Source organism: Dufourea novaeangliae, unplaced genomic scaffold (genome assembly GCF_001272555.1).
Source record: "Dufourea novaeangliae isolate 0120121106 unplaced genomic scaffold, ASM127255v1 scaffold151, whole genome shotgun sequence".
Taxonomy (NCBI): Eukaryota; Metazoa; Arthropoda; class Insecta; order Hymenoptera; family Halictidae; genus Dufourea; species Dufourea novaeangliae.
Genome location: NW_015374040.1, coordinates 570,322 through 642,410, shown reverse-complemented (window position 1 = coordinate 642,410; position 72,089 = coordinate 570,322). Strand labels below are relative to the sequence as shown.

The following is a 72,089-nucleotide window of genomic DNA, read 5'->3' as shown; positions in this document are numbered from 1 at the left end:
CACTTCTCGGCGTAAGGAAGTGCACAAATACCAACATCGACTGCCATTACAAACAAAATTTTCATCAACATCGAGCATCAGTCGTTCGAAGTACAGATGTCAATTTAATCCAGGGGCAATTTCTATCACATTTCTACCATTGAAAATATGTTTAGGCGCGAACTGCCACAAACTACAATTGTAACTTTCGTTATTGATTTAAATATTTCACCCAAAACATCATTTCAATAATTCCTCTTCAGTCAAGCTTTTAAATATTTGTTGAACATCTTCTTTTACAGCATATTTGCGTGTGTATTCTTCGGTTTTTGCTTGGTACTGAAAATACCTACACTAACTGATCCGACAGTCTCTCCAACTTATGGCTGTAGAATCTTTACCTTTAAGAATTTCCTTCTCAACTTTTTACAGTATACTATAGACAAAAAACGTGAAAATAAAAAAATTGAGTTTTTGAAAATTTTACATGAGAATGTACTTTTAACTAACTTTGTATATAAGCAACACATATTGTCTATCATACGGCGCAAATTGCTTACACATGACAAGTTGCAGTAGTGATCCAACCTAGGCGATGGTCGAAATTCAGCAACATTCTCCTATATACAGGGTGTAACAAAAATATTGGAGGACCTGGAATTGGGAGACTCGTGAGGTAATTTGAAACAAGTTTTTCTTTGGCAAAAATGTTATCCGAGGCTTTGTTAACGAGATATTAAGAAAAAACACCGGCCAATCAGAGCGCGAGTCTGCCAGCCAAGTTCCCGCGATAACATTGGCTACGCACTGCGATTGGTTACCACGGGAACTTGGCTGGCAGCCTCGCGCTCTGATTAGCTGAGGTTTTTCGTTAAGATCTCGTGAACAATGCCGCGGATAACATTTTTGCTAAGGAAAAACTTGTTTCAAATCACCTCACGAGTCTCCCATTTCCGGGTCCTCCAACATTTTTGTTACACCCTGTATAATGAGAGTATACAAACTTAGTTAGAAATTTAGTTCGTGAAAACATCAAACTACATAAATTCATTCAACGATACGTGTCAGTAACGACTCATAGATAAAGTAAATTGCTCTTTACACGTACCGCTGATCTCGCGAATCAATGAATGGAGGTGGCAAATTGCGCGCATTTCCGTTAAATCAGGTCAGTGAATGTCACCGCAACTATGCGCAGCTTTTCTGACAGATCCCTAACGACATAGACGCGTCGGGACCGAAGTGCAGAGAAGTATTTCACTCGATAGCATCGTAGGAACGTCTAGCCGACAGAATTCCAAGGACGCGTCACCCTAAGTGCATCGCCCACATGAGGCTACCTCGCGCGCGCACCGCTCTCCGTTTGGTCGTTTCTCGTGAAAACAGCGGGTGTAGCAAAAACGGTGCTGTCGTAGATATAGAAGAAATCGCGGAGCCGTAGAGCGGGAGGGAGACGATACCGTGCAGACGCGGCCAAAGGAGACTCCGAGACGAGGTAGGCGGAGCGTGTTGCACTCAAAACAAATAACCTAGGACGTCTCAATCCTCCCAAGTAGCAGACGTCGCCTCCTCCCTTTGTTGCGATCGTTCTCTTCCCCTCCCCTACGACGAAACTCATCCACGACGAGATGACTCGGTTCGTGCACTGACCAAGTCCGACGAAAGGTCGAAATCGTTGTAAATTATTGCTCCGCGGACATGTGGCATTTAAGAATGGATAATTGATTGCCTGTACCTAGGACCTGGGCGAGAAGAAAAGATCCGCCGCGCGAGTAGAGCCTCAGGGTATAAATTATAATTAAATTAGCTTGAGCTCTTAATTAACTGGCTCGTGAGGACTCTCGACCCTTTGAGAAGACGCACGTACAATTACATTTCGCTCCGGTGATCGCGGTTCCTTTCTCTGATGTTTTCTTTTTCGTACTTGCTCCCTTGCCAGCACGCTATTTCTTCCCATTCTCCGCTTTGTCTGTGTCGTGCGAGTTACCTGCCCTCCCGCTTCACCTATCGCGAGATAATTTAGGACAAGGGCGTCGTTGTTGCATGTCTGATTTCGCGAACCTATACCTATCCGGTTGTTTCATCAGCTTTCGTTTTTGCGTCCAGACACTGTATCCGACGAAAGTATACACGCGTGTACATATAAGAGATATAGTGTCTTGGAACACGCATTTCATATCAAATGACTTCTCTGTTATCTTGGTTGGTTCATCGGTAGAGTGTTAATTGAGGTTTATTAGCTTAATATGTAACAGGATTTGCATTAACTAACACAGGGACTTATGTAGCAAGATGTATTGTTTTCAAGAAAGGTAAAAATTGCTAACGTGTTTCCTTCATGAAACTGCCTAAGTATCTTCTGTCCAAATTGTAAATAATATTTAAACTGAGCTTTATTCTTTGTTGTAACTTTATTCTTTATCGATCTATTACGATATAAACAAGATCATTTTATTATTTAATTGTTGAATGAAACCCTGTTTTGTGTTTTACGTTATTTGTTGTTCAAAGACCTCACACTATGTTATTCTAATAGAAGATCGCTGGGAGAACATCATGTTGTTATAATTAAATCAAAGATACATAACATTCCAAGAGTATCAATTAATTATTATTCATTTTGACATGCTCAAATATCAAATATCAGATCCTTTTTGTCCAAATGTTTGCGATTTTAAGTTGATCAATAGAGAATAGTTCTGTAAGAAATATTGATTGGCTAAAAAGTTTGTGTGATTTTTGGCCAAGTTATCTTCAGATGCTCTGATGAAATTCAGCTAACTTTAGTTTAAATCTTGAAAACACATTGAAAATCGGCGCGAAATATAAATTCAGTATACACCGTGGCACCACTTACAGACGGTTCGCAAAACTTAAATTACCAACTTAATAGAAGAACACCAGACTGGATGATTGATAAATTACAAGAGGCCAACTGTAAAACATAACGAGAACACGTTTTACCATGTTTTACCACTAATAAGTGCACTCTGTTTCATATCGCAGGGACTTAAACCGGTATGATTTTGATACCGGTATTATGCCATCAAAGCTATATCGTAACCGATATATTACCGAAAACCGAAATAAATACCGGTATTTTTTCGGTTTCTATAAAGGTAGAGTGTATATAGAGTTATATGTATGGGGCGAAGGTACAACCGAAAATACCGGTATAATACCGGTATTTTACGTTTCGGTAGAAGTCCCTGTTCATATGTATAACCCACCTATAAATCAGTATTCATTTTCAATAAGAGCGAGAGTAATTTCGCATATTTAATTCAACATGATGAGAACATCTAAAGAAAAAAAAAGAAAGTTTGTTCAACTATTGAAACTCGCAGTAATTCTTCTGACGAACTTTACAAATCGATCATTTCATAGTAACCTCGGGATCACGAAGCGAAGAATGTTTGTAAGGAGCATGCGTCATCAAGGCCCTCCTACTAAAACCACGAGTGCACAATCGGTAAGGCATGCAATTAATGCGATACCGATCCGAATCGTGTTACACAGCCAGTGAACGCGGTTGCCGTTACGTCGGCAATCTCTTTTCCAGCCCTGCTTCAAGCCCCCGATCGTAACTCCGCCTTTTATCGGAGGAGCTTCGTTTCCGCCGGCGCGTGCAAAACAAACGGGCGATATTTCGCTGTGCGGGGCGAGTCAAGTCTCTCGAGTCTTAACCGAGTTGCGTCCACGAGACTTCTTCTCTTTTCTTCCTCTTCGTTCTTCCTTTCTCGGGATCACCGTTTTCCAGGCGTTTCTTTCCCCTCTCTCTCTCTCTCTCTCTCTCTCGTCCTTTTCGTTTACTCGATACAGTTGCCACGACATATCTACTTTCCACGCTCGTAAAGCAGACGTTTATTATCGCGCGTGTGTCGCGATAAGCGTCCACCCTTGATTCCCTCCCTGGCGTTCTTCTTCGTTGTCCCTTGGCCAGGACAGCGGAACCAAGGAATTCTATTCCCCGAGACTTCTGGTTGCACGCGTGCAGACAGTTGCGTTTCACATGATTTCTGCACAAAAACTCACACGAGAGACATCATAAACGTTGTTATCGTTGCTACCACGACTGCTGATGTCGTCGAAATGTCGACACGGTATCACAGGAGTTCTACCAAATAATCGAATTTCTTGAGAAGCAGCAGATTTCTTTTCTGCCAGGAAATCTGAGCATCAATTTCTTGGTCGTAAAATGTGGTGTGGAACAAATGGAGAACGTTTATACAGTATATGTAGACCCCCATTTATAAGTTACCGGAGATTTGATTTTTTTTCAGATAACTGGTAACCGAAACAGAAATGCAACTCCTTCAAGACATTTCACTAATTTATTCTACTGTATTTCTAGATAAGGCTCTGATCTCGAACATATATCGAACACTCAACTTATACATAACGAAGAACTTGTGGAAGTCATTGCACACCGGTTTAAGTGCAATCAGGGGAGAATTTTTTTTTTAAATTTACTGTTAAACTGCCATGATTCATTTGGATAAATATTCATGAATAAAACGAACACATTAATTTTACAGATATTTAAAATTGTTCACAACACTGAATATACTTTGTGTTTTCTCTACTGGGTATAAAACTAAAAGGAATTTGTTTATTTTATAATTAAGTAACTTTAACTCTAATTCTTTTATATTCCACTTTTAGTAGCACAAGTGTTCAATGACTTATGGACGGGAGTGTACTGTCGCTCACAACTATGCATATTCCCATTTCCCTTGTTTTATGAAAAAAGGTATTATATGTATGTATACATATCGCGAACTTTATATTCGAGCAATAGAATTGGAAAAAACTAAGAAACACAATTGTAATTTTATATTACTTGTTAAGATAGAAAAATTTAAGATGCGTATGTATGTATTTATATCCAACGAATTCATGCTAGTAGTAGAAATAATTAATACATTACAATTACAACCTAATGAATAGAATCTAACATGTAAATATTAAAATGAATTCGACATCTAACTATGGCAATATTATTACTTACAGGGTATTCCCGTCATAGTCACTACCGCGATATTATAAATATGGTATAGTTCATACACTGACTCGAGGTAAATGATGCTTCACGTATGATAAACTAATGTACTCACACAACCGGAACATATTTTATTTACTATGTAGACAATTTACGAACACATAGTTTGTTCCTTTATTAGATTCTTTTTAGAAGGGAGTCATTCGTAATAATATATTTCTGTTCATTGTACACTGCAGTTCAGAACTATAAAACCATCTGTATTTGCTATTCTTATAAGTTTTAACTCAATAGTTGTAACATAACAAGGAAACAATCATATAGATATTTAACTATATCGCGTTTCTCTTTGCAGTGAAATACTGCTTTTCCATACGTTGCAATGCACGATATACTTGATTTAATTGAATCTCAAATGCAAAATATAGGAATTGACAATTTCAAATTGTTTTTATAGTTACGAGATGTACTGTACAGCATAACGGAACTCCGTTAATATTTCTTTATAAACAAAGAAATTTAAGAAAACTATCCAGGTGTAACGCTGGCTTTTCAATCAGGTTTAGCACAGTGATAGAACTTGGAATTCCGAAGCCAATGATATTTGTTTCAACCGCATATGGCCATTAGTTTATGAGATATTTAATTTTAAAGTTGCAATCTATACATATACAGGATGTTTCCGAATTGGTGGTATATGTATAAAAGATATGATTCTACATGTAAAAGTAAGTGCAAAATATATAATAAAATTGTCTCGTATGATGCTTCCTTTTCAAGATAATCTATTTTCGAAATCCATTAGATCAGACACATATGTATGTATCCGTATTGCCAATAAGTAGAAACGGAATGTAATGAACAGCCGCGTTAACCCAGTCCTATTCAATTGCACGCGCATCCAGTAAATGTTCAAACTTGATTGTCTCAAAAACGAAACATCGTATGAAAAACTTTTATTCTACATTTTCGGTTTATTTTTCCATGTAAAATCACATCTTTTCGGGTTGTACCGCCAGTTCTGAAACACCCTGTATACATATAGGCTACAACTAAAATTAAATATCTCATAAATTAATGGACATATATAACTAAAACAAATATCATTGACTTTAGAATTCGAAGGTCTATCATTGTACCAAACTTCGTTAAGAAGTCAGCGTTACACCTGTGCACCTCTCCTTGTAAGTACCAGTCTCATATCACAATACATACAGTGGTTCCTCGATGAATGCGACACGAGCAACGGCGTTGCTCCCACCACTGGCGGGATCCCCCTCTGGAATGAATAGAAACAGAGTAAACAGAAGCTAAGTAGAGGTTCGGCTTCGGATGGAAAACTAATTTCTGAGGAGCTGAAAATCTTTCCGCCTTGTCACGAATGCTCCGAAGCGGATCCTAATACGTTGCACTCATCGCGACGTTACTGTATTGATCGAAATATTTCAAATAAAATCCAGTCCGACAATTAATTCACACCAGTCATTGTTGGAAAATTGACGACGATCTCGAATCGACGAGATCAATTTATAGGAAATTCAGCACCACCGGAGCAGCATGAATAAATCGCTCGTCTTTCAACGGTTTCCATAATTTTCCGTTTCGTCACATTGTTTGGTAGCATTCTAATTTTACCACGCCGCAGCAGTATCGCGCGATGGGGGCTGCCACGGCGGCCCGTCCTTGAGGCTAGGCCCCCTGGAAATTTGGCTCGTTAATTCAGGCTAGTAGACACGCGACTGCGGATAATTAATTTCTAGTTTCAGCGGAGATCGCATCGCGTCGGGCCGCACGTAGCGCCGGGGCCGTGTGTACCGTGTAGTTAGAAAACGATGAACGGTCCTAAGGTCGTACATCCTGCTGGTTTCTTTGTCCGTACGTTGAACGGAGAAAGGAGAGCGCCGGGGGGATCAAGCTCTTCGTTTTTTCTCGACATCCAATAACAGAAGAGGAGAGACCGCGACGCGATGCCCCGGCTCGGAGGAGCCAGAGGGAAAGGGTGTAGGTACCAACGGCTAAGAATAGCAGGCGGTAGCCGTTCGGCCGATGCAAATTCGAGCCCGAAAACATTCATGATGTATAATTCATCGTGCGGACTGGCTGGCGTCTGCCTACACGCGATACTACGCGTGCTCTCGTGACAATGACACAATGTTTGCGGTTACCGGAGGGTGTGTACCGATACGTTTATACAACCGCTCACACGTGTATTCCGTGTAATATAACACGAAAAAGCTTCGGGGGCGAAGCTCGACCGTTGTACGTACAAATTTGTACCACCGATACCATTGGTGGAACCATTGAATCAGATTTTTCCCTTAACCCTTAAATAGTCGCAATCATAAAATCACGGACGTGGTCGCATGGGGTTTCAGGATACCCGAACTTACTACTACGATTCTGTTCAATCTTTATAAGGGTACTGAAAAAGAAACTGTGACCGTTAATTACGTATTTTATTATTACTAAAATTTGCAATAATTAAACAATAATTAAACAAAATAAAAATCTCGTAATTTGGCATATCACGAGATTCACGAGATCAACTGTCATAAAAGGAACTTAGTCAAATAAACAAGGTGAATCACTGTTTTCGCATTTTTGGCAGTAAATAGTGAAGTGATGGTTGCAGACAGATTTTTTTACATTTGTTGCATTTAGTCATTACTTTTTAATCGTCTCGTCTAGAGCAGAACCTTTTTCGGTCACGATCCAAGTACTGAAGTATAAAGTTTGACACAAGCTATCGATGGTCTAGGCGCGTTCCGATAAATAAAAGAACAGTTTGTCTACTTTCGAAAATGCGATGACTCCATGCGACTAATTAAGGATTATGCGGATATTCTAGTCTAGAGTCTCATTTCTTAGGTTTCTCTTTACTAAGAAACCATAAAACTTTTTGATATCGACTTTTTGCACACATATTTCATTATGTTCAAAGGACATTTACCATCTCTGTTGCGAGAGAATAATCAACATTTATTGAATTATAGATCATTCAGTGTGGTACGTTAAAAAAATTGTGTCTCACTAGTTGACACGATCATCCGGCCATTTTACTTATTTGAAACGACAGAGATTCTTAGGTAGTATGAGTATGGCTATGCTATGAAACAGTATGAAGAAAAAATATCAGAAATTTCAATATTTACGGCACTTTGATGTTTTAATACTGATTTTCTCGATCTTTTGTGTTTCGCGGATTAAAAGAATCAGGAAAGAAACTGAAGTTTTTGATAATGCTGGTTGCTGCGATAACAGCACATGGACCGAATGTGTACACCAAACGTGAAGTCAACTAGTTAATTAGAACTTGCGATATAGTGTCAGCCATTTATAAAAATATAGTTTCGAGAAGAACACGTTTCAAGCCTTTGTACGTTGCACGCTGCATACTCTGTGCTGACGTTTTTACATCTACAACTTCGTTAATTTTACGAGTACGGGCAAATTCTTGTGTAGACATACTTTTGGAAACCTATACTTTCAGAAAATACAACAAAAAATATCAATTTTTTGAAAGTTCTAGACAAGAATAGCCCCTCACGGACTCCCGCGTGAAAAGATTCAAACGGTTACCAATGTATTACTCCCGATGATTAATATTTATCTTCTGTTTCTTTGCACGCGACAATTTCAATTTATTAGATAATAGGTATCGCACAGGAATAAGCACAATGTAATATATTAAAGGAATTGAATATGGTTGTATAATTTGAACTTGTATGGTGTACGCACGATACTTCACGTAACGCGATTAATGCTGAGATGTGTTAAGAATGTGCCACGCCAATATTGGTAAACATTCATCAACGTCAAAACACGCAATTTCTTTTACGTCCTTATAATATCTGGTCCAATCTCACGACTTCTTTCGAAAGCGAAGGATTCGTAAATTCGTCGACTGTGCAAGAAAGCATCGAAGACCGACCGCTTTACCGAACTTTATCGCGAACCCTAATGGCATAAGTTTTCTCGTACGCCGTGGAAGCTCCCGAGTAAAAGAAATGAGAATCATAGAAGGGTGGACATCGAACGGTGAAGCGAGACGGTGCTCGCTCGCCGAGTTTGGGGGAATGACGATGAACCGCCTTTGGGATCCGGGGTGCCGATCGTTGAACCTGAACAAACGGAGCAATCGGTGATACGGCTCGTAAAGTCGTAAAAACAAAAGTATCTCGATCGAACGGCTCCTGATATTTGTGTAGATATCTACTTCGAACACACCAGTCCGTTAGCCTATGAACACACGACACACACAGAGACACGCTCGCGAACACGAATAAAAGTCCACCTAACTGCAAGCTCTTTGGAGATTCGAGTGAAAGAAAAAACGCATGCGTGGACTGCACAAGCCAAAATATCCTTCTCTTTCTCTGAGTTTTATGTAACGGACTCGCACCATAAAGACGAGTTGACGGCCGATGTCTCTCTGGCTGCGTTCAATTCATTGACAGATCTCAAGCAAATACTTCTTATGACAGGCAAACCTTTCGACGCCGTGACGATCATATTTTGATTTTTATGAAGTTAATTAAGGAAATGATATTCTATCATTTTTCACAATAGTTACCTCTTACTATAGAAATGTCTTTAAATAAATTCTTCGGTCGCTGATCTTCCTCTGTAATTCGTAACAGGTCGAAACGCATGTATATGCAGTGGAATCAAATCTTTCCGTACACCTCGTGTAGGATTCATATATTTTGGGAACCTATTTGACGTTCTTTTTCATATCGCAGTGTTTTAATTCCATTTATTAAAAAGCTAATAAAGATATTGCTACGAACTTTGTATATGTTATTACGGTACATAATGAATGAAAAAGTATACATATAGAGACATAGTACTATCAACTGTATTTCAGGTCTTTCAAGTGTATTTCATATTTTCGAAAATTAAAAATAAATAACAATTTTTATTATTTATGTTTATAGAATATGATTCTAGAGGAAAAGTTAATTTACTTCCAAAAGTAAGGGTAATATGTATCTAATGCTTCGTAATGTTTAACAATAAGTGCTCATCGAATAGGGAAAGTACGTATGTCCGACTAGCATGTCTGACTAGTGCGGGTGTTATCTACTTGTATTCATTCTCGACGTCCGCATCGTATATCTACTGCTAACAGTAGTTAGGAATTTCATTTCTGACACGTTTTATTATGCACCAATTGTTTATACAATACATTTTCCTTCAACATATAAATCCTAATGAGTGTAACTAGTTAATTCAAACGTAGAAACAATTTAATAACTGCATTAGAGAATTTTATTTGGACGACTTTATTATTGTTATTTTATTATCATTTAATTATTTATATTTGTTATTCATATTATTAATTTGGCTTTTGACATAGGAAACTAAATACATTCATCCATTTTCATTTCGTTCCTTAAAAATATTAGATCATCGGAAAATATGTATTGCCAACTATTAAGAAAAAGACTTACTTGATGTTAATCGACCGAAAATGAGCTAACAATATTTAAGCTTAATGAACTGTTGGTAATGAAAGTGGTCTACAAGTTGTTTTAACATTTTATTCATACATGTTCTTCAACTACCAATGTAATGGTATTATTCTTGTGGAAGATAATATCAAATATAATGTGATAACAATTTATCTAACATTATATATTTGGGAACACGTGAAAAGCAAAATTCTACGATGAGTCCGATTGGACACGGTGTCCATCGTGGAGTTAACAGTCAGAGAATTCACCGTCTAAAATCTAGGTCGAATAGCTCGTTTCAATGATAACGATGTGTTTCAGATAGCAAGTACTTGGGTGTTTTATGAATGCTTTCCAGGGGCGCAATTTACGTGAATATTTTGGACGTATTACTCACATATCAATATTGAGGCATCAAAGGCACGATATGTTCCACCGCAGAACCAAGAGCTGCGAGCATATATTTTAAAATTCCGTTGGTCTTTCATTCGAATATTTTCTTCATCTTTTCATACGTTCGCTTCTTTTCAAATCGTAACCTCACCGTCCTAGGGACTTTTTCCACATTCGCCAAACATTCCTGACACCTTTTAAATATCAAACAAACGACAACGGTTTCCAACATTTGGCCCGCAGTCAGTTTCATACGCACGGTAAAATCCGATTCCGTACCTACCGGTTCTTACCGCTGACTCGTGGCACAATACAGCCCTAAACCATTGGGAGACACTTGCAAATCCGACGAGACGAAGTTACACCATAACTACGTGTTTAGTTCTTTTCTAGTGTCCGTTTCGCCTGGAAGATGAGGTTTTCCTCCACCATACCAGCCCGAGAAAAACCTTAAATCATTCCTCCTCCTTTAGGGCCTAACCAATTGCAATTCGTAATTAGGAAACACTTTTGACGAAAACCATCGCCATACACGGAAAAGTACGAATAATTCTCAAACCGCTTCAAACTTCGTTATTTGTTACTCTTGTCAGTTCCAAGTTAGTTTCGATATACCGATCGATAAGTCTCATTCGGAAAGTCTCATTCCAACCATAATATAACGAAAAACAGTCTCGTTCAGAGAGAACAACATACGCAAACATTCGCAAATACATTCGACATCCACGTGACCGCATGAACGCGATCACTGCCCTACGTTTTGAATCAATTGTTCAACATTAATTTGGCGGGCAATAAGTCGGAATCGTGTGACTACCACGACGGTCGAGCCTGGTTCTCGCAATCCCAGGTGGATTCAAAATAGAATCTAAGTGTTTGGGCTTGCGACAATGTAAGTCGAATCGTAATATAATAATACAATTGCACAGAACATGATGTTCTAGCACATTTTTTAATAAAATAAGAGCAGAAAAACGGATTTGCTAAAATAGTCAGATTTATTTGTACAATTGAGAAGACTTGAAAACGTACTGTCGAAGGAATTGATTGTTTAATCAATGATCGTCCTATAATCATTATCGGACCAACCAAGTCTTGTGAAACCAACAAAAACAGCTTGTTAAGATCTTCTTTACGAATAAATATATGTTTGTGGGTGTATAAAAAAGAAAGAAGGTGCATATATTCTCATTCAGTCAGAACATGTACCCTGGGGCTGGTATAGTTAATTAAGAACAAACCCGGACCACCAACATAGTCTGATCAACGCCTTGTAATATGTACATAGATCATTTAAAGTATCACAAGTTCGCTCGTAATATTATATATGCGCAAACAAACGGTATAAAAATTACATTTATGATACTAAAATAATAATCGTTGCAAAAATAAAATATAATAAAACAGGATATAACTCAAACTATTAGAATACAATTTCTTTGTAACAAGTACTCAATTCGAAAATTTGATCGATCTTCGTTGAAAAACTTAATGACTAACAGTTTGACTTTAATACAATGAAATTATGATAGTTTTGTAGTTATTATAAATGTAATTTACAGAACTTTCACCTTTATATTTAGCGGTAATACGTATACGTTAGCGGTGCCATGTTCTTGATTTATAGTTTACAGTGCTTAATAAAACAACATTTCGTCCGACCACCTAGACGTAGTTAGATCATCGTTTAACTATCAAGACTAATTAGCAGTAGAGCATACCGCCAATTGGATATCACGTTCTCCCTGTCTGTACTCCCGATTGGATATCACCCGGCCATGACGAAGTCCCTCCTGCTTCGAGAGAGGACCGATCGTTTTACTCGGCGCGCGTAGATACATCCGCCTCTAAACTGGTTCCACTCTAAGAGTAGGGTTCCAGGTTCTCTCTTTTTCCCCTCTCCTGTCGTGCCGCTATCATTACTCAGTGCAAATCACTCGCTAATTATATCTAAAACGACTGGCACAGACAGTTTGATGTAGGGGAACTAGTCGAGATTGCAGAACAGTAGCGGGTAGGTACTCGTTCGCATACACGAACCTCAATATTAAGTTTATGTAAAATATTGTTCAGTTTCTCCTTTAAAAAAAAAAAAGTGAGATTTATATGACTTTAACTGAAATTTCGAGTGAGTTCAAAAATATCAAAGTCAAGTTCGTTTGCTGCAGAATAAAGTGAAAATATTTCTTAGAGCTTTTCTATTTTTAGGGACGAATATTAAAATCGGGAGGAGTATTGAAACATCTCGTATTTCCCACGTCAACAATTGAATAGAAATTAAACTGTCCTATGAAATTATTCAATTTTCATTCGAAATTACTAATGTATAAACCTTTTCGAAAATTGTTGCATACTGAATTACTAAATTATTATAATCTATAGCAATAGACTTGATCCCAAAAAATTACCTATGAACATTTCTTCTGAAGTAAATGGCGTCAATATTTGACGAACTTATGTTGTTACTATCTAGGATTGGTGATCATGAAACATAGAATATCTATTCATCAAACTCGAATTAAATTCATCAAGTAATATAATCCTCGTCCAGTGTATAAATGTAGAGATATAATTCAAAGGTGATGAAATAATTCACGTGAATTAATAGAGTTAAGAAGTAAGAAGTGATCACCCGCCTTACTAACAGCTCCATTCATTTCGTCCCATTGTATCTGGATCGCAGTACGTACAGTGCCTGCATTATCCTGCATATTCATGGCCAGCGTATGCTGTTATGATTAATTCGCTATGCTAACTGATCTACACCGTTTGTTATCGAATAGATCCTTTCGTCGACATTCGTCTTCATTAGTACTCGCGTATGCTACATGAACTTGTTACGTTACTGCTTATATGTATAGAAACGTTTTAATTAGATGAGAACGGTGCGCGAAAAACGGTGCTGACAAAGACGTGTAAAAGGTTTACAAATTTTATGAATTTTGGCGTCGCTTCTGACGATAAAAAACTTTCATTTCACGGTACTTTTAAATTATATTTTTACGTTATAAAATCAATGTCCCTATTTTTAATAATGTAAGAGTTCTGCTATCGCAGAAATTGATTCTTATTATTTAATCATGCAATAATCGATAAAAAGTCTTATTAGATATAAAATTTAAACCTCCCTTTATAATTAAATTTAAATAAAAGTATTTTTAAAAATATTTTAACTGAATAATAGTTCATTTAACACGAAATATAAAATGTCCCTATTTATGCTCAGCGAAAATGGAAGTGCCAAAACCAAACTGTGGCAAGCAATATTAAAGATTCCGTAAGTTTTCTGTAGTGAAAACGCAGCGTTCCTGTGTAACTTACGATCGCAATGGAACCGCTCAAATCGCGTTTCTTTACGACGGACACATTTATTAAATTTATTTCTATTAAAATGCTGCCATCCATTGAACAGCGGGCTGTAGCATTTTGTACGGAGATACTGAACTTATTTAAATAATTTTGTTGTATAACTAATTTATTATTGAACCTTTCACATTAAATAAAAAATACACGTACTGAGCAGAAATCAGGACGTTATTAGAAATAAGAACATTGACTTTAGTAGATATCCTTTTACGCCTTTGTTCGTGCAGATCGTTCTGACGCTCTATGTATAAATCTTCTCCCTGTGCACAATTATTTTACTCTCGCTGTTTCGAGTATGACTTTAAACATTACAGAATTTACAGAAGCAGTTGTATAAGTATCATCTAATACTACAAGTTAATTTCTATTGTAGACATCAAATTTTATTATCTGATTAGATGAGTAGAAAATATTAAATGTATTAATTTATTGTTGTGGTGCGTGTAGAAAGAACTTTTCAAGTTTGATTACACATAATTTCTAATGTATTGGGTCAGTGGTGAAGTTTTGATAGGATGGTATGATTGCTATGGTTTTGTGAAACGATAAACAATTGTGTTAATATATTGTCTGTCGATATCAATGTAACATAGTGAATTGTTGTTTAGAACAAAAATTGAGGGGAAGATACGGATAAAATTGAAGTTGAGCTTTTGAAACATGTTTGAAAATGAAAGGAATAAACGTTCCAAACACCGTAAAACACATTTGTAATCTCTTTGGAGAAGCTGTTCTGTCAATCTCACTCTGTCATAAACTGTGAATTTATCAATATAATTTAATTATATAAATTCAATAACACTAATATTCAACAGATTTGTTTATTAGAATAGAAACTTCTATTGAAAAAACAGATGTTATAAAAGAATCGTTATGTACTTTATTGAATTATTGTAAGACTATTATTAAAATGTGTATTAGTTTCTAAAAACTTTTATACTCACCGAATATTTATGTAAAGTCATCTACCGAGCCGTTAAATTATTGATTCTTATTAGCACATTGCAGACCAGCGACGGTAATCGTCTTTGCATTTTGAAACGTTATAAACCGGAAATGTCGTTTCATGCCTGTTATACATTCTCCTATGCTAGTCCCATCAGACAGTAATTTGTACAAGTATCCAACGATAAGTCTAACAAAATATTAAATACTTCACTTTTTTCGGGATAGGATTTCGTTAATGTCAACGAACATTTTACAAAGTTGACACATGCGGTCCGCATAGCGTTAATTGCGACGAGGAGTGCAAAAGATTGGAATCACTTAATTTTCCACTTAAAGTATCACGGAATAGTTAATTTATTGTTACAACTTTCCTTTTTCTATGAGCGATAGCAATCAGATACTAGTATTTCATTAGGTACCATGATCAAAAATCATATTTGAAAGGTTGCCACGAATAGGTATGCGAAATTTACATTATGACTGACTGCTATTGATATATAATATTACGAAAATATATTGCTATATGTTATTAATAGACTGATATTACGACGGCTTAGCAAAATTATTAACGAGACTTATCGCTCCCGATCGAGAATCGTCGAGAATAATATTGATGAGCGCCTCTGATAACTTTTCTGGGGTAAGTAAACATTCGATTAGCCGTAGTATTGGCCAGGTTGAGCAATGTCAGACATCAGGTATGTCGGCGATGCACGTTAACTCATTGACGTAATATTCCTTTTTGGGGTCCGCTCCACGCGACCGATTCCACGAAATTCCTAAGAAAGATTACACAAATTCCACCATCCACTTTGCGAGCTTATCGGCTCGCGTACTCCCACGCTTCTGTTATCGACAATGCTTAAATGCTTGTTACCACACATGAATACTTGCCTTAACGCGCAACCGATCCAGAAATAGTACTCACCGGACCATTAGCGTTACGAATTAATCTCCGTCGTGCTTCTTACGGATGATCTTTACGTTAAAGCTCTTTTCAATTAAATGACATTGTTTCGTAGGTGTAATTTCTGCAGTGATTTACTTTCAGTTGGAATTGAAGTTTTCTTTATTTACACGTATGTACTTCGTACCAGTATTTAAAGTGGCACTTACACCTTCGCTTTCCAGTAACAGTAATTTTGATGATATTTTGTATTTCTTAAGTGGGATTAAAAGTTTAGAACTTGAAGGAATACTATGTAATAAGATTTATTTCAGTTATTATTTATATTAACAAAGAAACAGTAATCGAATGCTACTATTTTGCTGAATAACTTGAAATAGAACTCTGGAGTGATTTTCAATGTAAGCATTCTAACGTGGAAACTAAGTGTAATAGAATCATTCGTTCGGCTTATCGGTTAATGAATATTAAAATTTTTGTACGTATATCGCGATAAAAATTAATCTCAAAGCAACTTCATTTACACTATTGTCACTTAAAATACATATCCGAATGACTTCCAGACGCTGACAATTAAAAGAGAGAGTGTTAGAACGTGAATATTTTTGATCTTGTCTATTATTAATCGATTTTTACCATACTGAAAATACTTCCACGAGCAATTAGATCAGCTGACATTAGAACAATAATAATGAATGAATTTAGTAAACATTGGAATTAATAAAAGTACGAACTGAAGGGAAAAACATTATAGAATAAATAAGACATCTCAAGTACAGCTGTAAAAAACATGTAATGAGAACGAATCTGAATAGGCATCGTCGGGTTTCCCGTTAACGGTGTTCTTCAAACCCAAACTAGAAAACGTCAGCGTTTTTCTACAAAATCATTAGATTTAATTTTCTTCCCGGAAGGATACTCTAAATGTATGTAATCGGTGTGATCACCGGCCAAATCGATCGGTCGACGAAAGTTCGGTTCGTTGGCTCAAGTTGCCAGGAGACTTCCCTAAAAGTGCACCGGGCTCTTGTGTGGATTCGTTGGCTCCCAGTGTCGTATGACTAACTCCACTGACTCATCTTTAACGCCACGTACAAGAAGGAATCATCACTTTTCCAAGTTTCGTTTTATCAAAAAGCGTTTCCGCATAATTACGACGGGGGTTTCGTTAATTTTATTTTATCGGCAAAATTTCACCACATGGTTCATGTGAAAAAAAATTACTCTGTTCGCTCTAATTGCAAAACAGCCTGTGAAGACACGTAGGACGAAGGCAAATAATGGTAACTACTCTGCTCTGGCTGGACTTAACGGTAAAAAAGTGGAAAGGCCGGGAGAAGAGCAGTTGTCTTCTTGTCGTCACAGCATACACCGTTCAGATAGCGCGAAGGTTCGGAGAAACGACGGAGAGAGGGAGAGAGAGAGAGAGAGAGAGAGAGAGAGAGAAAGAAAGAGTTAAGTGACGGTGGGTGGGCGAGATGGTTATTTAAATGCCTATAGAATCCATTAAAGATTACAGGTTGAACAACAAATGCCCGCGCGGATGAGCCAGAACGAACGGTGATACCCTTCAAAGTAAAAGTTCCTTTTTACCTCGAGCGATGCGAACGGCTTCCATTTTAATCCGTGAACAATTTTATTACGTGCTTTCTTAACAATCACACCCGTCGTGTTTGGGAAGTCATTGCTAACAAAGCGTAACGAAAACGGGAACAAACATGGCATTTAACATGGTAATTTGTAATTGTATAGTGTGCAAAGGACCAATCTTAAAGTTAAAATTTCATTTAATTTTTTATATTCCTATTCTTTCTTATTTTTATTCGTATTTATAATTGTTTTTTGTCGAGAAAATTATAATTTTTTTCATTGAAAAATTAACTGAAACATTGTATTGAAAAGTCAAAGTTTATTTGCAAATAAATGAAATGATAAAGGAGAAGCTAATATCCACTTGCATATATCATTGAAATCAAATCTTGTGTCAATGTATGTGGAATGCTTAAAAATAATAATTCACGTGCTTGAGCCGTTAACATCGCTCTGGTGACACTCCGTCCGTCTTTGTTGCAGTTCCAGATGAATCATATTCCCACTAAGCGACTAATGAGTACAAGCTATGCCCTATTGCTCTACTTTCTCGTAATTCAGTTAAATAATATGTACAATGATGACTGTATTTTGCTTCTATAGGCGAATAACACGAAAGGTACGATAATTACACTTGTAAACCTTTTCACTATCAGTTTGCAGACGTATAATTATTTATTACTTATGTATAAGAGTGTATGAGAAAGAATGTAATTGTTATCAAAAACATTTTTCGATCGCTACTTTTTGTGAAACAAAATGGTGCGACAATTTTTTGTTGAAAAACGTAAAAAGAATTATATATTATTATTATACTTACATTATAATACTAGACACTATATTATAAAAAATTTTCATGATTTAAGAAAAATTTGTTTATCATAATGCTACAAATACTTTAATTTCTTCAAAATTCAAAACATCATAGGCTCGGAGTTGAAGAACAAATAGTGACGCGACAAATATTAAACAGATTTTGGAAATCATCTTTTATAAGGGTGAGATCATGCGTTAATTCAACGTTGGATCTTAATGGGTTAAACCTTTAATGCGCACGCTCGAGCAGGGTAAAATTTGATGTTACTGAATGATGAAAAAACATCTCAAGAAAGTTATGATTGTATAAGAAATTAATTTAATGTTTGTATAATTTAACCTAATTTTTAATCATGTTTAATAGCGTGATTATTCACATCCATCGATAAATATTTACAAGCGATGGGTGAGCGGCTTCTTAAAAGTTTGCTTTATTTACAACTGATATTATTTCAACAATCAGTTTCATTCATTCTAGTACTAATACAGAATGAAGTAAACTTATTAATTTTTTGTTGTCCTTATAATATAATCAGTGTACTTATGATGCCTACATTATCATGCCTACATTTTACGTATATAACTTGAAGAAGTAATATTAATGTTTTGGATCAAATATATTATTTTTTGTGCCCTTATAGTATTGTGCAAAAATATGTTTAAATAATGATTTTCACGAATAAAAAAAGCGATTTTTTTTACTAAAATTTTCATGTACCAAGTGCGTTCCGTTCGCTGGCATTTTTGGTGCGAGACACAGTCGTGTTCGAAAATTTCTAGACGTCGGTCATGACGAACGCAAACGAAGGAGGCCACCGGCGGGGTTATCGGCGACGAAATGAATTCCTAAAACTCAATTAACCGTGGCCTTCTTAACTGACGCACGCTTAACGAACGAGACGAGTCGTATGTAATGAATGGTCCCGCAGGATGCGCCTTGTTTAGTAGCTCCGGCCGTGCCCGGCTCGGTCTAGCCGAGAGGAGGACTCTTTCTCTCTCTCTCTCTCTCTCTCTCTCTCTCTCTCTCTCTCTCTCTCTCTCTCCCTCGAACCCGATATCCGCCCTAAGAGCCTTCGGGCGATCCAACCCTTTTACGTAGACCTAAGTAAAACGCCAGGAATGCGGGGAACAGCTCGATGGTACTTGATCGCCGGGGTAAAAGATCCGTTTCTCCGGTGATTCATCGTCGGCTATTTCGGGTGACACCGGGGCATAAAAATCTATACGGTGGAGATTAAAAGGGGGCGACGTGAGAATTACTTCGGTCTATAAAAATTCGCCTTTAAGTTGCCGGATTATTCGGAAGATGAAAAACTTCGGCCCTCGATGATGCAGGTGTTAAAAGTCAGTGAAAGTCGCGGCGTTTCAGTTTCTTACGAAACCGATTTATGTTGTTGTGAATACATCACTGTCTTTGAACGACCGAACAACAGCCGATTTTCGAAAGGATAGATAAGCTTTACGGTACTTCGCATCTGATATGCTTCTTTATTGTTCTGTACACGTGATTCGAACGGGAGTTACGTAACATTAAGTGTTCATATATCTTAACACCTTTTAATTAGATGGCTAAGACAGTCGGTATATGAGGTATATTGCTCTATAAATCATAGATTCTAGGATTTTGTAGGTTTTTCTGTGCCCTTATTTACTTATCTATTTAGTAGCTATGTTATTTCAATTTCGATTAAGAATTCATCCAAATTATAATTCTGTAGCAACGTCAGATAGAGACATCTGAAAATCAAAATATTGTATACAACAGTTCATGAAATGTCGTTTTCACAAATGAAACTTTAACCACACGTACTTTTTCCAACAGCATTTAAACGCTATTTCTCTTGTTGTTTGTCGTGGATTATTTTCAATAATATCTCTTAAAACATTATTGTCGATGTTATTTTCTGGCCTCCCTTTTGGTTCATTTGCTACTAAAAAATCACCAGCCTTGAATTTCTCGAACCAACGTTGAATCGTCCTAACATTTACATAACCTTCTCCAAATGGTAAACTTATGTTTTCAGTAACTTTTTCGATATTTGTCCCAAATATGGACTTGTATAAAAAAATCACACGAGCATTCTAATTATTCATGATGGCTGATATGGGGTTTTTGTATTTCTATTATAAATGTTGTTGATATTGAAAGCATGTGTATTACAGCGTATTTCTTCTTTTTGAATATTATTTAACACTAAAGCTACCGCGGCCGTTCAAGTGACCGTTTTGACACTTTTAATTAAAAATTCTGGATTCATTGCTTGCTTGCTTTACTGCTATCTCTTTCGTTACTTGACTTGACTTTTCTTATAATGTATGTATATATAGTCAATTTTTCAGTGTCTATCTCTCGTCTTGTTCCGTTTCTTCTAAGAAACATATGTAGCCTATTCTTACCTAAAAAATTTCTTCTCGTTGATAACGTTATTTTCTCTGAAGTCTCGATTCAAAAACTATACAGCTATAATTGTTGATTACGCAGATGCACAGATTGTGTAATATGCAACAATTAGTCTGAAAATCTACAGCAATTAATGCATATATGGGATGAAAAACATTTGACGAGAGAATGTTTGGTCGGAAACATGAAAGGTAACCTGAGTGTGATATAATTTTGGCCGAAAGTGTTTAACTTATTACAGTTTAATTGTAAATTCTAATTGTGTTTATTCTCGTCCGGATTAAATTGACAATTACCTGCATTCAGTTGCAAAAAAAATAAACTTTTACTTAAAAACCGTTCGTTTATCCAGTTCGGTAGAAATAAGTATATACCAATTATTTCCGCTACTATTGAAAGTAAGAAAAAATGACTAAATAGAATGTACATGGTTTTAAGGCGTGCATCTGATGGTGATTATCAAAAATCCTGTGAAGGTTATTTTAAAGGTTTTTTCAGTGTCATCGTACTTTTTTTTTGCATATTAATATGTATTTTTTATAACGTGACGTGGTAGTCAGAGTCAAGATGAGTTCAACGACCTACACACCATGATCTCGAAGTGACCTTGAAGGCGAAGAAATCAACCTCAATTTGAAGAATGCAGAAGTAAATAAACGTATTAAGAAGTATCGCCATCAGATGCACGCCTTAAAACCATGTACATCCTATTTAGACATTTTTTCTTACTTTCAATAGCAGCGGAAATAATTTAGGTGCTCGAATTACAATTAACACCCTGTATATATATATATAATTATTGGTAGGTTTAGTGGCAAAACAATAGAAGATCAGAAAAAATATCTTGAGTGTTATTGGCCAAACATTTTGAAACCGCGGAAAAACGATATTTCACATACACCAACCTAATATTTCTGCCGTGACCAATTCAATCTTTACGAGCACGGACCGCGCTCGCTTTTCTTCGTCGACCATCATAGATATTCAATAGTGATGGTTTTTTTTTATTTGAAGAAGAGGATACGTTGGGTTACGAGAGGAGCGTGTCAGAATGAATGTGACGCCGGCGGAACGGCGCGGCTCCGAGGCAAAAACCGCGTCGCGTATTCCTCTCGCGTGGCTCCTCTTCTTGTCCGTCTTCTTCCTTTTCCTCCTCATCTTTTACTCTTCTTCACCACCCGCCCTCAGGTTGCCTTCTCCAGCTATGGAACACTTGACGCACGACGACGACGACGCACGGTCCTCTGTGCAGCGTTCCAGGACGCGTTCAATCGTTGTTCCTCTCCTTGGTCTGTTCCTCGGTAAGCGGACGAAGTCGGCGACTACTATCTCTGCCACTTCACGTTGCCACCAGCCACCAGTCACGAGTGTACTCGTCATGCGAGGGGAGAGAAAGAAAAAAAAGGTCGGCTCAATCAACGAGATAATTTGCATGCCGCGCGTTACACGTCTCGGAGGGGAAAAAAAAAACTCGGTGTCCGACGTAACCTGGCCGTCTCGCGTTACGGACAATTTGAGGATTCGCGAAACAGAACATGGTGACGAATTCGATGATGATCCTGGTATGTTCACGGAACGAGGAACTGCAGAGTAGATGACTGGATACATTCTTTGAAGGATCCTGTTGTTCAGAGAAACGATTCAGTGGATAAGTGCACCGCTGAACGTCATAGGATGAAGTCAACGAATTGGTAGGATTGCATCGTTTCATGCAAGAAGTAACGTTGATTTCTTTGCTAGACGGGATATACCACTCGTATTTGTCGAAGATTAGTGTTTATATAGTCATCACTAGACTGCACATTTTATGCATTTATAGCCTATAGGGGTGTAGAAAATACAATAAAGGGCAAAACTTTATTTGGAACCGAATATGATACTTGAGAATAGAAAGAAATTCTTACATTTGCTCTTCTCTGTATGAATTGCTTTAGAAAATATCATTTTGCATAAAAATCCGCAGTCTGGTCATCACTTTTGTAACAGCGGTTATTAGCGGTGATTTAATAGATGTCGCTTCAAATTTAGATACATTATCTATTCTAGGTGGAATGCCTGTTGTTCTCACACCTCATCACTGACTTTGAAATAAAATATTTCTCCCTGTGCATACCAGTACTTAATGAACAACTTGAAGCTTGATACATAAAAGAACATTGTCCCTTCTTATTTCTTTTTGATTTCGCGATTCAATGCTAGCCGATAGAGCGCACAATCAGTCGTGAAATGGAATGCTTCATAGTAAGAAGGGAAGGGTGGACTTAGGGTGTTACTACCACCATGACAAATAATGCCTCGATAACGTAATCTGTTCGTTGACATGTAACTACCATGAGGCTTAGGAAATAATAACTTCCGATGAAGATCATTAATGGTTCCAATTTATAAATTTTACCAGGATCCCTAATGTATTTTAAACAATCAAGTGAAATAAAGATTAACACCAATAATTTAATCGATATTACAAATGAATTTTAAGCTTTCTAATGATCAATTATTGAAACGATTAAACAAGCATAATATACTTAATTGAGTAGTGTAAAAAAAACATAGTTTTCGTGAATATTTAATTAGAGTAATAGAAACGTTTTGTTTTTCATTAGTCAATATTAAATATAGCTAAACGGCTGTTCCACATATTAACAAACGTAATAGATCTGTCAGTCTAGTAGATTGAGTTATACGAGTTTTTACGCACCCTGACAAATTACCAAGAACATGCGACGCATCTCTAATTCAACATGATTTGTTGTGGGCTTTTGGCGGTCCGATTTATTGACGCAGGATTGAACGCGTTGAACGTCAATCTTGACCGAATCGTTGTAAACGCGGTGCATCAATCCGGCAATTTGTCACGACAATTCACTACTGTCGGCCGCGATTCATGGACACGCGTGATTTGTCACGATTTGCCACGCTTATTTGGGAAACATTTTGGGGGTTTGCCATTGTCGACGCAACACCCGGTGACTTTTTCAATGGTTGAATACGCGCCGAAGACATTCAAACGAGTCGGCTCGTGCTCTGGTCACTAGAAAGGTAGTAAATTTTGTGGTTCGCCGAATGGAGATGTCGCCAATTTTCTCCGCCGTTGCGGTTCAGTGGAGATTTTCGGGGTCTACCGAACGCAAAATTCGTTCTGCAAACAGACATCGCCGATTTACGATAAATTAAACATAATTCAATTTTGTAAGAAACATTTAATTATACTTTTCTTCACAAATACTTAAAAAATACGTTTGTTTTTAATGATACACTAAGTATGTATTTATATATCCATCAACAATGATGAACTTTGTAGTGAAAAATAACAGCTTATTTGTAACATTTTATTAATTGATATGGTTTCATCATTTAGTAATTATTAGACTTTAGACTTTATGCTTTTTTAGCATTATTGGGTATCTGTTTCCATATTATTTGAAACCTGTGGAAATCTGGAACAACTGAAATAAATGCCTGAGTGACTGCAATTTCAATAAATCAGTCTATAATTGCATAAATATCCACAGTATAATTATTAGATTATTGAAATGTTTATAAATTTATGGGAGGTCTCAATTTGCAAAACACAATCATATAAGAATGTTAATGAAGTTTACCGACATTCTTATGCTACTATTAACATAATAAAACTTCTAGTATAATAACTTCTGTCCAATTTTAATAAATGAGAGCTCCAGACTAAAATTTTGCATGAATATTTAGTTAACCTATATTAGAATGTCTAGTATAGGTTGTATATTCGATTTATACAGTAGACCGAAAAGAACACATGGAGACATATCGATTCGGTCACGTAACGCGATTGTAGAGTGCAGTGGGCACAGTTTTTTGCGATAGTTTATTCCATTGTTAAGGGGTCATGCTCAGTCAGAAACTTTCAAAAAATGGATTTTTCAGTTTCTACATTTTCAAGTACAACATCTCAAGAATATTCTGTGCAAGTTTCAAAGGTAATCCAATTAAAAATTAAAGAGTTACAGGCGTTAAAAAATGAACATTTTATATAAGTGTAAGCTTAACTTGAAACTGTAAACGCGTTTTTCTCGAAACTACATTTTTCAAATCGGTGATCAATATTTCTCGAAAACTACTGTGTCGATTTACATGAAATCTTTTGAGCGCTATTTCAAATCAGAAATTGTCCTTGAACGAAGGTTTTTTTTGTTCGTTCTATACTCTTTTTTAAAATTGACCAAAAACGAGTGATTTTTAGGTGAAAATCGTACTTTTTCAGGAAAATGTCCGCCATTTTGTTCCTAATCAATATTTCGAAAAACCCCACGTTCAAAGACAAGATTGGTTCTTCCATTACATAAATCTTACTGAATTTTTAATTTCAGATGACCCGTTACGAATTTACAGTGATCACGGCAGACCACTTTTTGCGAAGAAACATCCGTGAGATCGCTCACAATTTATTTACTAATAAATATTTTTAAATAAAAAATGTATGTTATAATCTAGAAAGAGCAATCTTTAAAACACAAACGCGTTTTTTGAAAAAGGTCTTATAGTTTTGGAGAAAAAAATTCCCAAAGAACACTCTTTTTTCAGCCTCCTGACTGAGCATGACCCCTTAAGTCTCATCTAGCTTGGAAAATAAGAGACCGCGATGAACAACTGACCGGGAATGAAACCTCTGTGATATAGCAAGGATGATGATCTCGTCGTGAGGTGGTCGACAGAACTCGATTATAAAGACTACTGTCCATTAACGTCGTCCAAGATCGTTAACCAAAGACCAAGTTGAAATTTACTATACGGGGAACGGTACCAGAGTTCTCCAGGAACGACCACCAAAACGATCGCGGCTCGTAAGCGGTCGATGAAGGAATCGTGACCCACGATCATCCATGCAGGGCATCTAGCCGACAGGCGGTGTCCAGCTGAGAGCCATCGGCGTCGGGTCGGTAGCCGCGTTTTTCATCGGCGTGTCGGGGGCCTATTCAAGTGTTGGCAGTTTTTCACGCGGCAGGCGACAAATATCCCCACTAAAATCCTCCTTAGATGAGTCCCTACGTGGCCGGGGCTGTCACGCCGGATTCTATCCTCAGCGGGCATTCACCATGTTGATCTCACGCCGGTAACAACAGGCCACGTTTGCGACTCGTGTGCTCCTTTACCGAAATCCTGCTCCGCGATCGTCTAGCCAGAGGTCCCGGGCGTGCGCGGCGTTGGCCGTTGAACGGTTGAACACGTGTGATCGTATCGGGGAGAAATTCCAGGATCAGCTACCGGTTGGAATAGCTTCCATGGATCGTCTTTCCTGTTTTCTGGTCCAATCCTCGCGGAATCTTCGCGCCAGAATACAATTACGTACCTAGTTGTCTATTCTAAGATCGCACGGAAGATCGGCCGGCTAATTGTTGTGGCAGTTACACCGAGGTCTGAGCTGCTCCACCAGGATCCACTTCTGTCGTTGTACGCTTCCGAATCGTCCGTTACGTCAGCATTATGAAGCGATTGACAATGATTCGAGGAAATTCTTTGGGGCTTTGATATATACGTAATTATAGAAAAATTCGTGTAAATACTACCGAATATAAACTGGGTCACACTCTCCGTGAATTAAGTCGGCGAGTGTGTGATATCGCTGCGCCCTCCGTTACGGAAGTTTGTTCCTGATGAATTTCTCAAGTGCTATATCGTGTCTGTCGGTGTACTTTGGGGTTTCGCCAAATATATGGAGTTCGATTCGAGTGAAGTGTTCGAATTGTGTATCGCCCGAAATATCATCGGTCCGGTGTACCCGTTCAACCGTGTGACATTTATTAGCCATAAATTGTGTCGTTCCCCTTGTAATTCTAATAAAAAATCAGTCGAACTGTGAGTCTCCGAACACACGAATAGAATATTTCAATCTTTAAGCAGGATTAGTGTCACGATTCTTCCAACTTACGACGCATGGATTGAGATGACATTTCAAAGTGGCGACACGCAGATATGTTTACGGCGATTCGGTGAGTTATGGTAGAATTAATGACATGTTGAAGTAGCACATAAAAGATCAATCGAGCTTTCCGAAGAGAGACTATTCCGATTAGAGTATTACTTCTTACAGTTTATTTTCTTTTGAAATTACTCTCAATTTACGACACTTCGAAAGTTCTATGCATTTTTGATATTTCACGACCGTGTCTATCAAATAGTCTCTGTTTACGTGTAGTGTCGTACAGTCGCTCCATTTGAGGCAAACATTTAAAATATTAATTGAAATTTATTGTATAATTTACTGTGCACAAAGTTACAATTCAGACAACTAGATAAAAAAAATGTATACTTCGTAAGAGTTAATTATCTGTGTTTTCCACTATTGCAATCACTATTCAGTGAATAAGGGAGTTCGTAAAGTTTATGATGCATTGTATTAGATATTAAATCAGTGATTAATGCAATACGGTTTGTATAATATTATTATTATGTGTAGTCTGTTATTACAGAACATACATATTAATTGATTATTTATTTTAATATAAATTTCTGTTTCATGCAGATTGAAACAAAACGAAAAAATAAACTGATTTGAACAACTTTTATCGTGTGTGTGTGTGTGTGTATATAGGTAGTGGCTGAAAAGCTATAATTACAAAAGAATATCCGTGGTGGTAAGTTTTTAATAAGTATTTAATATCTCGTACGTTTCTTACGAGCTGAAATAAATCCCTCACGTTCATTCGTTGCTAAATTTTTATGTACAGCAGCACATTTTAATGTCATAAAATAAAATTTTAAATCACAGTCTTAAAAAGGTTAAAATATGTTTCCGTTAATTAAAATTCCTGCAAGTTTATGGTTTCTTATCAGAACCGTTCCTGGTAAGAACACTTTTGAGTCATACCACGAATCCTGGTTCGAATCTCAAAGTGTGAACGTCATGGAAATCCTCGGAATGGCGAATTGCCTCCGTAGAGCTCACCTTCGCGATCGGCCTCGATGAGGTCTCTTCTGATCAATACTAGAAATACTGGAAAGACTGGATTTTTCACGGATAGCATGCTGTCGTGTATTACGACTGGTGCCACATAGTCTGCGCCGTAAGAAAGTTTCCTTGTCACCCCACCTTTACCCCACTGCCTCCCTCTTCAAACAGCGAAACATAAGCATCTTAACATTTTCTTCATTACATAATACGAAATTTGAATTTTAATGGACACCACGCCTCTCGATGACATGGATACCATCGTATCGAAGAACGATCAAGCATATTCCTCTGACTAATTTGATGGATGGTCGTTAACGAGGCGACTGGCAAGCGCTGTCAACAGAACGTTACCGTGATTAGCTTCGGAGATTCTATATTCTATACCATCCATATCGAATTTGCAAAATTTTCACTGTGATAGCCAAAATGTAAAATACAGATAATCGAAACAGGTATTAAACATACAATTCCTATCAAATTTGTTCATAAAGAATCCAATACATCAGACTATTAATATTTTATTTCTTTAATTAATATTCAGATCTTAATTCAGTCTCAAGTGAAATGTAAATGCACAATTTTTTACTAACGGCTAACCTAACGCCGCGGCTTGGTTCTTCTTAGGGTTTATAAAAAAACTGACTTATGTAAAAATCCGTTTTCGAATTTTTACGGAAAGAAAGAAAAATACAAAACGTAATTGACAGTAAAGAAGTATTTATGCCTAGTTTAAAATTTTTCAGTTTATTTAATAATTATGGAACTACATAAATATAAGAAACTAACATATACTCCATATAAAACTAAATAAAGTAACTAAAATCTGTACAAAATATGAATTATAAATCTTTGTTTTATTTAGTATTTTTCTTCAGGAAATATGATTTCAGAAAGCACAAAATTTCCACTCAACGATTATTTAATTTTGGTCTTATTTTAAAAAGAAAATTGCCTGAAGTAGAAGATACTTTCTTACATTTCAGGGCATCAAATACTAAATCTAAATTTTTGTTCTTTTACATATTGGTTGCATCAAATACTACAAATTCCGCTTTCAATATCTTGGAATCATGTCAAACATTCGCCTGACTCGTGAAGATTAAGTCTTACAGTATAAACCTTTCCCACAATATGCTTGTGCCCGAGGCGATTTCAAGTAAAAATGTTAAAGTTTTCAATTAAATAATTAATTAATTTGTACATACTAATCCTGATATCTGGAACCAGGTTTTTAAATTAAAAAACCAGTTTTCGGATTTTACAAATTCATCCAAAAAACCGGGTTGTTAGAATCAGTTTTTAAAAACCAAGAGACCCTAGTTATTCTCACATTTGCAAAAAAATTTTGTAAAATTGACCTTCGTAATGACTTGAAACTTTTGCACAGATTTAATACAAAATAATATAGTAATATCTTTCTTTCAGAAAGATGTATTTCGCATTCGAGAGTGTCAATTGTAATTTCACTGTTCCAGTTCATAAAAAGCACGATTAATTGTGTCGTTATAAATTACACCACGATTGAAGTAACTTCACCACCTTCGATTAACACTTTCGAGCGTGTTTGCGTGATTTCGCGTAACACGAATTAATTTTCAGAACATGCTTGCGTGCGAATGTCGGGCACTCTGTACTCGGTCAAGTATCCATTTGAAGCTTCCGTAGCGGCCGCACCAATGCAATTTAACCTCGAAACTCGAGTCGACTGTGTTTTCTGTGCCGTGATGCACGACATGACTCGATATAAGTATATATCGCGTTGAATGGCCAATAATAAATGGGCGGAATCACGCATCGCGTGAAAATGTTACGATCGAAACTCATACATATATTTTTTTCACCTAACGGACCAAAACAAAAGAAATGTCACAGAAACATCACATTGAAAATATCATAATTCTCAATTATAATTTTATGTATTTTCCTTCCTAACAATACCTTGTTGAACGATACCGTGGTTTATTGGTAAAGCCGTAAAGAGCGTAAAAAAAAAAGCGTATTCAAATTATTTAAAAACATCAACTACAAGAACTTGTAGATTTACCGGTCATTCACAAGGAAACTAAATCGTCCCAATTCGTAATAAAATATCGGAATCACATAAGACGTTCCTATAAAATCTAAAATCATCCCAATTTCATAGCGAAGTCATCCCAGAAACTTCCAATACCGTTGATTATAGTAACGGTACGAGGCGGTTCGAAAACTGGCCGTTTTAGAAAATTAAATTACAGGAGCAACAATCTCCGGGGCAATTGGACGGTGGAGTTTAGTATCGCTTCTTATAAAGATTCCGTTGACGCGAGCAGAATAAAGTGAAGATTTTAAGAGGATCGCGGCGTGCCAACGGAATTTCTTCCAGTGCATCGAGACGGTGGATTCGAACGAGGTAGGCGGGATGGCGCGAAAGAAAGGAACGTTTGGTCCACCCCGCTGCTCCGCCAACGAGCCAATAACCCAGTCGAATTAAATCGAACGAGTAATGAACGTTCCTCGAGCGTCACTGGTACCGGCGCGACGCGGGGCGACGCGACTCGAAGGTGCGCACGCTGTAGTTCACCTGTGTTCTCTTGTAATACGAGATGCATTCGCATTACGCAAGCCGTTGCGGCGGCTTACCACACGCAGCAGCTCGTACGCAACTGGGTTATTATTTACAACTCGCGGCGCTCTCCGTCGTTACTCTTAATTTCTTGCGTTTCGCGATTTCCTACGTTTGCCGGCGCGGCGCGGTGCGGCACGGCGCGGCGTCGTAAATCAGCGACATTGATAGAGGAAAATAACAACCTTGATACGAATGTTTTAATCCGTGGGTCGGGGAATTAACGAGTCCGCGATAAACAGCGGACGCTTTCAGGCCGGCAATCCACCGAGAAAGTTTATAGACTGTAGAAAGTGAAACATTCTTTACTAGATCGATAACACCCGGCATCGATATAAAATTACACGCGACAAGGAGAGTATAAACCGCTCCGCGGGACACCGTGTGCTCCCAACTTATACTATGTTAGTTTCTGGATTACTGTTTACCACGCTCTACAATGGTTTGGCACGCTGTTTTAGGAGGTCAAAAGTTTAATTTCGAATATTTGAATTTGACTCCGAACGAATGTAACTGCCTTTATTGCGCTAAATTTCCTCGTTTTTTTAACATTGATACAAGATCAATCATAATTTTTCCATTTTTCGACTTTTGTTTTACGAAAGTTGTCCATGTGCATTTTGATAATAAAACAATTATCATTAATGCCACTTAGATTGTTTTTAAATTTCTCATTAATACATGAATAAATCACTGTGGATATACCACTCGTTTCGAAAGAGCAGGTATCGTGCAAAATCTTAAAAATGTTTCACATGTTTGCCCTACACTGATGGAATCTAAAAACCATAAATATTTTTATTACTCCTGCAAAAATAGGCACCGAGAAATAGTAGCAATTTAATTAGCTAAATAGATACAGTGGATTCCATTTATGTGAGCGAAACAACCCTAGTTCTGATGTGTCCCAAATAACCTAACTTCACTGTATAAGGTAAAAATTAAAACATAAATAATGTTGAGCACTTTGGCGTCGAGGCTTCAATTGTTATTAACCTCAACATATCATTTCAGCGATACATTTGTAACTAGACTATTTTCGAATGTGTTAATTAAATAAAAATTAGATGAAAGTTACCTTTCGTATATCAGTCATAATATATCATATAGTATCGTCATTCAATATAATAAAATTAGGAGTACTAGTTGAATACAATTAAAGAACAACAATTAAAGACAACACTTAGAAAGCAAACTTTCTTTATGTCAATATTTTTTTCATCCTACTTCATGTTGAGCTATAATTGTCAACATTTTTCACAAATATTTAAGTATCCCAAATGGTACTTTTTTCAAACTTTTAAAAAAGTTACTTTTAGCGATTCTGAACTACTACATGTTAATTTACAGCTGATATTTTGAAACTCATAAGGTGGATGCACCAGTAAATAAACACGTACATATCTACTTGTGACTGAATACTATGTATGTACACATAAAAAGGAATAAATTAAGTATTTGTTTTTTTAAATTTCTTACTTCATATTCAATCAATTTTCGCGTCATTGGTTACAAATGTTCATTTACTTAAATTATTCATTCACCTTTGTATTTTCTCTTGTTAATTTAATTAATTACATCTTTTCAATTTTTCAAATTGATATCTATGCATTAGAAAAAAGTATAGATATTAAAAGAATCTAATTTTCGTGTGCTAAATTTTATTAATATTATTGTCTCTATTAAATCTCTCTCTAAATATAAAGTATGATAAGAAATCATTTTATTCCGAATTTAATAAATATATAACCTAAGTAATAAATAATAAAAAGACATTCAAATATTTGAAAAAACTGGTTCACCTACTTAAGGATCGATACATTAGTCAATGCTTGAAATACCTCGTTATTTTACGTCTCAAATAGTTTATAAATGTTCATATATACACAAATATTAAGTAAAATAAACCACAGTATATTCCAACATAAAATTTAAAGTAATAACATAATAAATAAAGCCATTAAAGGTTATTCATTTATAACAGGTTTTCTGAGACTACTGGTTCATGATAAAAAATGAAAATCATTTCTAGCAACGTCAAGAAAAAAAATCGCTCGAAGCGTTTTCTCTAGCGTCCTATCACTCAAAGAAATATTATTAACGTATCTGAATGAAGATAGAATCGTGAACTAGCTACAAGATACAATTTGTCCGCTATAATTTGTTTCTGCCGCTAATTATCTCGTATATCTTTTCCTTATCTGTCAGAAGCGATCCACCGCATCCTGTGCTTTCAATTTGCACCGCTGCTAATAGTAACCTTCGTTTTATTGGACCGTGCCCCGTAATCGTGTGAAACTTATTTGAACACTATAAATCATGCAGAGATCGCAAACGATTAGGCTGCGTGCCGCAAATTGAAATCTCGCAGGTGCAGTAGCAAATACCAGCTGAGATACCATTTCCTCGTGTCTGTATGCTAGCCGGGAAACGCGTGCAAATCAAACGGTGTTCAATTCCTCCCTGTATCTGAATTTCAAGAAACGAAACGTCTAACATACGTATCCCCGTTTGTTGCAGGTTACCACAGCTTGCCGTTTTAGCGAAGATTTTGTGCCTCCTGATGGTACGTATCTCCATATACATATATTTTTTTCTGGAAAAATTAATAAACTAGGCGAAGCAACGTTTTTGATTTCAACTATTCCACCTGTTCAGTTTCTGGATTACATCATTCTCAGTAGTGACACATGCTTTTAAAGCGTTGTTTCAACAGATCGGACCAGTGTCATGCTGCAAAAGAAATCAAACATTTGTCGGTACCTTATATGTAGTCTTAATAAAACATGCCCCTGAAATGTTTTTGTCAAATTCCTAAAAATCATTGTGGTACGCGACTTTGAAACGAACGGTGCACGGAATGTAATATCTCCTTCTCAAACTATAAACGCGTTATTCTCGAAATCATGTACTTCAGAATGGCGTACAAAAACACTAAAAAAATAATTAACCGATCAACTCGACACTTTGCCTTTTCTTTTTCACGTGGTATTGGAGAATGAACCTAACAAATTAGGAAAATTATATATATATTTTTTTTTTATTAGTGCGAAGTACAAGACAAGTCAGGAAAAGAACTCTGATACCTGAGTTTCCAATTGCTACTGTTTTTATCATTTTCATTCGGGAATTTTAAAGTTAAGTTCATTCTGCAATTATAAGCATACAATTTATCGAAATATTTTTTTTTTATTTTATTTGAGATGACCAGAACAGCCATCATCATGCACACCAAATGTGACGGTTTACTGTGCAAACTTGGATTTGAGGACATGCCACGTGGGAAATTATAGTTTAAATAATAATAAAACTGGTAATTGATAGCTCAATGCCTTAATAAATATACAAAGTTTCACAAGATTCAATTCATTGAGTTTTGCACAAATGCGCTTCTTTTCATAGCGTTAAATTACACCTACACTATGTAGCGTAACACGTTATATGCATAACAAAATTGTAAAACTTGTTACAAATAGAAAAAGAAAAATTTTATATAACATAATGTTGTATAACATTTTTCGTGTTATATAGCAAGTTATATGTTATCCATCAAGTGTGACGTCATTATTAATAATGATGTGAGAAAAATTATACAAACTTGTTACAGATTTATCCAAATGGTAAAATCTTGTAACAAGTTATAGAAACATGTTCTATGACAAGGTTATACATATATAACAATTTGTTATACAGGGTGTCTCAAAAGTGCCTCTCTTCCGGGAAATGAGGGGTTGCTGGGGTTATTTGAAACCACTTTTTCCTTAGCGAAAATGTTAGGTACGGCACCTAACATTTGAAAAAAGTGGTTTCAAATCACCCCAGCAACCCCTCATTTCCCGGAAGAGAGGCACTTTTCAGACACCCTGTATAACACTGTCTTGCTGTACGTACAATATGTATACACGCAGCTTCACATTGGTCTGATCACTTAAAGATATAGCCTTAAGCTGAAGAGTTTAAGAAACAAACTCGATTAAATTTCAAATCGATATCTCTACCAGAAAGACTCCTAGAAACTTCCACAGCAAGCTTTTACTTCGGATCGTTTGTGTGGCCCGAAAGGTTTAATTGTTACGTCTCATCCAGATTCTTGTATCCTTATTTCTTCGGAATAGAACTGTTCCGTACAATAAACCGTGGAACATAAATAACCGCGATGGGAATACGAATTCCAAGTAATACCACTCGTGCATTCGGAAGAGATACGATCGTTCCACTGACCTGCACGATTCTGTTCAAAAAATAGTTCCAGCCGCGCATAGTGTTTCCACCGTTGTATTCGTAGTTCAAGGTAAATACTGCTGACCCGGTTACGTTGCCTTTAACGAGCCGTGTAAAATTTGAACGAGGGCTTTGGCCGCGTTCGTGCAGAATCCGTAAACTCGCATACCTTACTCGTTCGATGGATACGGGAGCGGAGACGTGCCAGAGCTTTGTTGTACAGGGACCAGTGACTAGGTCAGATCAAAGATACACCCCGTTGCACGAAGGGGTTCCGAGGTTCGGGTTGGATCGCGTGCCGAAAGTCCGTCCAAGGATCTGGTAAATCGACGATTACGTTGATGCGCACCTTACCTGTCATAGATTAATGATCAGCGCTTCCACTCCTACGCGGTTGAGGGGGCCGGCGGTTTATACGACCGCTGCCCTTTGTCGGTTCCCGAACTCTTTGATACCTTGTCGTGTATAATGTCTCTCGATGATTTGTGTCGCTGCGAGTAACCATGTCCATAGCAGCGTCTAGCCCTACCCAATGGCAGAAAGTATCGAATCAAATGGTTTAACGTGATTACTGAAACAACTATTTATTAGGTGTACGAATAAGTGGTCCTTTATAATTGTAATTTGTAATAAGAATGTGACACAATTTCAATTCAGGTTAGCTAGCCTGATCTTTTGTATAGCCCAAATAACGTGGGATCTTTAAAAGAGGTAACGGATATTATTAAGGTGGCGTAAATGTTTGAGTTCTTCCCAAAGAAATACTAAATTTTTTCGAGGTATAGTGGATTATTTATTAGATACAAACGTGTTAGAGATAGAAGATGCTGTTGTATATAGTATATGTATAGTGCTTCGCAAGCTAGTAATTTCGGACCACTTGTATTGCTGTCTGTGTTGATTTCAAACAACTGCATAATAAGAAAGTACAGTTGCATCTACCATTTTCATAACGTCCATTCGTCAAACTGCATATGTAATATTAATCTTTGGAATAGAGTTCCTTATAAATATTTAATGGAAAATGTATTCAATAAAAGAATAAATTGCTGCGTTATCAGTATTAAATCCCTATTAATTATGTAATTATTATTAATATTCTTCTATCATTGATGGCCATCTGCATAAACTTTTATTCGAATGTATCTAATGCAGACAAATAGAAAATACTTGCATTTTGAAATGTTCGTAATAATCGAATGATTATTTGTACGTTTGTAACAAACAGAATTATTTTACTAAAATCATGTTACAATGATTGTTCAAGTGATAAATTACATTATTTGATTAAAAGTATTTTTCACATAGATATATGTATATTAGTTTACTTGATGAAACAAACGATTATATTATTCTTTATTTAAATGACTGTGTTCAGAAATAATTTTCCGAATATTTCCTGAAATTTTTGTTCTTATTCCACTAAAATATTCGAAATCAAGTACTTCGGGATAAAGACAAATGTGCATAATATCCACAAATACCGCTGTGCAACATTGAGCTTTGTACTTACATCTGTAAGTTATTTATTAGCTTATTCGACGTGATTAATTTAAATGCTAAAGTGATAAAAAAAATATCTTGTATTCTTGTTTATGTCCAATATGCATATTTCTCCTAGAGTATTCTTGAGTCATAAAAGATGATGCGTTTGTGATTTTTCAGTATCGGAAATATTCTTTTTTATTTCTTGCTTCCCATATTTTACATCCACATCTAGTATAGACTTTTGGGTATATTTAAAACTACATTGATCACTTTATAATACGAACAGAATATCAATAATTCACGAATACAGTATTAAAACGAAAAGGTTATAAATAATGGATATCGACTGAAATATCAAGTACCTACTACCTGTCGTACGTAATTAACTGCCATATCTTTCACATATTTTTTTAAGTACAACTATGAAATTATAGTAGTTTAAATACGATATCTCAAATGCGATGTGGTAGCAGCAAAGCGTTACGCATTTCGTTTTAGACACAGTTAAGATCTACGATCGGAACATCCTGAACGATAAAGGGCGACAGCTGCGATAAGATTGTAGCGAGCGGATTCGAGTCGTATTTAAATGAAGTTTATATGTCTCGATCTGAGTTGTGAGCGGTAGGTAGGTAGAGTAAAAGCTTGTTTGGTCTAGTAGCATAATAGTTGTACTTCTTATTGAAGTCATTCTGAATACATAAATTCTAGTAAGCGTCAACAACGAACTATTGCTTTAACAGTATGATAAAATTGCAAAAGATTTTTCACAACTTGTTTCACACAGGTTTCTATAGCGAACAAAGGATCGTCGCGATGGTAACAGGAACTTTATTGTCGCCAATTACAGATCTTAGACTATATTGTCGTAGCTCGGAGCGCAGCTATGTAAAATTCCATCGCGTGCAGCAACCTCGTTGTTAGAAAAAATTACAAACCGCAGCCGTGTGCTTAGTATTTAGAGGATAGGAAAGTGGCGAGTTCGTAACGGTCAGGTTTATCCGCAGTTTCAAATGCGATCGGTTTCCAAGAGAAATTGCTGCAACGTAAGTTCCGATCGCAACATTCAATGTACATTTGAATTCTGTTATCTACTACGAATGAATACTTATGAAGATGCTTTACTGAGCTCAAACATGTGCTACAAGGTATAAATTATGGAAAGATTGACCAAGACATTAATTAAAAATGAAAGTAGAATATTTTAGACATCTGTGCGTACAAACAAATAGAAAGAAAATATTGAATAAAAAAGTCTATCGAAAAATATGTACATGGTTTCAAAAGTTCATTTACGAATGTCATACTAAATTTAAAATGTCTCTTTAAACAGTTGGGTAGATAACAGGGTAGTTAGAACAGTTGAAATATTTTGCAATGTATTTAATTCGTACAGTATTGACATCTAACATAGTCTTCGTAGGTGTTCAATAGATAAATATATATAAGGGACATAGTGACTTTTTAATAGAATTTACAACAACTAACCAGAAATTTGTCATAAATAAAATTCGTAAGTTAATGGTTTTTGAAATGTTCAATTTTAATACATTTACTGTAAATCATACTAATGTCTAATCTCTGAATAACGTATTAATTACTTTTATTTCCACTTTCAGTGGTAGACATATAAGTAAGTTTAAGTTAGTAATTGTAATTGTCTTACTTTGGACGTATTACTGCGTTTTTTCAACGTGTTTCTTGCACCAGGCAATTTTCCTTAGATTTGCTACAATCCTATGCTAATTTAAAATGTCTCCTTAGCACTTATTCATATGCAAATTCAATCCATATGTGCATGTGCACAATCGATAAGGCGTGATGTCAAGTTACTCCACAGTTAGTATAATCGTGTAGGAAGTATGTACATGACTGTCTGAACCGAACATTTAAAAAATGATTGATTTATCGACTCATGCTTATTAGGACTTGTGTACTTATTTTCTAAGTTTTATTAATCAGATAACCGTTTGTGTTGTAACTTTTCTGCCTAGACTTGTTTTGTTTTACTAAGTTCTTTCTGAAAAAAGATATGCAAGATATTAGCTTGTAAATGAAATATTTCTGTTTGGCAAGATTAAAGATCAACCTTTCTTGTTCTGCTTTGTTAATGTTTGACGTTTCAACGGTCCGTTTTCAACATTTTTCTTTTGACAAAGTTAAATGACAGAACGAGGTAAACGGGGATGTAACATGTTCAATCGGATTAAATTCATTTTTCTCAACAATACTGTCTTTTATGTGACATCCACGATGAGTCAGAACTGAATTATATGTATAATAGTTTCCAAACTTCTCACAGGTATAAAATAAATATCCATTTATTGTCTCAAGGAAACTGTAGTTATATATAATACATTTATACCCACTGAAATTATATTTGTTACATTCCATTCTCCCAAACTACAGCCACACATAATAAATTATGATTTTTATGCATAGGTATATAGAAATGCAAACATAAATTGAAATTGCGCAATTATTTCCATTTTTAGCGTGACAATTCTTAATTGCAACGCTTTGTGGAAAAGAACATTGTAATTTTCAATTCGGTTGGATATCATATTTGTAGTAAAACATCATACATGGGTGTAGCCAGGTTATCAGAGGGGGGGGGGGCAAAAATATTAACACATTGATTGTCACAGTAACAACGTCCATATGTAGCCAGACACACTTTATTTTGTTTTTAAAGTTAGAAATCGTTGAAAATGTATGCGTATTTGTTAATAGAAGCTGTTAGTCGTGTTTCAAATTATACTGCAATATTACATATTACGCAAAAATTGTTTAATTCTTGGATGGGGGGGCAAAATCCAATTTTTTCTTGTAGAGTGGGGCAAAAGCCACTTTTTCCGTTCAGGAGGGGGGGGGGGCAAGTGCCTTGGCTACGCCCATGACATCAGATATCTCTTCTTTGTGGGAATTATTCTCGAATCAAGTCGGTCCCTGTAATTGCGAAACACCCTGCACAGTCGATTTGATAGTATAAAGAGCGCCGTCTTACCATCGTAACATTGTTACGACGCCATTTTGAAATAAAAGAAGTGTCAGATTCCACGGCCATTAATGGACAGCTCGTGTTCGCTCGTTAACAAAATTTGCCATCACTATACATCTTTTGTAGTTCCCGCTGTAACGACGTTCCTCTGTCTTTCTTCTGCACTTCAGATTTTTACTCCCGACGGATGGATCGCTGAAGAGATTCGCAGTGAACGACTCGACGAATGATTCGATGCTGTGATATGCGAATCCCCCCACCCGTAAAAATGTTCTTGTCCGCGGTCGTGAAAGAGTGATAACGTCCTTAACGATTTCGTTTTCAGTCGTCGCACTGAGAACACGTCTAGCGAATTCTTATTTGCTTTGGCATCCCTTTAAAAATTAGAAGAATAAGGGAACTCTAGTTTTTACGACGATGCTGGTGCTAATCATTTGTCAAAAAAGAAGCAAGCAGTAATTAAGTTTTCGGTGACATATTTAAAGTTGTTGAAATTCTGTGACTACATATTTAGTTCCAAAGATGAGCAAATTGATTACGCGCATAAAGAATTTCGAATAACGAATAAAAGATGAAAATGTACTTCGACATTTTTAATCGATTAAGCATGGAAATTCCAATTCTTATAATAAAATCATACTGTTTCGTGAATGAATACATACTTGACAAACAATTATTTAATCTCGTTAACTATTTAAACGTCTGGATAATGCTTTTAGATATGTACTGTTGACTTTTACCCTGTATTATTGGAATAAAATTATGTCCAACTCTGTTTGATTTATTGCATTGTCGCGTTTTTGAACGTAACCTTGTTTACATGGACATAAAAATAATGGTCTGCCTCGTGATAAAATTGTCTATGTTAATTATTGTTCTATTACCGTATCTTAATAGAAACTGCAAATATACAAAATGTGTTCACAGAAAATTTTAAATATAAATATCCACAGTCCTCTTAATGTACCATCAAAATATTTCCTAATTACTGTCGAGTGAATTAAACACTTTCGTTGTTTACAAGAATCACTGAAATTCGAAATAGTTATAACCAATGTCTGAAAGATGTTCTTTCAGATTAAATCTTCAATATTCCAAAAAATAATGGTTCCATTTTATTTTTCTCGTTAATTCATAACCTGCTTCGTTCTAAACTTGCTTCTGAACTGTCTGTTTAATTAAAGACTTGGTTCGTTCTAAACTTGTCTTGTCAAGTGACACGAGTTACGTATCTATAAAGTCAATGATCATTTTGCACAGTAGAGAATTGTTTACAATTGCAGGTGGTGATGTGCGGGGCGGTGCCGGCAATGGTGCGCTCCGTGAGTCTGTACTCGACTTGCAGCAGCGGCAATGTTACCGTAATTGGCCGCTCAATCAAAGCCATGGGACGCGATGGTCACAATGCACCTTACCGTAAGTAAGATTATAATTAATTACACGGCTCGAACAGATAAATTGAGTGCAGTATTAAAAACGGGAACCATTCATCGATCTTCACGGTTTCGATTTCACATTAGAAATTCAACGTCTGAATGCGTTTACTATAAATATTGATGATGGTACAGTAACGAATGGTAGAAAAAAATCGAATTAAATCAAGACAACGACGTGTTTATTATTAACGATTACAGTAGGACGCCGCTTATCTGAATGTCTATTACATATCTGAACGTCGATTATCGGTAAAGCCGGCCATTCCAAATATCTATCGATTGTCGGAGCGCAGAACGAATTACGAATGATTTTTGAAAGAATTAGTTTAAACGAACACAAGAAAACATACTACTCGTTATTTTTAAACGAGTTTGAAGTAAATTATGCAACGCTCTAATGGGCTGGATAAGAAATACGTAAAGATAATCCAAGATATGAAATTTGACACGTAGCTGATATTCCTTCATTTATTCTTGTTGAAGAAAATAGTGACTAAGTCGAAGAAATCGGTCGTCATGTGCCGTTCAAATATTTATTTGTGTTATCCTGCCATCTTCCACGCAATTAACGTTCATCTTTGAAAAAATTTCTTCTCTATTTCTATTCGTTTTATAATATTTGCTAGACTTTGGTTCTCCTGAACCAATTATCTGAAAAAGCCGTTTGTGCAAACGGACTTGTGTCCCTTTTCGTTCGAATAATAATCGGCGTTCTACTGTAATACGGTAATTGACTTAACAAACTTTGTAGTGCTCAGAAACACATGCAACTGACGTTTATTAGCAATTAAAATATCTTAGCAAATTAGTAGAAAATATTAAGCCGACGAAAGGAATAACGGTAACTGTCGCAGTTAAATAATGTTAGTATCGCGAGGCCCGTTAAACTGGATATACGTATTAATACGTTACTCGACCAATAATTTATTACTAAGATTTACGAATTTGTACAAGTCTCGCTACGCGACTCCGCCATTCGAACAGCTTCCGAATAAACTTACCGGCGCAACGTGTGGGGTCATTGTACAGAGGAAGATAAGTCGATCGATTAATTGAATCGAATCGGGTAACCGGTCGACAGGCTACTCGACCGTGACGTTATCTTCTCCAATCGATAGTTTCGTAGACTAATAAGGATTCTGAACAAAAGAGTGGCGAACTCCTCGAGGAAATAAATGTCCAGGACCAACGGCACTAAATATCTTAATTTATAGCGATCCTTATCGATCGACCTAGGGTTAGGGTCTTATCTCGTTCGCTTTCGCTACCAAGCGCCACCGTCCGCTCCTCCCAGAGCTCGAGTTTTATCTTTACGAACTAATAACCAAGCTCTATTTCCGCAGAGCCGGATAACGTACACGGGAGGGAAAGGAATGAAAGGAGTAAAAGAAAGGGGTCATCGAGGACTCTGGATGAATTACCGTTGTCCCATTCCCCTCGTTTCGTCGCGATTGTTTTCGACTAGACAATGCTTATCTCGCCTTTGGCTCTGCCGGAACGAGCCAGTACTCGTTTTCGTGCTTATTTATTGGGACCGTTGTTGTCGCGCCTCCATCGCCTCGGGTTCACGGTCGTTTCCCTAGAAATCGGGTTCAAGATATTAATGGAACTTGCAAAGAGTAAAAGAGGAAGAGAGAGCTCCATATACTTAACGGTTTAACGATTCTCTGTAGACGAGATTTATCGTGAATCGCTTATCGAAACGTATAAAAGGGTAATCCGGCGAGAAATTACCCATGAATGCTATCAGTGGTATCTGTGAAATAGGGCATCAAAGTATCCGCGATAGGCGATCCATAGCTTGAACAAATGTAATTAATTGCACAAACTGTTACAGAAATTTCTTTGAAAAAGTTATAAACAACAGGAATAGATTGTGCACATTAATTTACAATTAGTTACGCACGAATATACAAGAGTCATATTTTCGTTCGTTAACGCGAAGAAAATTTTTATTTCCTTAAGATGTTGAGTAAAGATGGGTTTTTAGCCAGAGATTAAATATACTATTCGTATGTGTTTGCCGTGGCAGTCAAAGTATTAAGAACTACCTAAGTTGGTGCACACGATTGTCCCTGTTTTATGAAGTACAACTGAAAATGAGATAACGCCTAACCCAGACCTGTATGTTTGCACTTACTCGGGATCTGTCTTATCTTCTAAACGCATTCGATAAACTTTTAGAATTACAATGTCACACAATCATTCTTTCAATTATAACATCAATCGTAAAGTATATACATACTTTACCTCGTATTTGTATACTAGGATTATATTCCTTTTATTTCAATAAAATAATATGTAGTAATAATTTTTGAAAATCAGTTTTTAAATATTTTCTTCAAAAATTTAGAATTTTTAACATGCGAAAGCTCTAAATGAATTTTCTAGATAAGGATAATGTCCGACAATTGCTTCTACGGGAAGAATTGGGGAGATGATAACTTTTGTTCTGAATTTGATCCAATAGAGTAAGAATTGCTACGCTACGTTTATACTTTTGAAATAGAATTTTTCAACACAATAATAATGTTTTGATTATATAGTAAAAGTAAAGGTCAAATTTGTATAAAACAACGTTTCATACAAAAATAACAAATCTGGCGTATCAAGTATGTATAGTTGGAAGCTGATAAGTTGCCGAGTCTAAATAAGCTGGACGGCACAGGGGCCAGGGGAAAGAATGGTATCTCGCCGGCCAATGGTTAGCATTGCAAGGCGCTACGCACGTCATTACTACGTCATTACCACGTGACTATTCTGTTATCCCCCTATCTCACTTGATCTCGTGTGTCCCGTTCGCTCTCTTCGTTACCAGCAAATTTGATTCGTCGGCAACTTATGAGCTTCCAACCATACATTACATTTAATGAATTATGTTGAAATGCTAATTAAGAGAAGAACACTAGGACTACTATAATAGTAAGTGAAAATATTACAGAATTAATACTAATACACAAAAGTATAGATATTGTATAAACAAATGAAAGAACTAAAAGTTATCCGACTGGTATTTATCTTCTCCGATTAACAGCCAGAACAGACGATACGGTTTTTTGATCAATTCGGTAAGTTTGCCGAATCGATAATAAATCAGCGTTCATACCACTCCGTATCTTCACTGAAAATCCAACTCTCACGTGTATGCTTACTTCCTTTGTTTGGACGTGTGAATGCTGCTTTCGGCTATTACCGATTCAACCGATTTAATCAATAATACTAACACATTAACGTTTGTTGGTGACATACGACGTCATGGACTGGCCAAGCGCTAACACTCGATGACGACAAAAGTCGTTATAAGTGCAGCGATGTTTCCCCACGGTTCTGAAATACATATATTGTATTTTATTGTAAGTACATCACTATTACGAAGCTGCATTACACATTTAAGTAGTGAATAATAAATAGTATCATCAACCTATTTAACACGTTTACTGCGGTGCGGCCCGTGTTTCAGTGCAGCCCGTGTTTCGTTACGGGCTATAGCCTATAACCATACCAGTACGAGGCACATTTGTCCCGCACCGCCAAATTGGAAAGTCCACAAAGAAATCTGCCGCAATGAACGTATTAACAGAATTTGTGTTGGAAGTTCAATTTTCGACGAATTCATTGAATAGAACAATAAGAAAAATAAACGTTCGTCAAATTTTTGTTCTCGACACCACGTAAATAATTACGATTATAGCGGGTTAGTATTCCACCAGGATACCTCGCGGTTACTGTTATCCATTAAAACTTCGGTGACACCGTACCATTTCACCAGTAGTCCGTTGTTGGCCTTCCGGTATTTGGGCGCGATCGTAAATACCGGTACGGGCAAGATTTCATGGGAAAGTCGAATTTTCGAAACGTGTCTCGTAGCCAGTGTCAGAAAGGAGCTGTCCGCCCAATCGACGGCGGCGCGAGTGCGAGGCGGCTCCTCTTCTCGTTCTCGGACGATCTTTGGAAGGGGAGGAAAGGACGGTCTGAAAGGAGGGAAGAAGGCTTGTGCAAATAGAGGAGCCAGTTTTCGCGCCGCACGCTGCGCCGCGTCTGCACCTCCCCGAGATCCATCACTTTCGTCCACCTCTTCCTCCTTTTCCATCTCCTACGTCTGGCCCGCCGCTGCCGGTCTGCCTCCACCTTTTTCCTTCTGGTTACATCTCCTACCTCTCTCGGCACTTTACTCCGCACAACGAGCCTCTCCTAACCGAGCGATTACTCAAGCTCCGTTCGCGAAACGGACCGACTCGACTCCGACTGACTTGCTCTCTCTCTTTTTCTTTCTTTTTCTCTCCCTCTCTCTCTCTCTCTCTCTCTCTCTCTCTCTCTCTCTCTCTCTCTGCACCAAGGGTTTCAGACACCGTGAGAGCGTCCTTGAAGCTTTGAATTCTAACTGCCGAGACCGGGGGTCTCTTGGATGACTTCGTGAATTCCTCCGCGAGTCGGCGGACTCGGAGAGATAATTAGCCTCGCGTGGAAAACTGTTTGTTTGCAGACTGTCCGCTAATTAGTCACCTCGACTTTATGAATCTGTTTTATGACGACGTTGTCCTGTTGGTGTATGTGTTCGAAAATTCAGACGACTAATTAACGAAGAGGTCCTGTCTCTCTACGATATTTGTCGCCAGGTCGGAGTCAATATAAATTGAAGCGATCCAGACTTATTGGGTCGTCGTGATATTGATTCCGAATTTTTCTGTTTTTGAACGTAAACCTTTAATTTCAAAGTGCAGGGAGAACAGCGATGAAATTGGTAGACAGCGTAGGTTCGGAGTACATATTATGACAATTTAGTTCTGAGTTCCTTAATTATATGTGTATATTAATCGTCATATTACGTTAAAGATGAAAAAAAACTGAAAATGAAGATATTACTACGTGCTGCGTGATTAATTAACATTTGTAAGTAACAATTTGTTGTAGTAAATATTTTTCTTAAATATCATACAATAAACATTAATTTTTCTATTTTGTTAAGGGGGGGTGGTACCACCTTCGACGCATGAAAATGATGGGTTTATTTAACAATTTTTTTCTTCTAAATAATGAACTCCATAGAAAATCTTATCAAAGACATTTATTATACGTCTATTGCAAATTATAACGGCGTATTTTGTTTAGTTTTTCCAACAAAATGGCGGTGCTAGAACTACTCATAGACATAGAAATACATATAAACTGCGCGTCAGATTTAGCCGGTGTTCCAACTTTAGAAAGAAACGGAGGACTTGCTATCTCTTTCTAATAAAGCTAAGTCCACCATTCAAAATGTAAATTCTCAGAACCTCATCCCCCACTACTTAAATTTCAAAACAGATGCCAACTCCTCCGTAAATTATCTACCTCTTTCGAAACTTGGGACGCCTGTTTCAGGGAGATGCGCAGTCTGTATGTCTATGTCTATGGAACTACTGTGCGGTGGGTCCTTTAATATTGACTCGCCGATCGGCGGTGCGCACTTCTCCGTTCTGGAGTGTCTTCGAACAAAAAACTAAAACTTTTCATATCCTACATGGCAAGAATTAAAGAAATACTAATTATTTACTACTGTAGTTTTTAAATTACTATCGATATACTAAATTCACGTGAAACCTTTGACAGTTAATGTGAATACAGTTTAGACTTGTGTACGCATTACGACAAGCAATTCGAGTGGCGCTTGTTTGAAAAAATTGAGCAGTATGTTCAAAAAACGTTCAGCTTCTTTAGGCTATTATAGATTATAGTGCCATGTGATACCGAAACTGCAATAATTCAACCACTAACTTGATACAAATAGTTATATTACTATAAATTAACGAATTGGCAGTATGTTGCAATCTATCGAAGACAATATTCTGTACACATATCTTGAATACAATCCGATAATAACCACATCGACGATCAGGATGTTCCAGACAAACAGTTGTTATTGATTTTCCATTATGCACTTAGAAAGCCCAGCCCCAATGATCGTAACGAGTAATAGTCGAAATCATATAGTTCATCCTGATATTCTTATCGCATTAAGAGCGCAGACTCCTTCGGGGCCGATTCCGAATCGATCGAAGCGCCGATGTAAACAATCGGACGCTAGCGAAAATACATAATCGGTAACTGGTACAGCTTGACGATGCGACATCTAACGGCAGTACTTTCAAATATATGTTTGTTCCTCTTACCATCAAGTTGGGTTTGAATATTCTGCTACGCGAAAACATTGTTATTCGACCATATCGAGAGTTTTGTTACGCTGTTGCCACGCGTTTCTCATTACAATTCTGCCCATCAGGAGATCCGCGGAGCACGGCTCGAAGCGAGATTTCGTTTCTCGGCGAACGTAGGAAAAGAACGGCGCGAGCGAAAGAGATCCGAGAATGAAACAATATGTACTAATATGTGCAACGATAAAGCTTTTTTACTCGTACTTGCAATCGTGCTTATTTTTTTTAATCAATGAAATTACATACAAAATACTTGAAATGATATTCCGGGTGTTCCAAAAACAAAAAATATGGAATATTATACAAATCTGCTGTTTTACAAATCACCTGTGTCCGCCAGATATAACGCGCGAGATCAATTTTGGGCGGCATGAGCTCGTCGCGTGGCGGGCTCTGCCTACTCCACTCCCGCCGCACGCTGTCCGTTTGCATACCGGAACTTTGGGATCTTTATAAGAGAAGCCACTGAATAGATTAATTCGAAAATTAAGGATCGGATAATTTAAGTCTGCATCCAGACTTCGTCCAAATTTCAATATTAAAAATTGACGCTACAGTAAATGTTAAAAAGAAAAATTATATGGACTCCTAATTAATTTAAAGTAAAATTATTTTTTTTTTAATTTGTGGACAAATAGTAGTTATCCAATAGTCTATACGGCAATTCGATACAATAAATAATGAAGATCTATTCAAATTGTTTACGAGAAAAAAGGAACCTATTTTTTGGAGCCACTTTTCGGTGGCGTACTATTGCAGATTCATTTCATCTGGGAGTCTATAGGATAGTATAACTCTGAATGAGTAAAAAATACCCCCGCTGCTTGGGGGGCGGGTTTGGGACAAATTAATGGCTTTTTGAAAACTCAGAAAATATTTACTGCTACAAATTTGGCACCCGTTTTGATCGTAAGAGGAGCCATATTCTCTTAAAGTTTCAGAGCTCCACGTTCAAATCTCTCCGAGTGTTAAACAATTGAAAAAAAAAGCCTATTTTGACAGTTTTCATTCGTTTGCAATTTAATGCGTAGGCCTGTGTTGGCGTACTATAGCTCACGTTGTAGGTATTAACAATTCCTAAACTTTGTATTTCAACCTTTTTTCTCTAAAATAATTATATTTTTTTCTGCGCGCGAAAAACATGATTTCGCAGCTGCTCGAATTCGTTTAACAACGCTCCCCAACCATTCACAAGTATAAAACGTATACATTTCATCTCTAATGACCTTTCGAACCATTTCGCACAAAAAAATAGCTACTTAGAATTATTTTTTGTTCAAAGTCTAATTCGACTGGATTATTATTCAAGTTGGCAAAAGTTATTCTAAGTCTTATACGAAACCTTCAAATAGAGTTACAGATGAAAGATGAAACTTTTATTCGACCCTTCGGATAAAACACTCTTCGAATAAAAAAAGTGTCTTCATTCGTTGAATAAATTTTCATCGAATAAATTTATTTAGTCAATGTTTTTCTTGCGTTCTTCTTATGAAATATAAGTGTAAGCATATAACACCTGTATCAATTATGTCAATAAATGATAAATAAATAGCATTTCAAACAGTAGATTTGCATAGTATTCCATGTTTTTTGTATATGAAATACCCGGAATATATGGTGTCATTTTTACAATTTGTTTCTCCGGAACAACATTTCAAGTATTTCGTATGTAATTTTGATCGATTAAAAAAAATAAACATCATCGCAAGTACGAATACTATTTCGCTCGCGCCGTTCTTTTCCTACGTTCAGCGAGAATTGAAATCTCGTCTCGAGCCATAAGTATCCCATCGTTCTCTTGATGAGCAGAATTGTAACGGGAGACATGAGGCAACAGCGTAACAAAAGTCTCGATACGGTCCGGCAACTACATGTGCCTTTCGTGTTGCAAGGTTACATTTACCGACTGATTTGTAGTTTCAACTAATGGTAACATGTCCAAAATGACTGACATATACCATAAGTGCCCCCAGCGGAGAATCCTTGAAATATACTCTTGTATATTCTTGAGTCTGAATGCGTCAAATTGTGGAAACGTGAAAATGCGACTTCCAAAAGTGATAAATTGACAAAAATTTGCATTTCCACGATAATGTTATATAATGTTATGCAGGGTGGTCTGCTCTGCTTTTCACGGGAAAACCATTAAATCGTGTGATATTTGACAAAACGTGACTTGAGCAGCCATCTTGTGAGTTTACATCGGCGTCTGTCTCAATCGTACACTTCCTAAAATTCCAATTCTTTCAACATATGATCTTTATACGTGCCATATCACCTTGTAGTGAAGTCTACCCGTGAATTCTGTATCCACGAAAACTTCGTTTATGCAATTATTGGGACATATTTTGGTTTCTACGAAATCGATTGTTTCTCTCGTGCATCATGTATACATACATGAGTCCCGTTGATTGTGTGAGCGTTCGCATACAGCTCAGGGTCCACGGAGGTTGCATCCTTAAACAACTTTAATTGGCCAACGAAAGGTCCCATTCCCCTTAAACGTCTAACATCCCGTGTAGTCGCTGTAGGTACTTCACGTTGTGACACCTTATTTGCCCGATAAGAAGAAACAAAACTAACAAGAGAAAGGAGAAGAGAGAACGATCCGTCTTACGAAACGAAGAAAAGAAGATCTCTAGCTGCACCGGTGACTCGTTCGTTCGGGAATTTAATTATTCTAGCCCACGAAGAACTGTGATTATCGCGTCAGTCGGGCAAATCAGGGCTTCACCCGTCATAGCTTTGATCCGTGTTGGGACAACTGGTGTATTCGTTTATTTCTGTTCTGTTGTAATCTTGTTGATTCAACGGGGGATGATGCTCCGGACCGCGGAGAGCCGGTTCCTCTGCATCGACCAATCGTACGTTTAGGTGTTAACGGCAGGATCGCTATTAGACAAGCCAGGATTATAACAAGAACGGCGGCTATACGCGTCTTTTCCTTCTTCTCTTACCCTTTTTACCCTTGTTCTTCTGTTTACGCGGTCGGTACCGGTATACTCACTTTCGCGTCGTATTATAGCTTTCATAACGCCGACGCTGTGAAATTGTGGCGCCCCAGTGGTTCTCAGACAGTCGTACCGTCCAGCAAAACCTGCCTAATTTGTTTAAGTTCACTTACGAATTCGATCTAACCCACCGTGTACCGACTGCGGTTCATTGTTCAGACGGTGAAATTCTTGGCGAAAAAGGGTTCTGCACAATTGTTACGGTGAAATAACAAAAGAATTCTGGAGAGTGAAAAAGTTTCGGTGGCACTCGATTCCCTATAGAAAAAGGCTATTAGTTGCGAACCTATAACGAACGAAGAATCGGTTTCTGTATCGCGAGAAGCACGTAGAAGTAATATATGGGATCCATTCTTCTTTCTCTCCGTCTCGCTCTTTCCTACTTACGCGCGGGGTCCAACCTACCAGTTATTATCGGGGGTAATCGTGCCTAAAAGCCGGTGCCCGCTTTTGATTAAAATTGGCTTTTAATTCATTTGGCAGCCTCTAATCTCGTGGCGGCTTCGATCACAGGGAACGAGGGCGAAGGAGGTAGGAGGAAACTTCGAGAACAGAAGACAGAGGTTCGAAGCGAAAAATTTAGTTGCTTCTTCTTCGTTCTCTTGTTTCGTCTTGTTGCATATCTGCCAAATATGAGAGTATATCATGAATAAATATCTTCGTGTTTTAGCAACGAATATCAATCGATTTTTGGGCTAAACGATTCGACGTGAAACTTAAATATTATTTATTGTACGATGGAAACCCAATTATTTTTTCGATATTGCAATTACAAAATTATATTTGAGATATAACGGTATATAATTTCTACTAATTTTATTGGCTTGGTTTTAATTGTTACAGTAATAATTACATTCTTATATTTTTGTAAAATTTGGGAAAAGTCATTTATATGGAACGCAACTTTGCATGATTTCTTCTGTTAATAGTAAAGTTCGTCTTGTTACTTCGAAAATGCAATTATGATAGAATTTAATTATGTAGGTACAGATCTTGTATACACATGTATTTTAAAAGATACAGGTTTTTATTTTATTGCTTTCTTTCATGTGGAATTCAGAGAAGTTTTGTTGGCTAATATTGACGTAAGAATGCTAGTGGAGCGTAAAAAAATAAAGTGATGTACAGAACAGTATATAAAATTCTTTGAAATAAGAGTTAATCCTTATAATTGAATGATATTTAAATATTAGAAAATAATAATTCAATAGCAATAATAAGTGAGTAAATGATGTTCAAATACATTGACCAATCGTAATCTAAAGTATTAAAATTTGATTTTCTTGAGAACGAAGGTTCGTACAAAAAAATTGTATGTTACATCTCCGACATACTTTTAAATCTAGCACAACCTTCTTTCCTGTACAAAAAACCGAACCACCCTATACAGAGTGTTACAAATTACATACCACCTAAAATACCTCTGTACCTATGGGTATAAAAGAAAACATTTTCAACTATAAGTTATCCAATATTAAGTCTCCCTTATGCGGTCGCAATCAATTTTTTGCAGTACAACTATAAATCGAAAAATTTTCCTCTTGTTTCCACAATTCCAGGAACGTTTATTAATTAACACATTAAGTACCGTCTCCTATTTAATAAGATTAGTAGACCCAACGATCAACAGCCAAGGAAGTATTATTAAACATTTCAAACATCACAGTAGGAAATTACATTCATGAAAAATACCAAGAACTCTGCTAGAGTAACATAATAAGTTTTACATTAACCCTGATCTAAGGATAAATTAATAGGCTACATATCTACGAGCACTAAAATTTAGAAGTATATTAATAGGCTACTGGTCAGTAAAGTATTAAACATTTCGATTAAAAAAGTAATACTAATTAATTGCTGGACTTATAATTTCAGTGAAATGTTATGAAAGATTCTGTGGACGTATAAATGCTGGCGTAACTGCATAAGTATACCTACTAGTCATCGTCTTAACTGCAGTATTCGAACGATTCTGCGTTCCCTTATTTGTTAACGATAATCATCGTTTCAAGACGAACCATCGAAGTTTCGTAGCGATAGCTTCGCCGGCAGGTGAATAGGTATAGGAAATATTGGAGTTCGGTAATGGGTAACTGGAACTAGCAAACATCACATACGTATCTCATCTTTCGAGTCGACGGTATTAGTCTCGGGTTGTTATCGTCATACTTTCTTCCGTTGCCATGTTTGCAGGTAAATACATCGTGGTTCGTAATAGAGAGCGGACGTCGCGAAACGGAAAAAGGGGAATTCTGGCGATACTTCTGAACTCGTTCGATATATGTACATAGGTACTTGTGACAGAAGTTTTGCCGTTGATAGCTCTCATTATGTTTTTCTACAGGCATTCGCTGCACGCTCATGAAATTATGATATTTTTAACTCCCTTATGATTTCCGACTCGATAACAGCTAAAGTGGTACTTAGAGTAATACACTTCTATAAAATTTTATCGAATTCGGAGAAAACAACGTTCAGCTTTATTGCGAGTCATCGGAGACATACGTGGGCATGTTTCTGGTATCGGTAATGAATTAAATCAACTCTACCTTCCGGAAATGGACACGTAACCATATTTTGGATAAGAAATTAAATGGAATTCGATACCTGTAAAGTGAATAATATGATAGACATATTAATTATTGACTTGAATTCGGTTAAAAGTATTATGAATGAAGTGTTATTCTTTTAGAAATCACTATGTAAAGCTAACATTTAATTGTTAGGAACGTATAATTCCAACATTTTTGAATTGTACATTTTATTTTTAAAAGACTGCAATTTTATCTAACAATTTTAATTAATTTGTATATACAGGCAGATTGTTTTAAAGGTGGTAACACTAGCATTAAATATTGGTTAAATTATTATTAGGTATACTTTTAATCAGTAAAGTATACGAAATACAGTTCTGAGTTACCTTCAACTTATAGAATTAACTGTACTGACCTACACAACTATGCTGATATTTATCAACGTATTTTTAGTCGTCATCTAATCAAATCTAAAATAAGTTAATTTTCATTCTTGATTGGATAACGTTATATAACGTTATCAAATTACGGCCAAGTGTTATAACCGCGTATAAAACAGTGGGTGAAACAAATGAGATATTGAATGATTCAAAAAAACACCTCTCGAGATAACTACATATTTATACTTTTACTAATCGAAGAATCATAATAGTAGATAGCAAACAGAAATTTTGTTAAACAATCTTTGAAATACAGTTCAATTAGTCGATCTGACAGTCGTTTCTATACGTTGTAATTTGGAGACATTAACCAAATTTGATAGTTTTAACTAGTATTCAGAAGAAAATCAGGCAAACCATTAACAAAAAATAATTTCATGCTTCAAATGAAAGAATTTTTGTACCACCTTTTTTTGTGTTTTCCATAAATTAAACTGGATATACATTATATTGAATATTTAAAATGTAAACGACTAAAGTATTTTTTTATTCGGTTATACGACATGAAATTGCCAGAAAGAATAATTTTTATTTATTGTAGAAATGCCCTGTCCGCAGTTATAACGTTGTCGTGGCGAAATATGAACTAATATATTTCAATAGATTGTATAATTTCTGCAAATGCTGTAATTATTGCTTCTCAATTAAAGAATCTTTCATTTCTAACAAAATGCTCCAGTTACTAGAACAGATGATAGTCTGTTGAGACAAAATTTCGTGCATATGGCGAACGTAGCAAGATTTTATACTTCAATTTATTCAACTTTGCTACTAAGGGAAACTTAAAACTAACTTTAAAAACTTTCCTACCAGGGGAATACTATACTGTTATACGTCTTCACACCACAACAACCAATATAAGTTGTATCAAGTTCACTAATCAGAATTCACTGTCAACTACTCGAATATCAGCAACTTCATGCGGTAAAACCTCATAATTTACTGACTACAATTCATTGTCGAAAATCAATACGTATAAAATATATCGTTCTCGCTTGTACAACAATTAATTCTCGCGCATCCAGATACGATTATCAGCGGTAAAAAGAACAAATTTCTCATCCGACTAAAGGGGGGGGGGGGGAATACCGTTCCGATAGACATCCGTTGAAAGGTGAATCCAATTAATTAAGGAAAGTACCGCAATTAATTGGCGCAGAGTATAGACTATGGTAGGTTTGTCAGAGAGCAGTCTCAGATTAAGTCCTCTTTGCTTTTTCTGCTTTTTCTCGTTCCTGAACGCTGGTAGGAGGCCGCGAAGGAAAAAAGAAATATGAACGAAAAAAACGAAGGAGCAAAGGAGAGGCGTGCTAAGAGGGAGAAAGAAAGACTTTACGAGGCAGTTCGGGGACATTCTTGATTTCGATGTTGGGAAGGCACCCGACGAGAACCACTTGAATTTAACGAGGCTCCAGCAAATGGGCCACCCTGCAGACTTACCTCCTTCCTTTTCTCTACGCATGACGCTTATACCCACACTCGTGTGGCCCGCAAACGATGGTAGAAAAACCCATGATCGTGACATCGTACCTTTTACCGTCGGGCGTCTATCAATTAACAAACCTTGTTTCGTAACGCTGACAAAAATTAATTATTCCGTGCTACTTTTCACGTCGGCGAATGAAATTAAAACGAGCCACCGCCCGCAAAGGATTTTCTTTCGATGTAACGCCGTAATTAGAGGAGACTCCGATAATGTTCTACATTAGATTGTAAAGTCAGGAATAACAGTTTGTCCGTGTTTCATTATTTTTTTAGTAACTGTTCAAGGTTACACGTAATCTACAATTTGTAATAGGTGATACAAGTGTAAAAATGGTGGGTATATTTAATAAAAATTGGGACCTTATACTACACGTTGAAATCTGGAATATGTAAATAAAGTAATCTCTTTACCAGTACGGTATTCGCTGGCTGCCAGTTTCATAAATATGTCGTCCTTCCGAATGGAAAGCTCGGGGGACCTCCAGTCGTACACCTGTACACCCAGCCCTTTTTTTCGTTATCCGGAACAAAGGAAGCCTACTTCTCAGTCGGCAGAATTTCGTAATAGCTGGTGCGAAGAAAAAGGGAGACACGCCGCGCCGTTGCACTGAACACAGCGCAACGTGCACTTCGGGGTCGAGGCACGACAGGATCCGCTAAGTGGCAAAGTACACACCGGTCGGTCTGTGCCACCTTCATTAGCACCAACTAGCCGCGGCGGTAGGCTTAGCCAACCTTTCCTTCCTTTCTCGGTGCCGAACAGCGCCTGGAAGAGGGCCTCCGAGCATCGATGTAGGTACAACTCACGCCATAAACCTCGACGAGATCTCTTCTTGGAAATATGCCAGCTCGCATACTGAACCACAAAACGGCTTGCCTACTGCATCCTGTCATTTGTCCCGACAACTGATGTCTTTGGTCGATGCACGGTTTTCTAAGCTCCATCATCTCTTCCGTTAACTTCTCCTGAGCATTGATTACATCGCGTTTGTGTAACCTGTCCAGACTTCTTGTTAGATATTAAGCGACTTATTTCCGCAAAAATATACGGAAATACATATGTATACGCCGATCTATACGTAGGTATAAATCGTTGTATGTTCAAACGTGGTGCACGAAAATATTTTTGAAGTGATACAAATAAACAACGAGCAACAGAAAAACGACTCGAAAACGTGGAATACAATTCTATCTAAGGAATTTTGTTTGTAACGGAATTTCTTTCAAAAGGACGAAGACTTTGTCTATCACTCGTACAAAATCAGTTTTAGCATTATTGCGCGACTGTCTATGTACAAAGTATTTGTGCATAAAACAGACACGGTTACTTACGAAAATATTATCTTATCTTTTTTTAACTTTCCATTTCTTCACTTTCTGTGGAAGCAAGACAAACCACAGCGAAGTCTGTTAAATTGAACTTAACTGTAAGAAGATTGCGTCTCAAACATATACAGACTTTATTTTCTTGAAATCAAAGGACCATCTATTTTTCGTACTCTTCAGATGTACCTACATGTAATTATTATACATAGTTACTATGTAATATTTTCCTCTTTTTCCGAACGGCAATTGTTGTCCGATTCGAAAAATATTAAACAATTTACGGATTAAAAAGAAAAATTCTAAATGATTTAAAAACGTAAAAATGAAGAAATATATTAATGCACGATTAATGGAATCTTTATTACGGTTCTTTAATTGAATTTTTTGCCTTTTCATGTTGCAGAAAAACTTACAACACAATCCGAAGATTTCAGTAGGAAGCTGTATATCTTCGCGGAAAAGAGTCAGCGATACATTTGCTTCAACAAGCGGTGGAAACTTGTCGGCCTGGTAATTACATGCCTACCAATTAGTAGACATATTTCATCATCCTGACTGAGCGAGTGAATTTATACGCGACGGAAAATGCGCTGGATTGCACAGTTCAGATATTTATATTGATCGCTTACATTATTGCTCTTAGTGGCGGGTAGCTAGAAAGCGTCTCCTAAGTAGAACTGTAATTTACGAGTGAGATTATTAAATCGCGATACCTCAACTCTTTCCACTCTATTCGAACATAGGTACTTGTAAATGCATTGAGGAATTATTACAACTTTCGGAAAGAACTCATGGTGTGATAATTATATTAGAAGTAGTAAAAAACAACGTACAAAGCAACTAACGTGCAGTATGTTTTCAATCAAAACGCTCATACAATTAATCCTTTCTTCAGTTTCTAACTTATTCGATTTTAACGAGTTCAGCAGTACATAAGACGAAGAAAGTAACATGTTTCCTATTTCAAAAATAAATTCGCGTCTGAAACACTCTGTACGTTGAATAATTTAAGGGGTCATGCTCGGTCAGGAGGCCGAAAAAAAAGTGTTCTTTGGGAATTTTTTTCTCGAAAACTATAAGACCCTTTTCAAAAAGTGTGCTTCTGTTTCAAAGATTGCAGTTTCTATATTATAAAGTATTTTTTTATTTAAAAATATTTATTAGTAAATAAATGGTGAGTGATCTCCCGGATGTCTCGTCACAAAAAGTGGTCTGTCGTGATCACTGTAATTTCGTAACGGTTCATCTGGAATTAAAAGTTCAGTAAGATTTATGTAATGGAAGAACCAATCTTGTCCTTGAACGTCGGGTTTTTCGAAAAAGTGCGATTTTCACCTAAAAAATCACTCGTTTTTGGTCAATTAAAAAAAAAGTATGGAACGAACAAAAGATTCCTTCGTTCCAGGACAAGTTTTTCTGATTTGAAATAAGGCGCAAAAGACTTCATGTAAATCGACACAGTAGTTTTCGAGAAATATTGGTCACCGATTTGTAAAATGTAATTTCGAGAAAAACGCGTTTAAAGTTTCAAGTCAAGCTTACACTTATATAAAATGTTCATTTTTTAACGCCTGTAACTCTGTCATTTTTAATAGGATTACCTTGAAACTTGCACAGAATTTTCTCGAGATATACTTAAAGAAAATGTAAATAGTGAAAAATCGATTTTTGGAAAATTTCTGACTGAGAATTCATGACCCCTTAAGATATTGAGCATGCCTAAGAAGAATATCATTTTCTCGTTACAGCCCAAGAAGCAGAAAGGTCCAATGTGCCAGTTTTACGAAATCTACAACGGTTCGTATTTAAGGTACCGAAGCGTGATAGACAGCTCGCGGTATTTAGGCTTCAACAAGTTCGGCAAACCGATGAAGAATCCTCGCGGTCGACAGGAGTGTTTCAATTTCATCAAGTACAACCCCCATGCCGACATAAATCATCACAACAGCTTGGTGAACGCGGACATGGGCGGCATGGATCCACGGGATCCGTACTTCGGCCCGAAGAAACCGTCGCCCGTAATGAGGGCCACAAAGAATTCCCTGTTGCAGGTCGACAGTACGAGGGAGATTATTCATACGACGCATCGTTACCGGCACTCGAATCGATGGAAAATGCACCAGGACGAGAAGATTTCAGCACCCCGAAGACGGCACGAAAGCCGTTTGTTTGTCGAGGCCAGCAAGTATTGAGCCGCGTATTGGCTCGCCGATCAAGACTGCCACCTCTATATACCCGTGAGAACCTGAGATCAGACTGCCAAATACGCTGGTAGAAACGTACGGTCGAGATGTCAGGAACCCACTTAAGCGGCATCACTCGGAAACGCGGCTCGAAGCACGCGCTTCGATTGATCGCAACGAATAAAGCTGGCTCGCCTTCCATTGTTTCCTCCTGCTGGTGGCTCGCGTACACGTCCTTCCCACTGAGGACTATTCGTTCGAGGTAAAAAAAAAAGAACAACGAAAAATTAATCGCGGAAGCGGGTGTGCGAACCTCGCAGGAAGATAGTCTTACTGGATAGAGCTTTCTTTACATGTCGTTAGATTCTATTTCACACACTTGCCCCGACTGAATCCTTTCAGGCAAGTTAACCGCGATATCATAATTTCCCTTTCTTTCGTTCCATCGCTAAATTCTTTCGCGCTATCAGTTGACAACGTCTGTCATCGACCATTTCGTTTTCATTTTCATGTGTCGTCCTCTCACTCTCGTTGTCTGTTAGTTCGAAGGCCAGGGGTGGGGGCGAGGAGGGAGGGTGGGAGGGTGGGGAACAGACAGAGCCGCTAGAGAACGCGAGTTCGTTTTAGACCGTTAGAATCCGTCGATCGTTTAGCGGTGGAGGAAGTACATACCTTTGCATATGCGATCGGCCTAAATCGTTGCACAATCGGACAGCTGACGTGCTTCAGAACGCTGTCGCAAACCGGAATAGATGCGCGGGGAGATACACGAATGGTTTGTGCCGATAGAAATATTTCCTTCCGGTTCGAATTTCGAATCGCAACGATCCCATGATCCCGTTGCTAATGGATCGAACTTAACGAAAATCGACTATGAACTGAAATCGCGTGGTAATCGTAACCTTCTAAATTCGGAACCGATGCATCAAAATAGCGAAACACATTATGAAGATCGGGATGTGACATCGAACTTTCACTGACGACACACGGGATTTGTTCGAGAAGGAAGTATTTCTGGGGAAGGCGGGCGCTGAAAGAATGTAACTCCCGCGCACTCGCGCAGTAGAGCTCGTGCCGCGCAAGACTCTCTCGCTCGCTGTGCTAATTACGCCGCCTAATATAGCGTGCGTGCGTGCGTGCGTGCGTGCGTGCATGCGTGCGTGCGTGCCTGCCTGCCTGCCTGCCTGCCTGCCTGCCTGCCTGCCTGCTTGCATGCCTGCCTGCTTGCATGCCTGCCTGCCTGCCTGCGTGTATGAATAATGTGTGCGTGCTTGCGTGTTTGCGTACGTGCTCGCAACGTACACGCAGTTCTCACCGTCGCGTCGATGTTGAAGCTCGCGGTGCGGTTGTTTTGGAATCGCTATTTTATTAACAACTGTTCCATTCACTGAAGAACTTTTTACGGGGGATTGGAAACGTTTGCAGAGATAAAAGTAACTTATTCCAACTGTTTGTATACAACCGTGTTTTAGAAACCGTGAAAGAATTATGAAGAACCGAAATCGTGTATACACGTATTGTAAGTCTAAGATGTTTTGCATATAGGCACGTGTTAGTTTCGACTTGAGCATCGGTCTTGGATTGGTTTTACGCTCAGTTCTCGTTCAATGAAATTGTTAATTGTGTTTGATATGTTCAAAATATAACTTATCAATCTTATCATACTATTAGACGAGCATACGCATACATCGTACAGAGACATACAAAAACAGAGTCATACGTCACACGATATATACATGTACAGCACTTATGGCCGGCACCATGTATAATGCACAACCACATAACGTCTTCATATTATATACGGGAACACAAATAGTATACACGTATCATCAACACGTTTGAAATTTCTATTTTGTCACGGAATAATAACGGAATAGTTGTCAAATTTATATTGTGAAATTAAACGTTATATACATTCATCGATGTTGGTTGTTGATAATTCTTTCAAAAGCCGAAGACGATATTACGACTACTTTCAATCCCTGTTTTTTACCATTCAAATAGATCTTATTTATATATTGAAAAAAAGTACGACATACTCGTAAAGGTCGTGTAAAAATAACGATATTTGCATTGTCGATTACTTGTAACGCACACACACACACACACACACACACACACACACACACACGCGCGCGCGCGCGCGCGTACACGCACACATACACACAGACACACAGACAAACCCTTTTCGACAAAAAGAAAGAAAAAATCGGAATATACACATTCAAGAAAAGCAAGATACGATAGCGTATATATTTTTAGTAAACCTACGGATCTCTGAGCATTTTATACGAGACTTATACCTTGGAATACGATTACTTTTTATCGCGATCCGGTCGCGTCGAACATTGTAATTCACACAGAAGTCTATTTTCTGATAGGAATGAGAGTGAGATATTACCGATTAATTATCGGGCTTAAACTGCGTGTTCGTGTACGAGCTTAAGTATTTGTGTGCATTTTCCGCGTGCGTATGTATTTACCTCTGGACGCGTATGAGTGTGTGTAATATATTAATATGATCGTTATTGTATTTAATCCTTAGGACGCTATCGCAGACTGTATTACTAGGTTAGGTACACGATTATATGACGCGGTGGCGACTCGGACGAACAGAATCAGGGGTAAGTTTCCACGGCCACGCGAGGACTCGTTCCTGTAGCTTTATTTCTCAAATTGTTTCCGAAAAAATGGAATTCGGCCGCTACGAACTACCCCTGAGTCGTTCGTTTTTCAAGGACTCGCCACGTAAGGAGCGCCTGCCCCTATTCTCCCAAAAAGAAATCGCTCCCTAGGTAGCTTATTTATTGAAATCACGTTTAGATACTACGGAAACCAAACCGCCCGAGAAAAAAAATCTTTTCCTCGTACGTGTATGGAAAATATGCGCTGCTCTCTTTTTATTTTACTCATTTCCAATTTATCTCATTTCAAACCCTCCTTAGCCGTATTCTGTCCTTACGATTCGCGATTTTATGCGCGGATTCACTTTCCATACTCACGATCCTCCGGTTTCTTATCCCCGCATTTGTTTCGATGCTCTTCCATGTCATTCCCCGCATAGTAAAATCTTCTTTACAGGCCGAACGAAATCAATATTTCAAATCGACATGTACGAGTACGAAAATCAAGGTTCGCATTCGCATGCTCGCCATACATCATCCCTCATCTTGTACTTATTTTAACCAAACATATAAATCCGAAAATACTCAATACCTGATTAGTTAATTTCGTCTTCGTATAAGTGACAGTGCGTAGAAGCCCTTTATTCCTTCGAACGGTATTTTGTACGCGTCGCTGGAATAAAACGAGAAAACGATGTAGACTGCGAATCCGTAGAGAAATGCCACGTTCCGTTCGACGAATCGGGGGGCGGACACTGTTGCTGGCAATCGTATAAGATGATTTGAATCAATTCTCTCGTGTAGCTTTTGATACCCTTTTCCTATTTGAATTTTTTACCTTTTCGAACCGAATCGAATGCGTCGTTTCGCGTTAGCCCCCCTCTCCTCTCCTCCCACTTTCGAAATTAGACGATACTACCTCTGAGCGAGATAGAGGTCCCGAAGCCCCTAGTTACTCGTTTTTTTTTTTCGCAGCTTCGTCTATCGGTACGTGGCCTGCGCGAACTATGTACGGTGTAATGTATCGCGCGTGAAACAAAATTTAAAAATCTCGGTAACCGATAATTAAGTGAAAACGAAGAGAAAGGCAAAAGAAAATTCGACGCTTACAATTGAATAACAGATGATTAATGTAACGTCTAATGTATCGTAATATGATATACTGTAATACCATCTCGAAAAAAATTAACCTATCCGATTTTTGTATTTTGTAAGCACAGGCGTCACAAGTATGACGATACGTCGAAAAAATCAGGGAGACGTTTGTCACGATAGAGACGAACACGATCGAAACGGACCGTTTCCTATAGAGTTCACGAGTCTCCTTGATAAGCGACAAACAACGCGTTGACGAATTATACGAAAAGAAAAGCGCAGCGATTTCCGACGAGTATAATTTCTCACCAACTCTCTCTCATTACACTGCTCGACGTCAAGTCACTTAGCGTTTAGTTTTTTATATATTATCACGGTTTTTTCTACGATCGTTCGATATTCCACCGCGGCACCGTGTCCACATGTATAGTTGCGTTTAGCATTAACCGCGAGAACATTTTTTAAAATGGATAATCGTGCTTTCGGGACGAGACGCGGAGAACAGCACAACACACACATTCGACGAATTCCCCTCGTTGACGAGTCGACACGTGATCTGACGTCGAGCACCGGAACGACCATCGCCTCTCTTCCTTTTGTTCTTTGTTTTTTTATTTTGTTTACTTTCTCACCGTGAACAAATGAGAACAGCAAAAGAAATGAATGGAACACAAGAGCTGAATCTGACTACCCTATACATAGATAGTATACATAATGAATAAAGAAAAAATGGTAAATTATAAATATTATATATATAAATAAATATATGGAAGATGATGTGTATTGTAAGATATTTAATACCGACTTGTCTTAGGCATACCACGATGATCGATCGCGATGAAACGATGATAATAATAGTAATAATAATTATTACGATGATTGTTGTATAATGAACGACGACGACGATGATGATGAAGATGATGATATTCTACATTATAATTCGCGTTGTAACGTAGAGGCCCACCCGTTACCCATTAAATCGATGTGTCGATGTATCCCGGACGTGCCGCGCTTGTAGAACTTGTATCGAAGAAAAACGAAAATTGAGTATAAGGCGCACGGCGGACGCTGGACGCTGACCAATAAATTAGAATTTAAACACTTTGATAAGAAAAAAAAGACATAGATGCAGTTATTAATCAGTTGATGTTCAACAACTTCTGCATACAGGCTGGATCGTTTTCAAGGATCTTCAAATCTTAAACTCAATTATGTTGTTAGACAGCCCCTAGTTCATGTTAATACCAGCACAGCACGTCCGGCAGCAATTAGCAATAATATAACATTCCACCTTAAATCGTATACGTACTGCGAATTCTAATAATGTGTGCCGCCGTACGAGAGAGGAAAAACACTGTCAAATACACGCTCATACACTGCTAAATCTTGTTGTTATTTATTTCCCTGACACCTTATTCTTTATGGTTATTATTTCCTAGAGTTATTTTAATAATGTCCTTTTAAAAGTTACTAAATTAATTTCGAAAATTAAATGATATGGTTAACTACCAACGAAGATGCAACGCTTGGTAAGAAAGATAACGTACAAAAAGACCCATACAGATTCTGACGAAACAGTGTAAGTTTGTAGTATAGTAGAAACTGAAGGATGTCTATAAGAAATTAAAGGATACTCATTTCTGTACAGAATATCTAAAAGGAGTCTCATGTATGGGGTGAGACTGCTCTGCAACTTTTTACTTAATATTATTTTCAAAGCAAACTTGTAATACGACGAAGGTTTATCAACAAATTTTGTGCGTGTTCTCTGTGGTTATAAAGCAGAACAATATAGAATACCTACTTATTTGAAATCTACAACACAAACTTTTTTTCTTTTCAAAAGAAGGACGCAATGTCGCAATACCATTGATGCCCAAGATTTAATTCGTGCGAATCTATAGAAACAATTATAAGAAAAAGAATTTCATTTGGGCAGATTCATGTGAAAAACTTAACAGATGTGGCTGTATCGCAATCTTCATTACGTAAAAATGGTGTCGTAAGTAGAATGAATAAGTACTTAGCAAAAATGATGCATAGTCTACATGTTATACATTGTATAAACCAATATACTTGTAAAAATAATTGTACCTCAAATACATCTAGTCTTTTACTAGTTAGTCTATTGGTGAGATTTTTCTGATTAAAACGATACCAAATACGACATAATTTCGATCATATTTACTCATACAGAAAGTGTTAACAGCTCATATCTTTCATTACTGCTTCTGATAAAATATAAACACGACTTGTTAAATACGAATTTGCGTTGCTTTGCCTAATGGGTATGAATTGAACATTTGATTTCAGTTAAATTGTATTATTTTTTTGATCATGTTTTCATGCAATTTGTTTCTGATAAATACATAAATCCTGTATTCTACACCTTAATTAATGCATAAACTCAGTTTTTTGGAATTGTGACATGCGGCACTTTTCCTTACAGCTACAGGTATAAGAAATGATATTTTTTCAATTATCTTTCTTTAACAAAACAATTATACAAGATGAGAAAAATTCAACTTCGAAGCGTAATATAGTTTCAGTCATTCGTTCATGTCGAACCATTTATACATGCACTACCGGCCAAAAGTATGGGACCAGATCTGATAATTAAGAAAAGAGGAAAATATTATTCTACAAAGATTTGATAAAAGTGATGTGCTAAAACTTATTGGAAATGATTTGTATATGCCCTGATTAAATATTTCATAAACAAATGGCCATATACGGCTGAAACCAATATCGTTGACTTCAGAATTCCAAGCTCTATCACTGTGCTAAATCTCATTACAAAGTCAGCGTTACACCTGGGGATCTCGACTTGTCAGTGCTGATGAACTGTCAAGCACTCATCGAGGATTTGCTGCATATCGTAACAGAATAATGCGTTTCTGTTCCATCAATCATGAATTCTGGTCCCATACTTTTGGCCGATAGTGTATATGACATACATACGTACATCTGTATTATCGGCATTTTTGGGAGCTCAATTTGTTGAAACTACACAGGATTGTTAATGAACCCGTAATAAATATTATGCATATTGAAACTATGGATTTTGTAAAGGAAAATATTAGTTTTGTTTTATTTGATGCACACCTATTCACAAAAATAAAAACGCGAGTTTACACGTACATGTAAAAAAATAACAACTAATATATCAAACATGACTGAACTTGTTGTTGTCACCTACGTCAATATGGTAACAAAAATGTACTCAAAGTATTAAGAAAATATATCCTAATAATGACATTTGTACATTTCAAACGCACAATTTACCCCATGTAAATTATTCTCAATTCCTCAATATACACATGTATTTGCATGTAAGGCGTTACTAATGAATAAAACTACTCCTACTATATTACGTATTCAGAATACAATAGCTGATCTTCGTGACTTAATTAAAATTATACTTTAATTTTACTTACTGAAGTGTAATACACACACTAACATTTTTCAGGAAAATTACGTACCTTATTTAAAAAAAAACTTTGTATCCTGAACAATTTTTACCAACAAATTTGGTGAGCTGTTTCACTCCTCAAATTTTTCCTCAAGAAACCTACATTGGGTTTAATTGAACTACTTACATCAGTATAGGACAAGTTATGATTTATGTGTGGTTTAATTGCACATAGATAGGATACACGATTGAAAGTCATAGAATGAAATGGCTACTAAATTAGCCCACAATGATAAAACTGTTATCGCTTGATTTATTTCAACTAGTCATTCAGGACCAAGAAATTTATGTGAAAATAATACGCGCGAAGGTTTTATGTCACAGGTAATAAATACTGGTAATTAAGCAACTATTCAATCTCGAATATCTTTCCTATCCTTAAACGAAGAAAATATGAATGATTTATGTTGCGTCTACATTAATGACGTGTAAAATAAATTCTGTAATGCTATCTTGTTTGGAGCAATAGCAATTTATGATTCAAAGAAGATATAAGTTCAAGAAATTCCTTATGGAAATTATGTATGTATATTAAGTGCAATTCCATTGCAATATATATTTCATATCTAACAATTAGTTCTGTGTTACTCGTTTACCATTGGTTACTTGTGTAAAGGTATGCATTTTTAATATAATGTGTAAATAGATGGAACAGTTAATTCCAATGCATAAAATAATTGTATTAAAAGAAACATATACGGTAATTATTCACAACAGGGGACTCCTTACCGATTTGGTTGACCTTGAAATATGTTGTCAAGGTCAACATTCTGACCAACTTTTCCCTATACATCTCAGATAGCACCGTACATCCTAAGGATGTCCGTTTCATGTCCAGTTTATATCCGAATGTCCTACGTCCATTTTGGACATCCCTAGGACGTTCGTAAAACTTTCGGATGTTCTAGAAACGTCCGTCCCAAAAGTCCTACGGATGTTCTCAAGATTTAAATTTTGGATGTTTTAGAAACGTCAGCCTCAAAAGTCCTACGGATGTTCTCAAGACTTAAATTTGTGGATGGTTTCGTTTAGTATTTTTGCCAATGTCATTCCCTGTAAGGTGATAGAACCCCGTGAACAAGATGTCAGTCTTTAATAAATCAATAGAGAAGTGTAACGACATTAGTGGTTTTGTGCGAAAACCTCAAGAAGGTTGAAAAATCATGTTCTTTCTTAAACTGTCTCTAACCAACACAGAATCAGAGTTTTGCTGTGAAAATAGAAATAAACATAATGTACTTGGTGACCATAATACCCAGACCTATATTTTCATTATAATTCCTTATAGAAAATTTAACCTTTTATTTATTAACAGGAACTAACGAGATCTAATTTCTACTAAGTGCGGAAATCGCAAGAAAGTTAATCTTTTATTTGTTAAACATAAACCCAACCTAACCTAACTCCTGTCACCTTGCACAGAATGATACCTAACCGCAATTATAAACATTTGGGAAACGTTTCGTTTACGTCTTTTAAGACATTACCATAGCGTTTTTAAAATCTCTTTAAACGTTCCCAAAACGTACAGGGAATGTTACTTTTAAAATGTTAACACTGAACGAAGTCGGATTTGAACAAGTAAACAAGGTTATAAAAAAGTTTAGTTCTAGGATATATCCTTCGTTATTAAATAGTACCGGCATGTACTAATATTGCGAAGAACATACTATAATCTATATATATTTTTAACCAAATGAAATGAACGTTCTTTATTCTCATGGGTGATACAAGGTAGTTCCTAAGAGAATGTACGTCCAGGTACGCTCAGAATTATTCGATCAATGTAACTTTTAGAGTTTACAACAATGTTTAGATTCAGATAGGTATATGGCCCTTAGCTGATGGTATGTATTATTTAGGGAACAGGATCCATCGTTTTTGTCAATTGTTTGTCATAAATGAATAATTAAACAATAAGGGACTATCTTGTCTTTTGGCTAGCATGAACAGTTTTATATGGTCTTGGAAAATGAAATTTTCTTAATGTACGAGTCTATAAAAGTAGGCCAACTTGTCGAAGAATTACTTCCTCGCCGATTTCGATGATTTTTGAATATATTGCACAAAACAACATTCTGAACAACTTTTTCCTTTCACGAAAATGTGGGTCAGCTCTACTTTCTGAGATATTCGCAAAGAACTGTCGGTACCAGTATAATGAAGTTAAAACTGCTATTTAAGGTACCCACTTTGATGATCTTCACCTTGACATATGTTGTTGAGGTCATTCTATTAAATGACCTTCAGACGGTTTTAGCCACCGATCGTTTCTTGTTAAGAAAATGATTAGCAAAAAAAGATTTGTCCGTTTATTCGTGCTGGCAATAAGTAGAAACGGAATGCAATGAACAAATGTGTTAGTCGAGTCACCACCCAGTGTTAACCACGCACCCAAAACAGCAAACTAGTGGAATCGACAGTTTTTTACGAATATCTTGGAAACTAGGACCGACCGACATCTTCGTGAAAAGAAAAAGTTGTTCAGAACGTTGATTTCTACAATATATTAAAAAATCATTGAAATCGGCGAAGAAGTAATTCTTCTACAAGTTCATCAAGTTGTGTTTAAAGGTTTTTTGTTTTAATTTTAAATAACTGACTTATTAAATAGTAAGAAACTAAATCGTAAAAAAATATACAGTATCCATCGTGGCCATATACATAAAAGTTTTAAAGATCTATGTATCATTAAAATTTGATTGACAAAGAAATGTTATGAATGTACAATGGATTAACCCTTTGCGAACGAACGCTGTCATAAAAGCAACATTAGGTTTCTCTTTACACTGTGAAAACTGACCGCAATGTTGTTAAACAAATAATTTCATAAATAACAATAAAGTAACACAGATTTTTTTACTCCCAACGTATATGTCTCCAAGTATATTTTGTATGGAAATTATTCTCAGAATTCAAACAAATTGTATGCACATTATAGGTTAATATTTCTAATTATGTAGTCACGTATTTTTTAATTTTTAATATGTTCTTGTGGAAACATTTTAATTTAAATTATTTACAGGGCCCATATGGTTTTCTGTGTAACCACAGAAGTAGACACAGATCTTTAAGTGGCAACGCCACGATGATAGGTAAAAAGTGATAGTTGAATTTTGGAGGCGATTTTAAAAAAATTTATGAACTTTATTCATAATATAATATAAGGCCCTTACGGTATGTATAAAGAAGAACAAAAAAATTTGGTTTAGAATATTTTTTAGTAAAAAATGGCACGACCGGTACGTATTTTGCATTTAAATCATTCTGCGATAGATTATTTCACGTCCATACTGTTGGACCTAGAACAAAAAGAAAAACGAAAAGTTTTTTATCTACACACTAAATACTAGAGAAACACCCTAGATTTCAAAAAAATATTTATTTTGAAAGAAATATGAAGACAATTCTATTCTGTTTGTTGAAAAATTGCTTATAGTTTTGTATTAAATTCGTTAATGACAAAAAGAGTTTGCATTAGTTTGCGAATATTATAGGTACTTCTCTAGATTTGGTGTGTACATGAAGAAACTTTTTAATTTTTTGTTCTAGGACTAACGGTATGGACGTGAAACATTCCACCACAGTATTACTCAAATGGAAAATACGTACCGGTTGTGCGGCAGTTGTGCCACTACTTTTCTTCAAAAATTTTAAATAAAATTTGTTTTATTTTTTTGTCCATACATGTCATAAGGACCGTATGTTACATTTTTAATAAAGTTCGTAGATTTCTTTAAAATCACCTCCAAAGTTATCCTACCATTTTTGGCCTGTCATTGTGGCATTGCCCCTTAAGAACAAGGCATATACATATATACTAAATATACACATTCTACGTTCTGTGTAGTAGTTCGTATGTTTTATTCTGTTCGTATTCCAGACGTTTTGTATATGCAGTAATAACATTATAATCAAATAAAACCGTCGTTTTGTAAGTATAAACTCTACCAGATTCGATAAAGTACCCCTTAATCTTTCTGAGAATGGAATCGCCGTACCTTAGAAGCACTTATGTGTCCATCGATGTGCAAATCCGCTCAAATCATCCGAGGCTGAAAGCTAAAATCAAATAAAACGTGGCGATCAGATCAAGACGGGAACCGTTCGGCTCTCTATTTACAGCAGTGGTTCAGAAGGTATTACGGCCCTCTATGTATAAAAAGACGGAAGGTATAGATACAAGGCTCACTCCCGCCGGTACTCCAATTTCGACCGTTGATTTATTCGGTAGTGGACTCTGAAAGGCTTCTTAAATAATGTCAAAAAATCCCCTCGTCTCCCCCTTTTCTGTTCTCCTCTGTGATCGTACAGAGAAAGATCGATACACGGTGAACCGAGGACAACAAAACGGGACGGAGAACAGTCGAAAAAAAGAGCGGGGCCCCCAATTTCGATCCCTCGTAGCAGCTCGTTGACACCTCTTTTTCTCGCACAGACCAGCCGACTCAAATAAGCACCCCTTCCAACTTCCTTCTTAACGCTCTCGAGTGTTTGATCTAGAAATCACGAGTCTGGGACTCAGTAAAGCCGTTAAGTTTCACTCTCTTTTCGCTCCTTCTTACTACCCCTTTTCTTCTACCTCACAGCCATCCCAATTCTGTGCGCCCCCTAACCCCATATAGGTTCACGCGCCACTACCTCGAGAGCTGTTCCCCGTACCCTACCGTTCCCGCATCAAGATCCCCAAGATTACCTTCGTCGGCCGTTTTCGTGCTCCGCCACCGGAAACTTTATCTTACGGGATAATACCTGCTTTGCGATCCTCTTTCGTCCGGGCAAACTAGTGTCTCTTAGCTCCCGGACAGATTCACGTGAAACTTATACTCGGCCAGATGCTATCAACCACGAAAAATACAAGATTCGTGTCGTGAGACTTGCTCACGTGAAACTCGCCACCGTACCCTTGGAGTTGGATTAAACGATTGTATGTACAGACCAGAAGTAAAATCGAGAAACTGCGTTCCACGTCGAGATTAATCCACTCAAAGAGTTTCGCTTTGACTTAAATCGGTGCGTGTACAACTTTCGATAAAATATACTGACATTTGAAGAGTGAGAAATATTGTTTTTTGTTATTATCGGTTTCTGATTTAGCATTTTCATCCTCGTGCGCTCTGTCAATTTGATACGTAGCCAATGTTTCATTCTTAATTGTATTTAAAATAATTTGACACCGATACTTTGCATATATTATAATCCAGCAATGGGCAAATATAGTTCCTGAATTCGACTTCGATTCAGGGAACAGTAATGCAATAGTTTATTAAACAGTGCATGAGGGTTAAATAAATCTTCCTAAAATTATGTATTTGCTGAAGTTCAATGAAACAGTTAAATTATAGAAGTCAGTACACATAGAAAATAGGCATGTACCTATGGAACTGGCTTGGAGGATATTTCAAGAATTAATTCATTAATTGACTCTGAGTGTTGTATACATACCTAAATGTAAATATACCTTTACTCCAATATTTAGCAATCTATAAAACCTTTATAAATCCTCGAAGTACAGATACTTATTCAAGAGTATGTCTACTTTCGTCAGATTTTAGTTTGTGTACTTTATTCTAGTACACACGATGACCACGTTTCTGTAGATAAAAATTTGCATAATTATGGATGTCACGTTGGAACAGAAACAAAGAACAATCAACATGCAAAAACATGAGGTAGGTAATTATCTACATATACATTTATCTGTGGGTTCTTAAGTTAAATAAATTAGTAAACTTTCGAATTTCTAGATTATTGTATTATTGTGAACCCCAAATATTATTCAGAAATGACGTATTTGCATTTGTTTTAGAACAATCAGAATGAGGGATCTACTTTACTACTAACTCTTCCTTATTTCCGAGCTCGATAAACATTCTCTTTAATAGTGCATTCTATTTAAATCGTTAGTATCGTTTCTATTTAATACACAGTAGTGAATGTCGGTTTCGCTTCCGTTTTCTCATCAATTTAAGATAACATGTAGTATTACCAGTTTGGCATTGTAGACTCATTTCTTTCGGACATATAATTCTGATTCTAAATATATTAATAGAATAATATTTTCCCTTCAAATTATGTAGTACATTTCTCTCCAATGACTTTTCACCAATCGGATGTACAGTTATTTCTTTCCGAACCATATCTGAACAGTTGTTTACGATAACTCACAGTTATTAAATGTATTCCACAACGAGAAGATGATATCAATATGATAACAGATAGTAATCTACAGTAACAACGATATTATACTGTGATTCACATACATTTACCCTTAAAAATGTCGCAGCAATAACATCGATCGCAATAAATAGGTATTAGAATTATTATATTAGTCCCATAAACTTCCATATATTCGTCACGTAATTAAATATCAGGACAATCAGAAATAATTCGAAACTGATTAACACGATTTTCGTACGAACTTCAAGGATTCACGAAGATCTGAAAAAAACGTGCGTGACGCCGGCCGGCGCGGTATGTCCACGAGAGAAGAAGAGCTGAGAGAGGGTCCGTGCAGCCTCCAATTAAGATCTCTCAATTAGCGTATCTTATCTTGCAGTTGCTTATCTACCGACCTGTCCAGGACAGGTTCCCGTGCGTTTCTTCTGGTGGCGGCTGCGGTTCTCTGGCGTCAACGGTGCACGTTCCTCGATCGAGGACCAACTCGATTCGAGAATGGCCGGTCTATTTCTCGGCCGTTGCTTCAGCTGCATGCACGTACACGTCTGGTTCCTCGGACCGCACCGGCCCCGCCCTCGTTAAATCGAGCACCGACATCCAGAGAATATTAAGTTAACGATCATTAGAAGAGTCTTCTGATCATCATCCTCCTTTGTCGGCCTACCGTTGCGGGGTCCGTATCGTTTCGTACAAAACATTCGTCAAAAGGACGTGCGATTAATTGTGCATGCACGGGTAGACCTTTTTTCTCCTAAGCGCCAGTTGAGTTTAAAATGTTTTGACAGTTCCGTTTTAGAGTTCCGCGTGGTTAGATAAAGACGACTGTTATCGTTGTAAGTTGATTATCTTATTGATTTTTAAGCAGCGATATTTTAATATCGTGACGGCGTGAAAAAATATATTTCAATTCGTGTTAATTAATCTTCGTGACTAGATATCCGTAATTTAAATACTGGAATATGGCATTATAACCTCGTTTGTCGACATTCTCTCCTCGCCTCTTCTATTCTTTTG

The 72,089-nt window shown here is 36.9% G+C and overlaps 1 protein-coding gene across 1 annotated transcript; it reads left to right on the top strand.

Moving 5' to 3' along the window:
• Positions 1-29,328: 29,328 nt before the first annotated feature.
• LOC107189528 (fibroblast growth factor 18-like) lies at positions 29,329-57,713 on the top strand (the record flags this gene model as incomplete). The annotated part of the gene is made up of 5 exons (XM_015578086.1): positions 29,329-29,348; positions 32,909-32,954; positions 40,382-40,514; positions 55,925-56,031; positions 57,270-57,713. Coding segments are annotated over 5 exons (750 nt in total), but the record flags the coding sequence as incomplete, so codon positions are not given.
• Between the last annotated feature and the right edge of the window lie 14,376 nt (positions 57,714-72,089).